This window comes from Rhinolophus ferrumequinum, chromosome X (assembly GCF_004115265.2).
Source record: "Rhinolophus ferrumequinum isolate MPI-CBG mRhiFer1 chromosome X, mRhiFer1_v1.p, whole genome shotgun sequence".
Taxonomy (NCBI): domain Eukaryota; kingdom Metazoa; phylum Chordata; class Mammalia; order Chiroptera; family Rhinolophidae; genus Rhinolophus; species Rhinolophus ferrumequinum.
Genome location: NC_046284.1, coordinates 117,164,565 through 117,236,653, shown reverse-complemented (window position 1 = coordinate 117,236,653; position 72,089 = coordinate 117,164,565). Strand labels below are relative to the sequence as shown.

Below are 72,089 nucleotides of genomic sequence, written 5' to 3'. Positions count from 1 at the left end.
CCTTACACTTTCTCAGTACAAGCAACTGTTATCCATCGAGTCCAGACAGTTGGGAAGTGCCTGTAGGAAAATGGCGATGGCCGAGAAAAGCCCAGAGGAGATGCTCCTAGCTATGACTTCCAGCTTTCAAGTGCTCTGTTGCCTAACAGAAGCTTGCATGCAATTAGTTAAAGTTGTGAACTCAGAAACACAGCGGCAGGAAATTGTAGCGAAGATTGATGAAGTGGTCATAAACTACATTTGTCTCCTGAAAGCTGCCGAGGCAGCCTCTGGAAAGACCACTGGGGATCCCAATGTTGGACTCTCGACGCGACATTCAACCACCATGGCCGCTCTCGTAAGCACACTAACACGTTCTCTCAAGATGCTTTTAAATAAATAAAGTATGGAAGTCACGTCATAATCTACCTTTGCAAAGCCATACATGAACTTTTATTTACTTTATGAGTACGATGAACAGATGTCTCCTTTCTTCTCTGTAAATTTGGCTATTTTGTATAAAACGGGAGATAAAAAGTCACATTGAGGAAATGTTGAAATGTACTAATCAGATGTATTCTGTTTATATTATACATATGTATACATGTAAAAGAAATATACAAGAAAGTGATGACATTTGGCTATTTTTCATAGTCGAAACTCCAGGTATATGATGTGAAATTTTAAATTCTATCATGTTAGAGCAAAACAATGAATCCTATCCCCTTTCCTTCCAAGTGGATACGTGGAGACCATATCATTCATATTTAGAAGTAAAAAAAAAAAAAAAGAAAAATAAAAAAGAAAGAAATCACAATGTATATAAAACAGTAGTTATGTTTTAAAATTATGATTTTTAAGCATTGGAAATAGCAAAAAGACATTTAAAATTCAAGAAGCTATTATGAATTATTAGAGAATCTATATAATAAATTAATTTTTTGCTCATAGTGTTTGGTTATCTGATGCCTTCTTCCAAGAACCCTACAAATTTCATTTTGGCTTGTGCCATTTGGGTTAGAAATGGGTGGGGATGGATTCTATTGTGTCAACACAAATGCTCTTCATGATATTCTTAGAGTTAAAATACTTCCCAAATAGAACAGAGGGAATGATGGCCAGGTTCCTGGATAATACCTAGTTATAGATGATCTAATTACATAAATTGAAAGGAATTGATAATGCCAAAATTAAATCATTTGATGGAAAGAGAGATCTGCTTTGACTAAACGTCAAAATATGTAAACCAAAGACATCATCCCCCCTCTCCCAACTCAACCATGAAACTTAGAATTCCCTTAAGAGTGACAGAACATTTAGTAAAGTATTTGCAAAATTACAAAACAGAAACATTTATTGATCATCAGAAGTAAGTGCAGATCCAGTCATGTAAAGCAGACTGCACACCAGCCTGAGTCACATCTCGGATCACAGCTCTCAGTGTCACAGAGCTTCATGCATCACCTCCTCTTCCGGGGCCAATGCTTCCAACCAAATTTTGCATTACAGCCTAATGCTGGGACAAAATTTCAAATCTGGAATGTTCAGAAAATCAGGGAGATGTCCTGCTCTAATATAGAAGCCATGATTAAATAAATAATAAAGTATTTCTTAAATGATCTAATCTGGATTGGCTGATAGACTATGAAAACCGTAAAAAAAATAAATAAATAAAAACTGACATGGTACATTTGACCACTTTAGGTAAAACTGATGGAATGCAAAGAAGTTTTCAGAACTGTCGTCTCTCTCAAACTGTATCTTTGGGTCAAAGCAAAAGAATGCAAACTCTGCAATTGTAAAATAAAATTGACGTGTACATACGTACTTCATGGGTCATTTAGTGCTTACGCTACACACACTCCTATTTATGTACGTGGCTTCTTAAAATATGACAGGAGTGTGCCAAGTACAAATTTTTTCATTTTTGTAGCCTACTGGGCAGGAGGCATAACACAGTCCACAGTTGCTGTCTCTCATCCGTCGTTCCATAGAGATTCAATAACAAAAATCACACATATTTGTAGATGGTAGCATACAAAAGGAGTTTAGACATGTGTTATTAAAAATAATGTTTAAATAATAAAACATTATTTTACTAAAATTATAATTATAAACATTGATGTTTGATATTGAGAAATATTAATGGTGTTTTCTGTGGAAATTTTTGGTAAATATTCTGTGTACTAAAATACTAACATTAATAGGGTGTGTGTTCTATGTCAGACAATGTGCTAAACATATTACATATTATCGCATTTAATCATCACAACAATCTTATGATTTGGACACTGCCATTAATTCCCTATGGAGGCAATATGGTTTAACCGTTAAGGGCATGGAGCATGGGATCCGAAACGTCTTAAGTTTGAACTCTGCCATTTTCTAGCCCTTTTATCTTGGGAAAGCTAATTAATTTTTTCAGTGTCTCAATTTCTTCATAGTAAAATGCAAATCAATGATAAGTTGTATTTCCATAGGGTTGTCATGAGTTTTGAGTAAAATTATGTGTGTAAAGTTCTTACCACAATTCCTGGCAGAGTAAATCATGTTAGATATTATTATCATTGTAATCATTGCATTAACTTTATTGCCCAAGATAATATGTGGGTATGTTTGTTTTATATGCATATTGTATCCTGACTCTGTGCAGAATACATTATGTGTATTGCATATGTATAAAAGAAGTGTACAGGGAGGTGATGATCCTTGTTCAAATCATATATCCAGTCAGAACAACTTCCCCACCCATTCCAGTTCTTTGAGAGGCCTCAGTGAAATAGCTCTGGGTCTTTCTCATCTGTCTCCCATTACCTACGGGTGCTCCGATAAGTTGCTGTTTCTTATAAACAAACACTTTACTACTTAGAAAACCTCAAGGGCCCCCCATTCACTAAACATGGGGTTCCTAAGTGGGATCCACGTTCACAAGAGTGTAGAAAGAACATATCAGAATGATACTGGTGTTTATTTTTAACCAGCTGTTTTTATGTTTGTGTATGTTTTATAATGGCATAATAGTACAGTGGGTATATGTACATCATTTAAAATAAATAAATCAATTAACAAGCATATGCCTGGTGCATGTATGCAAAAATATTGTCACAGGTAGGATTGCCTTTACTAAAGTTTGGAGACCACTCAACTAGAGATTAAAACTTTCTTGCACTCGAGGTCCTTCACATTTATTCCCCAGCCTATTTTTCCAAGTGTATTATAATACCTATCATTTTTATTAATTTATTATTATAAAATGTTCAAGCATACACAAAAGTAGGCACAATCATGAATATAATGAATTAACATGTACTTATCACATGTCAATTCATGTCTAATCTATTTTCTCTATTTCTACGCATCTCCTTCCACACTATATGTATTAGCAAATCTGACATCATAGCATTTAATCCATGAATATTTCAGTAAGAAATTCCTATAGATAAGAACTTTTAAACATAATCACAATGCCATTTCACACTTAAAAATTAATAATTCCCTAATAATATCAACTAAATGTCACAGAAATAAATGATAAAGAAAGTGAAAATTCCTATAAACTCAACCCCAAAGAGAGTCATTGTCAACAATTTAGGGCATCTTCTTTCCAGTTTTTCTGGGGGAAAACAAACAAACAAATACATACATATATATATATATATATATATATATATATATATATATATATAGTATTATTGTGTGTGTTTATGAGTTTAACTTTTGACCCAGAAAGTTGTTCTGACCACATTTGCCCTTCTATGTGAGTCTCAGTTCCACCAGAATTTGGGTTGGCCAAAGGGATCTGATTGATGTGGGAAGACAGAGCGCTCAGATGACTAAGCACCACACCATTAGGCTTACAGTAAATCCAACCACGAATGCAATTGCCTCAGACATTCAAATTAACACAGACCCCTAGGCCCAGCTGGAATTTGTCTAATCACAAAAGATATTATTTTCCAGAAGAGAAAGACTGACAATATTAAAATGAGCAGGCACAGCAGCCCTACCATGGATCAGTTCCTTTTGCTATGAATTTCATCTTTTGGAAGACAATCTTCATTTGTTTATGTTCCTCTTTCATACATTTCGAAATGCCAGCTATTCTTTGAATGTGACGTCTGAGCTACTCAGGATGTTACTCTAATTTGTTCTGCCTGGATTACTCTTGATTTGGCAGTAGGAGAAGTTTGCTGTCTTTGACTGGTTATTACCGTTCATAATTGTTAACTGTTTTTGAAATTGAAGAAAAAAAAAGCAAATTAGCTATGTTCAGGTGACTCCCATCACTTCCAAGCATTTAGAAATCTTCATAGGGACCAAATATACATGGATATTACATTGTTTCTCTCTAACCTGATTTTGTGTCTGCTTTGAAAGTGGTCTGTTTTGGGGGGTGGGGGTGTGTGTTTGGGTGTATAGAAGTTTGGGTGTATGCAGGCATAGGGAAGGTGTTTGAATAGATAGTTATGGGTGTGTGTGTCTGCCTGTGAGACTAGTTTTCAGTTTGGCTTCATGGACTTCAGAGCTAGTTTCCCCTCTGGCAGTCCAAAACTGATGATAAAAATGTTCTTATATAACATCCTACATCTTCCTTTAAAGTCAGATTGCAGAAATAGCTTCTCAGCTTTGAAAGATCAAAGAGTTAGAATCTTAACTTTTGAACTGAATTTTCATTCATAACAACCTAAACATCACTGAGTTAGATACTTTTCAGTTATTTCACCTATTCCCGGGCCTGTCCCTCTCACTTTTTAATTTTAAAGTCTATACTTAGGAAATCCATGGAAGAACAATTTGTGTATTTATTAAATGTTTCTGCTGCACAGAATAATGGAATGAATTAAATCCTGCATCTCTGAAAGCAGTAGATAACCAAGTAGCTTATCCCAAGTAGCTTATTTCACTATTCAACTTGAAATTAACCTGCTGCCTTCAACTGAACTGGCTCCACATTTATAATTCCATCTCAATTTTCTGTTCCACATTAATTTCAAAGCATTGAGGTTTGCTTTTTTTTTTTCGTTATACCTGTTAATTCTCATTTTCCACTCCACAGTAGGGGCCAAAATTCTGTGCCATTTGCAGCAGTGTCATCCAGAACTTTAGGGAGAATTAGCTTTGGGATTCAGGAAACTAAGCCTTCTTGGTAACCTCCAATCAAGTAATTTTGATTGTTTTCATTTTGATTAGTACCCTTTGTACATCTTGCACTTTGTCTAAGTGATCTGTGACTCCTTTCTGTCACCCACTGAAAGAAGCAGGGTATGTCTATTCATTCATTCAAATAGCTATTAACAACTTCCTAATCGGGGCAAACATTGTTCTAGGTGCTGGAGGTGTGGTACAATGGAGAACATAATTGACATGCTCCCTGCCAAAAATGGAGCACCCATTCTAGAATGGGTCATCACTTGTCATTTGTGGAGAAAGGAGGGGCTCAGAGTGAGTCAGCATTACAGGCAGTCTTCTCTTTGCATGGTAATGCAAGACTGTCAAGATGAACATGCCAGCCAACAACATGCAAGGTGATCTTAATAATCAATGAAAACAAATGACAATTGTTCCATGACCTGTACCGATTGTTTTCAAAACATTACTTTCTGTCAGTTATAAATGTATGAAAAAATGTAGTAAAACATATCTATTTAGTACATAGTAATTTAAATCATTACAAACAGAATTAAAATGGGTCTTTTTTGTAAAACCTTATAAAGAGTAGTTTGAACAGTGTTTGCCCTCTTTGATTCATCATGTAATTCACAATGTGGAGTGAGCATCTTTTCTATGCTTTGGCAAATTGTCATACTCCTTTCTAAATTTGAATCAGCGTCAAACATTTTATAGGTGGTGCTTTCAATGTTGTGAAATATCTCCAAGAGTTCCTTTAATGTGAGTGTTGTTTTTTCCCCAGTGTCACTTCCTCTGGGACAGCTTCATCCTTTTCATCACAGCCACTCTCCTGATTTATGTCAGTAAGTTCGCTTTCGCTGCAGTCCTCTGCAGTGTCAAATGAGGGCAGTGTATTCTTCTGATACTCAATTTGTCTGATTTTCATTTCACTTCCACAGTGATCACTTTTTGTTTCTTCGCTGCACTTTCATCTTTGTTGGCCAGTTCCCTCTTGCCATCATCAGTTTTATGAAACGTTTTGTGGCTGCCCTCAGGTAGTAAAGGCAGACCACGGTTCCTTGCCACAGGAGCATCTTCAGCATGGCTGTTCATTTTATTAAACCTGCAAGGGGAATCTCTGTCTTCAGGGAGGGTCTAGTCCCTCCCCCTTTTATGGGTTTTCACCTGATCAAGTCAGGCCACCCGGGATAACCACCCTTTAGACTAATTCAAAACTAACTGATTTGGTACCTTAAGTACATCTTTAAAAGTCCTTCATTGTTGCCATATTCTGTTAGTTAGAAGCATGAGAGAGGTCCCACCCACATTCAAGGGAAGAAAGCTATACAGGGCATGAACACCAGGAGACAAGAGTCATGGGGACCACCTAAGTGTCTGTCTGCCATGCCCTCTATGGATCTTCCCACAGTATAGGCACTTGAAATACAGACTTGAAAGGCTTTCGCAACCCTGACATAAGCCATCAGAGTACACATAGGCGGCCTCCAGCTTCTCTGCCCTGGCCCCGGCCCAGGCCCAGGCCCATTCTATAGATATTTTTTTGTGTTAAGATGCCCAGTTGCTCTGAGCTGGAAACACCAATAATTATGATGTACTGACCTATGCAGTTCAGGATTTTATTAGTGCCAAGTTCATAGATAAGCTCTCGGTGGCAATATAACTTTATTCATTGCACTCATTCTAGAATCAAGTTATGACTTCGAGATCAGGTTAGACTGAATAATTCAGCTGGCAGATGAATTATTGAAGAGGCTGAACTTTAACCAGTGTGACCATACCTTTCCCAAGTATTCATGTGAAAGGGGATGAGTGAACTCAGGTCACTTGCTCCTAAGTTGTTCATCTGGAAGTGGAGTCCATGTGTTCAAGTTCAGCTACCCACCATGCCCCACTGGGAACTCCTGGCGAGAGTACCCTGAAAGGATGCTGCTTCCTCCATTTGGGCTCCAGCAGAGTTGAATATGTAACAGTGTTCATTTCTTTCTAGATTCTATGACCATTTATTCTCTCCCTTTATTTTCCAAAGATATATTGTTGAATCAGACTTTACTGAAGTACTCCTTTAGTACTCCCTGGATTTCCAAGAAAGGTACAACATGGCACGCGTGCATGTGCACACCCACATACACACACGCACATGTGTGTGTGCATGAGTGTAAGGTAAATAAATGTAGTGTGTCACATTCCCCAGAAATCATGCATTGACCAGATTTGGCTTTCCTTCTTCCAGTCAGCCTCTGCCCCCTACTGCTGCAAATTTGGTCTCCAATCTGTTGCCAGTATGATTATAATCACATTAATAATAATAATGCCTAATATTTATTCATGCAAATACTGTGCAGGTACTGTGCTAAATGATCTTCACGCATAATTGTCACATCTATTTCCTAGAACAACCTATGAGAAATTACTATCATCATCCCTTTTTTTATGAAAGGCAGTTGAGTTTAGAGACTCCAAATAGTTTGCCTGAAATCATGGATGCTGGTCAGAATGAAGATTTGAACTCAGTAATTGCAATTTTGTTCAACAGTTTTTGGCCAAACAGATAGATAGCTTCATTGCTTTTAATCAAACAAAGACCAGCATAAGTTTTTCTTTTAAATGTTCTTTCCAACAAAGGACTTAGATAAAAAAGCAACCATCTCCTGTTCTATAACTCCCCACCCTCAGTCCCTGTTCCACGAGACAACCCATTTCACCAATTTCTGTTTTTAGTGTTTTTCTCCTTAATTCTAAATAATATTATTTCTTGACTTGCCCACTTTGGATGATTTGTACCAACTACCGCTTGAAAGATAAGGAATTCACTTACTTATGTTACCCCCTCACCTTTCATTCTACCTCCCTAACCAATGTTTGATAGGGAAATTATTATTATGTTCTATTCTTGGTTACCTATTTAGCTTTAAATATTATAATTACATCTCTGCTTCTTGTTCAATCTTTAGATAGTCTCTCTTGACTCCTCATCTATGTGGAACGAAGTTGTTTGTTCCCCCAGCCTTTCTTTCCCTCCACTTCACCACTTCTCTACTTCTTCCCCTTCTCTTAGGCCATCAGTACCTTCACGTTTACATTGTTATGAAAAGCAATGTTTTCCACAGTGTTTACAGATCAAAATTTTGTAAACCACTGCAGGCTGGAACAACAGCATAGTCCACTGCTTTCCCAAGAACCATAAAGTTATCCAGAGCTCTTCTAGAGGGTAAATAAAAAACGCTACACATGGAAGGAAAGAGGAGTTTACCGTGAATTCATCATATCGTAAACTGAGGGTTCTCAAAGTGTGGGCCCTGAACCAGCAGCATTCGCCTCACTTGGGAACTTGTTGGAGCTGTAGACTCCTGCACTCCACCCCAGACCTACTGACTCAGACACTCTGGGGAATGGTCCTGTGATTTAACAAGCCTTCTAGATGATTCTAATGCATGCTCGAGTTTAAGAATCCATGTGTTACATGATTTCAGAAAGTTTCTCAAAGTCATGCCATATTTAGATCCCTTTGTATTTACTTTCTAGGTTAAAAAAAGTTTTCCTGGAGTTTCTATAGGTTTACCTTTTTTCTTACAAAATTTAAATGTGCTGTTCTGATTATGTATTGCTGCATTAAAGCCACCCCAAAATGTAGGAGAGTAAAGAACAATTTGTTATCATCTCTCCTGGCTCTAGAAATGGGCTCAGCTGGGTGGTTCTCACGAGCAGTCTCGCGTACAGTTGCAATCAGGTGGTGATGAGGCCAGATTATCTGAAGCTTGACAGGGCCTCAAGAGGACTTCTCTGTGGCTAGCAGTCGTCTGGGAGCTTACCTGAGACTATCAAGCAGAGTCATACATGTGACTTCTCCATGGGGTTTGGGCTTCTCACAGCATAGCATTCTCAGGATAGTAGCACCTCTTCCACAGGGGCTGGCCTCCAAAATGGACCATCTCAAGAGCAAGTATCCATAGAACCAGGCAGAAGCTGCACTTCTTATGACCTAAGACCATTTGATTTCCTTTTCTAGGGTAAACTTGTTTTTATCTGAATAGGTACCATCCTAAGACTTCCCTTCCCAGCTTTCTTAGATAAGGACCCCACAGTTTCCTGTATCCTCTATCGCCTAGAGAAATTTTCTCATAAAGATTATATGGAATGTAACCTTCTTGAATCTATGCTGTCTGAACATACCTTACTTTGCCCTTATGCTTAGTTGATCATTTTGCTGCATATGGGACTCCAGGTTCAAAATGACATTCCCCGAGAACCTGGATGTCATTGCCCATCATCTTTTTGCATCAGTTTGCTAAATATTATTCTTGTTCCTTTAAAAGTCCTCCCCCTTCCTCTAAAAGATCTGTTTCTTCTGTTTCCTCAAAGAGTGAATTTCACAAAGTTGTGTCTACGCCTGGAATTTTCTTTAATTCATTCTGCCTGGAATTTAGTGTGTCTTTTCTTTCTGATAATTCATGCCTTTCTTCAAATCTAGATCCTTTTCCTATTATTTCTTTTTCTCCTCTCAGGTTTCTCTACAGCCATTATCTAGTGTTCAGTGAACAGCGCAAACCAGTCAGATATTTGTTCAGAGATATCAGCTACACTGTTTTCAAAAAATTCTTCTTAGTGCAATACAGAGCTCTGGCTTGGCATTTTTATGATTTTGGTTACAATGTGGGCAAATGGACTATGTGAAGGTCATAAATGAACAGTACAGTTTCTTTCCTGGCCGTGATCTAGGTGTGCACAACTAGATGTGCAGGTACCTTTTTTTATCTCTACTTTAACACGAATTGATTTATATTGTGATTTTTGTATGGCATATTTGAAGCATACATTATTCTCTATAATTTTCTAAAGTCAATTCCTGTGTACCTACCACCCATATTTGTCAGATCCTAGCAACTTACCATGTTGTTTTGGATCTTTGTTTTAAAGAAATAAACATCACCAACAGAGCTGGAATACTCTGAGTAACCTGCCCCAGTACCATGTTCCTCCTCAAATATCATCAAGCCTGATTTTGTTTTTGTATCAGTCCCATGTGGTTCTTCATATATTTACCACATAATTACATGTCCTTAACAATGTGTGATATTGTTTGGCATGTTTTTAAACTTGATGTAAATGCTATCATACTGTACATATCCTTCCACACTCTGATTTTGTTATTCAACATTAGTTTTGTAAGAACTGTACCTTTAATAGATATAGTTTTTATTCATTTAGCTTCATTGCTTCACAGTAGTCAGTTGCATACTAGAATTTAGATTTTGCTCTTAATGGACAATTAGGTTGTTTACAATTTTTTGCTATTAAAAACACTGCTGCAATGAACATTCTTGTACCTGTCTCTTTGTGCATGCCTGTTGTGATTTTTCTCTAGGACGTATGCCCAGGTGTGGAATTTGAGAAGTAGAATGTATTTTTCAACTTTACTAGATGGTGATTCCCCTCCACTGGGCAGGCCCAACCATCCATGCTGATGGCGAGAGCAAGGAAAGCATTCCAATCTAAGTTGCTCTGAATCTTCTTTCTCCAGCATCAGTTCCTGAGTATCTGAGGTTTCCTTCCTACCAAAGCAGGCTGGCTGATTTTATAGGAAAAGAGAGTCAAGCAGAGAGATAGAGAGATATTGATTGTTCTCTCTGCAATAAATTATGTATTCCCTAACAGTGACCCAAACCAAAAGACCCAGAAGTACACTTGAGTACTTCTAGGCTTATTTCAAACCCTTGTATGATAAGTTTTGTTCCTCTTCATGACAGCATGACTACAGTGTAGAAAAATGTTGGTAGTGGGTTTATACTGACACTCATAAACACAACCCGGATAAATCAGACAATGAGATGAGAGAAGGAAGGGAAGGGGAGGGGATTGGAGAGAAAGGAAAGGGAATGGAAGAAATAAAATATTCAGGAAGCCCATCATCTGAATAGCAGGTCTTCTGGAGAGTTAGAAGAAAAATGTATCACGACTTAATATAAATGGTCCTGTACTATAGACCTCATTCTAATTATTATATTTATCTTGACTCTCCGATGTTGCTATGTGCACTCTTTGGTGAGACCCTCATTTCTAATTGCTGTATGATATTCCATAACATACAACCACCACCTTTCTTTATTCATTTCCCCAGCGATGGACACCTATGTAGATGACCTTCAACTTCCTTCTACAAACACAGCTGTGATGAATATCCTCATACATCCCCCTGTGTAATAACAAAAACAACAACACACACGCGCGCGCACGCGCGCGCACACACACACACTGCATCAAAAGGTATGCAGATACCTTAGGTGACCAAGATGGCCACGCCTGTCTACACACCCACGGGACATTGATCCATGTATCCTACCAACAATGTACATTATCCAGCACTATTCCTTGAGGATTTTGTTTAAAAGTCCTTCCTCAGTTCTTTATGGGAAATGTATTTTCCCACATTCCCTTCTATTTATACTTTCACCATTCATATTTAGATCTTTAATTCATCTGAAATTGACTTTTTTATGAAGTCTGGTAGGAGTCCACATTTCTTTTTCTCCATAGATGTAGACAATTCCCCCCACATCAATCTCTGGTCAGCTCCTATGGCACAAGCAGCATACTGAGACTTCGATGGCAAGGTGTAGACAGATTGGGGATGGTGATTTGTATCACTTCTAAGGTATACACATCCTGCCTCTGGTTCACCTGGGACTCTCTGGAGGGAACATCCTTGGCCATGACACAGATTCCATCATGAAGATGTGGCATGGGGAAAGGCTAAGGTGCTCTCCACCCATTTAGAGGGAGTAGATCACAGCAAAGATGAACTGAGGGAGAAAACCATGGTGGATGTCACACATTCTGTGCAGAACTGTTGGTGAACTCATGTGAGATACCATCAAGACTTCCCAGGAAAAACTGGATGAGACATTAACAGGAAAGAAAACTCCTACATTACTCAGTGGGTACAAGAACAGCCAAGCAATGATAAATTTCTATTAATTTGATGCCTTCTGGAATCACACAGCTGACAGACCAAGGGAAATAGAACAATATATGTAAATTGTGTCCTCTGCTGTGTGATAGGGTGAAACTACCATTTTATTTTCGGGTTCATTAAATAAGAATTACATTCTTAGGAATAAATTGCAGTTTGAAAAGAAAAAAAATTATTCTTGAAACCAAGCCTGTATATATCACCCATTCATGTTGTTATGAGTGAAGGATTACTCTATACTTTAGAATTGTTTTTCTATTACATAATATTCATACTGATAAAGGCGAATGGATATGAAATAAGACATTATAATTATAACATTTAATCATGTGAAAATATCACTAAATCACATTTGAACATATCTTAAATAAAATAGCATAATAGAAAGAATAACTAAACCCAGGAAGACATTTTTATCTGTCTTTGAGAATACAGAAGGCAGAGTGGAGGTCACAAATGCCTGAGGCAACACAGGAATAAACACAGATTGAAAGTATGATAGATTTTTGACAACTACTTGAATTTGGAATTACAATTTTAAGTGACCCTTTTCAAGGAAAATAGCTCTCCATCTTGAAGTCTTTCCTCCACTTTGTCCAACTAATGAAGTCGTATTCGTGTTTTTCAAATCGCACCTCAGAGGTCACCTCCCTAGGCAGCCCTCCATGATTGCCCTTCCAATCACCCCCTCCCTCAAGACTTCAGAGAGACACTTCCTCTTCTGAGCTCCCTTTGTCTTGTTAATGCTCCTATTATTCCATTCTTCACACAGTATTATTTGTTGGTTGTATTCTAAAATCTGTTCTGTTTAGGGAAGTATGTGCATCTTACTTACATTTGTATTCCTCATGCTTAGTACAATACTGGCACACAGCAAATGCCAAATAAATGTCTTTTTTAAAAAATTGAACTGAAATGCTAAGGGCTTTCTTTATGTATTGACATAGTCATGAAATAGTTGCAAGGACGGGAAGCTGTATTTTTAAAAACTTTAATATAATCTGATCTGTGACCACATTCAAACTCACAGAGTTATACAACCTGAACTTCGGCATTGGATCTAGCCCAGCACCTCTCCAACTTTGCTACGCATATGCATCACCTGGGCATTTGTTAAAATATAGACTCTGATTTAGGAGATCTTGGGCAAGCTGAGATTCTGCATTTTTAACAAGCTTCCAGGTCATGCAATGTTTTTGATCTACCAACCACACATGAAGTAGCAAGAGCTCAGTCCCCACGCCCAACCCCGCTAATCAAGTGCGTGAATTATAGCTACAAAATTTGGATAACTGGTCAACAAGCAAACACATAAGAAAGTCAGCTTTTCTAAACTTCTCTAAGACAGTGGTTCTCACACTTTAGTTCCATCAATATCACCTGGAGGGCTTGTTAAACTACAGGTGGCTGGGCCCCATACCCAGTGTTCCTGATTCAGCAGGTCTGGGGTGGGGCTAGAGAGTTTGCATTTCTAACATGTGCCCAGGTGACGCTTATGTGCTGGCCTGGGGATCACACTTCGGGGACCGCTGTTTTAAGAATCACCTTGAAACAATTGTAATCAATGACCAAGTCATACATAATTGTCTGAATCCAAACATTCACGGGAATGATATTAGAGGAACTAATTGGAGCACCTTGGAACCATCTGTCACATGACAATGAGTTGGTGGCTCATGATATTAGAGATTTGTCTCCACCTGGTAAGGAGGAAAGAGCACTGAGTGATGACCTGGCTTCCAATTCAGGGTCTTGAACCTGTGATTTACATCCCCTTGAGAAATTTGTGAACCACCCCCAAACTCCACTTTCTCTAGCTGTACTTCTAGACTCAGCTGAAGTAGGCTCTGCACTGCCTAGCTCCCCCAGGCAATTCTGACCACCCCGGACCTCACTGGACCTTTGCCCTTGACTAGCTGAGCAATAAGACTCCAAGTCCCTTGAGGGCAGAGATGAGTTTTGTTTATGTTTATTCTCAAGCAACTAAAGGTACCTCTGGCAAATTGCAGGTACTCATTAAACGTTTACTATTGAATGAATACAAATAATAAACCCTGGGTTCCAAATAGCCCTTTAGGACCTGTCTTTATGCTAATTCTCTGATTTTAGCTGCTCTGAAATATCATTAGAAAAGATCGCCCCACCAAGTAAGGCTGGAAATGAGAGACACATGACTCAAAGCTTCATATGAATCTGCAGGGACAGCTCTATGGTTAGGCTGCTGTGCTATAAATTCTTTTATTTTATTTTCAGATTTAATGATACATAGAATTATTTTTGTAGGAAGTATTTTCACTGCTGCTATTTCTCACAAGCTGTATAAGGCAAGTTTTCCTATAGGGCCTTGCTTTTATAAGTAAACTGGGTCTTTTATTACTGTAAAAGTTTTCATTAATAAAAGAAATGTTTTTTTGCTTAGGTGTCTGTTTTTTAGATTTTAGAAGTTTTACTTTAGTTAGAAACAATTTTCTGGTTAATAACAAATCCATATTTGTCTTTTTCCCGCTTGCTAAACAAAAACTTTCACAGCTGAAACTTTTTCTAAATGAAGGGTTTGTTGAGCCATACTAGCCAGAAAAAGGACCAGGTGTTGAGCCATGCAGTATAAACCACCAGCCGCAGGGCCAGACGGAGAAAGCAACATGTCAGCTGGCCTGGGGCTGATTGGTTCTTGCATGCAAACAGTTTGGGGAAGAAAGATGTCAGTTGTTTTGAAAGAATTTACATTGGCTACAGATAAAGGGGGTGGGAGAAGGTGAGGAGGGGCTAGTTCTGGGATAGGTGCAGAGTCCCTAAGGAAGAAAGGTTTGCTCTTCAGGATTGGTGTGGGCAACAGTCCAGAAAGTTCCTGCGGAAGCAAGAAGCAGTGCCTCCTGGTGGTCAGTGGCACCTAGTGGTCAGTGGCTCCAGGTGGTAGGTGGCACCTGGTGGTCAGCTCCTGATGGTCAGTGGCTCCTGGTTGTCCGTGGCACTAGGTGGTCGGCTCCTCACCTACTCCCTTTAGAAAATTGTAGAAATAGCCACCTAGAGGTGAATTCAGTTTCAACATACATCCATGAATATAAGCGGTCTTTTGTTGGTTTTGCCCTGCAGCTGTAACTGACTAACCTCCCTTGTCTCTCTTCCTTCCACCTGCCTGCGTGGTGTAATTTAGCACATCTAAGAATTTTCTCTGTCAAGCTCTACCGTGTTCCAGCCGTGACTTTGGTGAGTGACTTTGGGTGAGGCATCTAATGTTTTTGTGCCTCAGTTTTCTTATCTGTAAGATAGGGATAAAACCGTTCCAATCTTTTAGTTTTCATAAGCAATACATGAGTCAATAGATGTCTTTAGAAGAGTGTCTAACATATAATAAGACCTAATTTAATAAATGTTACCAAATATTATTTTAAGATTGAGTAAAATGAACACATTTTCAGGAAGGTGCAGGCTTTCTAACCATAGCCAGAGGTGACGTGTGCCCCCAGCCAGATCATGAGCCAGGAAAGGGTGTGGTTTGGCTAGTTCTCATGAGCTCACACAAAGATGGGCTCCCCTGCATGATTCAGTGGGTGGAGTCTCTCATTTTGTTCATGGCTTCAGAGAGGATGGAGTGCTTCTCCAGGTCTTGTTTTCCCTTAATCTGCATGTCTTAATGATTCATTACATCTTCACTCCCATGCTCCTAGCGGTATTATTCACAATAGCCAAGATGTGGAAGCAACCTAAATGTCCATTATGGATGAATGGATAAAGAAAATGTGATAGATGTATCATGTAATAAAAAGATATATATTATATACACACAATGGAATATTACTGAGCCATAAGAAGAAGGAAATCCTGCAGTATATGAAAACATGGATGAACCTGGAGGACATTATGCTAAGTGAAATAAGCTGGTCACAGCAGGACAAATATTGTATGCCTCCACTTATATGAGGTACCTAAAATAGTCAAATTCATAGAAGCAGGGAGTAGAATGGCAGTTGCCAGGGCCTGCAGGGGAGGGAGAAGTGGGGAGTTGTTCAAGAGTTGTAAAGTTTCAGTCGCTCTAGATGAGTAAGTTCCAGAGCTCTGCTGTGCTACACTGACCATACTGATTGTGAACAATACTTGACTATGTTTCAAAACTTGTTGAGTGTAGATCTCAGATTAACTGCTCTTACCACAATTTTAACAGATGATTCATTAGGCTTATACAGTGTTTTCACATACAAAGGGCATTCTCAATTGTCCTTTTTGAATCCCCTAAACTATTCTGCTGTTATCCCTATTTCGCACCGAGGAACTTCTGAAGAGTCAGGTTGGAGGACCCGCTCAGGGACCTATGAAAAGGGGAGTGTGGGAGGCAGAACGTGGCTCTGGTCTTTGACTCAGGGCCTCGAGTTCACCTCCTGAAACCACCCCAAGTTATATTGCAAGTCATAACACGTGGACATATGAAGCATGTAAATATCTGTTTTCCAACATAAAAATTTACGTATTGACTAATGTCCCTCATTGGTTTTTAAATTTTTTTTAATTTTTCAACTATAGTTGACATACAGTATTATATTAGTTTCAGGTATACCACATAGTGATTAAGCATTTATATAATTTAGGAAGTGATCACCCTGATAAATCTAGTACCATACATAGTTATTACAATATTATTGACTATATTCCCTATGCCGTGTTTTACATCACCATGACTGTTTTGTAACTACTAATTTGTACTGCTTAATCCTTTCCCCTTTTTCATCCATCCTCCCAACCCCTCTCCTATCTGGCAACCATCAAAATGTTCTCTGTATCTATGAGTTTGTTTCTGTTTTGTTTATTTTGTTCCTTAGATTCCACATATAATCGAAATTACATTGCATCTGTCTTTCTCTGTCCGACATACTCCATTCAGCACAACCACCTCCAGGTCCATCCATGCTGCTGCAGATGGCAAGAACCCACTCCCTTCCATGGCCGAGCAGTATTCCATTGTATATATGTACCACCTGCTCTTTGTCCATTCATCCGTTGATGGGCACCCATTCTGTCTCCATATCTTGGCTATTGTAAATAATGCTGCAATGAACATAAGGATGCACATGTCCTCTCAAAGTAGCATTTTGGGTTTCTTTGGGTAAATATCCAAAAGTGGGATTACTGGGTCCTTCTTTGTCTCTTGTTGTAAGTCTATTTTGTCTGGTATAAGTATTGCTACCACAGTTTTTTGTTTTTTTTTTCATTTCCATTTTCATGAAATATCTTTTTCCTATCCCTTTACTTTCAGGCTGAAGCGAGTCTCTTGTAGGCAGCATATGTAAGTGTCTTGTTTTCTTATTCATTCTGCTACCCTGTGTTTTGATTGGAGCATTCAATCCAGTTACACTTAAAGTAATTGTTGATAGATATGTAGATATTGCCATTTAGAAGTTGTGGGAACTTCGCTTCCCAGCACTGGACCCCTGGGCTGGGGAGCCTAATGTGGGGCTGGGAACCCTCGCTCCTCCAGGAGGGACCTCCACAGTCGTGGAGGAGATATCCCTCCCGATTTTTAATGGTCACCTGTGGGTGTGGGACCAGCCTGTTCCGTGTCTCTGACCCACCTACCAGTCTCAAGGTGGCTTCTTCTGTATGGCCTTAGTTGTAGGGCTTTGGTTTAGCTAGACTTCAGACAATTCTCAATGATGGTTGTTTTGTAGTTTAGTTGTCATTTTGATGTGGTCATGGGAGGAAGCGAGCACAGTGTTTACCTACTCCACTATCTGGACCAGAAGCTACCCCCAGTATCCCTTATTTGAATCCACCAAAAATCCCTCTGCTGTTCTCTTTGCTCACTGCATCACAGAGAGCACCAGCCACTGGAAAGTGCAAGTGGGGAGAGGAGAGAAGAAGGTTAGGAGGCCAAGCTAGGTAGAATGAAATTAAGGACTAAAGAGGGTGGTGTTGGCTACCCTAATAGTCAGTCTGAGCCCCACAAATAAAGGGTAAGTAGGTAGCCTTGATTGCCTGCAGGTTGGGGCTTTGGTTACACTTGTATGCTTAGGTGGGGTTGCCTCCTGTCCTTCCGAATACTGTCTCCTGTGGTTGTATGGCTTAAGGCTAGGAGCATTTGTCAAAAACTACACAGGCAGACAATGGAAGGCAAACCAGCTGGAAGCATAGATTGCCTAAAAATACTATATCCAGCAAGTCAGGTCTGTTTTTCAGATTCAAGTTGTTTGCTATCGTGGGTAATTGAGGTAATGAGGAAGAAATGAAGCTGATGGAAAAACAGGGACAAAGGCCCAGGAGACAGCAGTGACAGTAGAGAAGGCTGCCCATAGGCTAAACAGTTAGGACGTGGAAAATCTCAGACAAGTCTGCTAGGTGAGGAGACACGTGACCCAGTTGCCCTCACACCCCAGGTGATAGCCAGGCAACCTCTAGAAACAGAAGGGCCCAGGTGACCTGTTACTGACCATAGTTTCATGAGAGAACCAACTGAAGCCAGAACTGCCCAGCCAAGCCTATAGAGCCAACCTAAAGAATCATGAGCTAGGTAAACAGCTGTTATATGAAAGCATTAAGTTTTGGGGTGTTTGGTACATGGCAGTGGATAACTTAGACAGGGAACAACTATGGTATTTCAAATATGGACTGCATATTATATGATATCAGGGTGTTATTAATTTTCTTAAGTGTGATAATGTTATTGTGATTACATATAGATAGGTCTTTATTTTGAGGAAATACAGGAGTGATATAACATCTGCAACTTTCTTTTAAGAGATTCAGCAAAAAATAGATAGCTTGATAAGTAGATGTGACCAAAAAAGCAAAAATGACAAAATGTTATCAATTGTTGAATCTAGATGGTTCAACAGTGTAATCATTGCACTATTTTTTTTTCAACTTTCCTATATATTTGAAAATTTCATAGTAAAAAGTTGGAAAATAAATTTTTAAAAAATTATGCCTATCCTACAGTAAACATATATTTATATTTAAAATTACATTTTTATTTAGTTATGAGTAATCATTTAACTAGTTTGGGGCTATACTTTCTTGGCTCTTCTCATGAACATGCAGGAATTTTGTGAAGAATAAAATCCAATTTATAAATTGTTTCTAAATATACAGAAATTTCTATAAAATTTATGAATTTTTGAGCACCAACTTTATTTATCTAATTTAACAATGTATAAAGTTGGCATATTAAATCTACAGCCATTCAATAGAACACTTATTAACTAATTAATTTTGACTTAGCAGTTTTATTTTTCCATGTAGGAGCCAGTAACTTTTCTTCAGTCCTCCAATGCTTTCATAAGCTATGTATAAGTAGTGGTTAAAGGATAAAGCAACCAGTTCTACTCGTTAATCAATGGTGAGAAGAAGCCAAATACCTCAGTTGAAAGTGGCAGTAGAGTCATTCCTTGTCAGGGTCTTGGAATTGTGGTCATGGGAGCCAGAGAGTCCTGGGTTCAAATCCTAGTTATGCCAGTTTTTGAGAGGCCACTTAACCACTCTGAGCCTCAAGCACTCTGAGGTTTAAAATGGAGACGATAATGACTATGTGACTAGGTTGTCATGATGACAAAATGAGGAAATCACATATAAGCCTGGTGCCACTGTTACTGGGCCTCATGGTTTTATTTCCTTGAAATCAAATGACTGCAGAGAAGGAAGGCATCTGGTGGGGTTTTCAGCCTGGCCCCACGCGGGTCTCTGCAGGCTTGGCAGGAGGATGGATAGCTTTGCCTTCCAGATCACTGCGTGTCCAACCCGGTAGAGCCCCTTGGAAGAGCCTCAATAAATGGTTGTCAAATAAATTAATGAGACTTGTCGCTACACTCTACACTCCTCAGAAGGAATATTGTATTTGGGGGATAGTCCAGAGGCAAGAGGTAGGAAGTTGATAAAAGAAGTAGCTAGAGCACAACCACTTAAGTAACCCAGTCACCACTAGTTCACATGACATCTTTGTACAAATTAGGAAAAGGTACCCCTTCCTGGAGATACTTTCTTTCGCATGTTGGAAATTTGCTGAAATATACTGATTTTTCTTTTTTTTAAGCCAAGACAATTTATTATTGTCTGCTAGGAAATTGTCATAATAAATATACAAATTAATTATAGCTACACTGTGAATTATAGATAGAAATGTTGCTTACTTTTTGTGGCAATGACTGGATATTCAAAGTTGGAATACACACACACACACACACACACACACACACACTCACCATGCTCAAGAGTGAAAGAGAAATTTAATTCACTGTCACTCTTCCTTGAGCAGCTGGGACAGTATAAAAAAGCTCAATCTCTGTAAAATTTAAGATACTTGTAGTACTAAACCTAGAAGAAAGAAAAAACAAAATCAATGTAAAAAAAATACCCTGTATTTGTCATGAAATTATTCCTTCTTGGACATTTTTGGGCACAGACCAGTATTTGTTCCTTGTTTTATTTTTAACCTTCCTGAAAAAAATGCATTTTAATTTTCATTCCTATTAAGCTGTGACCATTCACAAAAAAGAAAGCAGCCTTGTCTAGTCCAGTAGTTTTCCAAAGTGACGAAACATCATAATCACCTGGAAAACTAAGACTATGGGGAGAAAAGCTACAAGAAAGAAAGAAATACACAGGCCCAAGTTTCTCACTTCAGCTAGGTTTGGGACCCATTGGTCTAATAAAAAACTAGAAGATGAAGAGATAAGATGCTGAAATCAACTGGAAACCCTGAGTCTTCTACTCTCAACTTCCATTCAATTTCCTCTCTAAAGCCAGCAAGCTGCTGTAGAACCAGGAAGAGCCAGTGACCCAGTTGAAAGGCCAGCTTGCAGAAAGAGCCCATGTTTAGTTTGAAGACCATCAGACAGGAGAATTCTCTTACTTGGGGGGGGGGTTCCAACCTTTTGTTCTACTCAGGCCTTCAACTGATTGGACGAGGCCTACCCACTTTAAGGAGGGCAATTTGCTTCACTCAGTCTACACATTTAAATGTTATTGTCATCCCCAAGACACCTGCACAGAAACACCCAGAATAATGTTTGACCAAATGTTGGTACCATATGGCCCAGTCAAGTTGACACATAAAATTAACCATCATGGAACACTGCAGGTATGTACTGAGCCCTTCCGGTAGAGTTGCTTGCACTTATGCCACTTCTTTTCCCAGGTGCCAAATTTAAATTTCTGTGCTTGCCATTTTTAACTGCTTCTCTTGCTATTGTTAGTTCTACTTCTTTTTCCACCCCACAAGTGGCCAGAGTTCAAGTCCTGTCATCTCTCACTGAAAGTGAGACTAAAGATGTCGTGTGGGAGACTCTGCTCACTGTGACATTTGTCGTACAGGGAACACTGCTCGCTGTGCCATGTGTCATGTGGGGAGTCATGTGAGGTCTCAGCTGCTGCTCCCCACATAAGAACACAGGATATGGTGAGGCCAAAAAGGAACACGGAACCATAGGTAGGGGAGTCATACCACTATCGTCTCACTGGCGGCACTATAGTCTCACTGGAGGCTGGATCCACATGACCTGCAACCTGCTGTCTGCTTCTCTGACTGCCAACCAACTGACTCACTGACTCGACTCAACTCCCCTACCTATGGCTCCATGGGTGTTCCTTTTTGGCCTAGCCATATCCTGTGTTCTTATGTGGGGAGCGGGACCAGAGACCCCGCAGGCCGCCCCGCATGACACATGGCACAGCGAGCAAGGTCTCTCACATGACAAAAGAGAACTTATCCATAAACAATGGGTTAAATTTTCAAGTTGCCAAAAGATTTTGGCTTATTTTAGAGCAAGCTTTGCAACATTTCACACAACTTTTCTTTATCAGGAACAGAATGAGCACAATATGTTCTAACAAAGAATATAGACGTAGTATAAAGGAACTAACTCTTCTAAAGTTGTTGATACATGAACACCCCCCAGGAATTGTGTTATCTGTCTCTGTGTGTATTAACCTGGGAGCTGGGGGTGGGAAATGACTCTTCTCCCAAAGAACAGCCAGTGCTAGCTGTGCAGGTGCGCCTACTTATTCCTATCACTGAGAAGAGGAAAATAAACAATAGGCAAAAAGACCATAACAGCTGCAACTAGAAAGAGCTAAAAGCAGAAAGGCTTTCTCTCCCAATAGCTTCCTTTAGGGTCAACCTTACCCCCTAGGAGTAGAGACTGAGTTTTACCATCTCTAGAGGGACACCAAAAGTGTCACTGACTACAGAAGGTGAACTCTTGGCCAATGGATCCCAGTAACCAGAGAGAGGGAGACCAAACAGAAGTCCTAGAACAGGTGGCTTCTAGTAAACAATAATAGGTGGAAGAGACATACCACCTCTAACTGAAAAGAAAATGAAAGAGAAGACATAAGGAAATTCAATTTCAGCCTTGGAAAAAGACTTCTGGAACTAAAATCAAACAAAAATGATTTCCACGTTTTAAAAGAGAATGTGTCAATTTTGTTCACTGCTCTATGACCCTATTATTGCACATTTACACAAATATTCAATAAATAAAATTCAATGGATAAAATAGAAGAGGCAATGGGAACAAATGAGAACAAAATTAGAGGCCTCAACATGGATTGGAAAGGGCAGAGTGGGAAGAGAAGAGGATGGGAGCTTCAGGAAACAAGCTACGGAGAGACTGCCAGAGGAAGAAGAGCCCATGGAGAAGTCTGGAAGAGGAGCCACAGAGCAGGAGAACCTGGGGAGGGCAATATCACGGGAGCCAAGGGATGAAGAACGTCCCGCTCAGGTGCACTTATCTACTGTTGTGTAACACACCACCCAAACTTTGTGTCTTGAATCAGCACTCAGCTATTATTGCAATCTCTCATGGCTTGGGGGACGGACTGAGCTTGGCTAGGTGGTTCTGGCTCAGGGTTTCTCCTGTGTCTGCAAGTCAGCTGGAGTTGCCTCAAGGACTTCCTCACTCCCATGTCTGGTGCTTGGGCTGGGAAGGTGCGAACAACTGGAGCCTGGAACAGCTGAGTAAGCACCACTCTATCTCTTTGTGGTCTTCCACACTATCTCTTACCCGTGACTGCATCAGAGGAGTCTGGCTTCTGACACCTTTCAAAAGTGTGTGATCCAAGGAGAGAGCCTGGTAGAAGTCATGTCACCTTTTATGATATAACCACAGAAGTCACAAAGTATCACCTGTTGCATTCTCATTAGAAGAAAGAGACAAAGACCCACCTCTATTTAATGGCCCTTGATGGGAGCCAAGGCAAAGAATCTCTAAGCATGTTTTAAAACCACCACGTCTCAGTCATTTTTGTTTTAAACTACTGCTTCGTTGTCACAACAGGACAAGGATACAATTTCTGGAAAGACCCCAGGTAAGTTTCTTCAGTGTACCTACAGAATATAAAAGATCCGTGAGTAATCTACCCACAGAAGGAACCCTGGCGCACCTCCAACTGGAGGGGCAAGCTTCACTAAGCTTTACTGTACCCCAAGTCACCCAGCTGATCCAGAAGTCTAAGTTTGCCAATCCCTCAGCACTTTTCATACTCCCTAGCCTGCACTCCCATCTCACCAAATGTTCTGGAGTCCTACCCAAGCAGCCCAGCAATCAGGTGCAAGCTATGATAACAACCCCCACACATTCCATTTTCCTCAGTGTTCACTGCAAGCCTGAGTGATCAAAAGTCACTTCTTTAGCCTAGCTTCTGCTAGCTGGCCGTGACATCCAGGCTGCCTACAGCCCTCCATGCACCTTCTTATCTAAAATCTATACCCTACCTGTTTCCAAAACTTTGAGGCTGCTCACTGATCAAGAAAAGGCACAATGGAGTAATCAGAGAACAAAAAGACCCAAGTGAAGAGGACAAAGGGAGTAGAGAATTATCGTGCAGCTCTAAGTTTCCTGATAGCGAAGCAAAAAGGCAAATTTTGGCTTCTGTATCGTTTTTCATTCCTCTTCAGAGACCAACTTTTTCCTAAAGTAAGCTCATTTATCACAGCAGAGTAGCAAATAGAGGATACTTGGTTACAAAGTCCACACAACACCTTTCACTGTAGTTATGCAAGAGTCATTGGCTGTCTGCATGATGGATTCTCCTATATTGATCCTTTATAAAGATTGAAGATATTACATGCCCATTAGGCTCTCTGTTCCAATATTATGTGTCTTAAATGAGTCTTTCTTAGGTTACTCCTCTGAAAAATGTATTGAACATCATCAGTATGTCAGATGCTGTGCCAGGTGCTAAAAGAGTAGTCAATTTATTCTGGAGTCCTCTAAGACAGGACTTTTCAAACGTGAGTGTGCAGCACTATCTCCTGGGGAACTTGTTAAAACTCTGGACCCCTCCCCAGGGTTTCAGATTCACTAGGGCAGCGTGGGGCCTAACGTGTTCCCAGGTGATGAGGTTGCTGGTCCAGGGCCCACACTTTGAGAACCATTACTCTCAGAGTCATTGTAGAGATAGGTATTCTAACATGGTTTTCAGTTTGTTACAGGCTTTGGATGTGAGACTTGAGAGGAAAGGAGTGGTAGAATATGCGTGCATCTGAGAAAGATTAAGAGGCAGGCTTTATTTCCAACTACGAGGAATATCAAGTCATTTCGTGAAAAGCATGGGAAATGGTGGGTGCATTATAGGAAGAGCAGTAATTTTTCTCAGCCAAAAACTTGGGATCTTTTTGAAAAATGTGTAAGTCCCTAAAGGTACTGCCAAACCGTATGGCAGAGATGATATTTGGGCTGAAAACCATTTGAAATATCTGTTTCCTTCTCATAGCTTAGTCCATCCAAGAACCCCAGTGTTGTCTCTAAGAGTATGCTAGCTTTATGAAGAACATTATCTTGATGGATTTGTGAGAATGAATTCAGTGCAAAACGCCATCTGAAGCATGAGAAATTGTCATGCTAGGGTCAAAGAGAAGCTCATAGAAGCTTCCAGAGAAGGAAAGCAGAGAAGAAACAACCTCATACGAAAGAGCAGGGATTGAAATGCTTTGAACAGAATTCTCAGCATAAACAATGGAAGCTAGAAGTATGTAGAACAAAGGCCTTAAAATGTTGAGTAAAAACGATTTCCAATCGAGAATTCTCCAGCCGACCAAGTTGAAGTTAAGTATACATGTATGCTAAAGACATTTACAGGCTTGCAGAACCACAAAAATATACTTCCTATGCCCCATTTCTCAGGAAGCTCAGGAAGCTACTGGAAGACAGGCTTCCCCCAAATGAGAGAGTGAGTCCAAATGAAAGAGAAAGAGGATGTGGTTCCAGGAAATTTTTGAACTGGTGATAAAGGTGGAGTTAGGAGCAGAAAGACTGGGCTTAAGAGGAAAGCAAATATATTTTTAAACAATATTTTACATGTATTTTAAATAACAGAGAAAATCCTCTGGAGCAGGGATCTCAAACTTTAATGTGAATCACCTGGAGGGCTTGTTGAACCAGTGAGAACTTCCTGGCAGAAATGGTTCTCTATCCATATTATTGAGATATATGGAGGTTAATTAGGAAAAAGAGGAAGAGTTGAAAGTGGTTGTATGTAGGGAAGAAAAAATGGAGCTGCAGGAAGTAGGGACTTTAGAGGAGGAAGTGTGCAGTGCAGAAAACTATTGAGAATAACATTTTGGCCCTAGCAGAAAAAGATTTGACCCCTTAAAGCAAGAGTCAGCAATTATGGCCAGAGAGCCAGCTGACTATTCTTGCAAATAAAGTTTTATTGGCACGTTCTCTGGCTACTTTCCCACTATAAGGTCACAGTTAAGCAGTCGGGACAGAGTCCTTGTAACCCACAAAGTCTAAATTATGGACTATCTTACCCTTTACAGAAAAAGTTTGCCCACCTTGTTTTAAACCATCGGTGTTTAACTGATAAAAATAAACACTAAATGAAAAAAGTAAAAACCATAGATTAATAGCTATAGAACCATAAAACATTAGCGGTAGAAGAGATCACCTGCAACTGCGTTGATTTACAAGTGAGGAGACTTAAGTTCGGGGAGGTGAGATACTTGTCCAAGGTCCAGGGAGAATGGGAAATCTAGGCGTATTCTCCAAGCCGCTGATTCCCCTCTCAGATGCATGCCCCTTGCCGTGCTGCTATCTATCGCCTTCTAATCTAGCACTGTATTTAAATAGTTTCCATCTAGATGAGTCACAAAAAGTTACTAAAGTAAGGTATTCATGAATTAAAACCAGCACGTGACTAGGCTTCACCAAGAGTTCTAACTCAGCATTCTACAGTGAAAGTTGTGGACCACAAAGCTCATACAGAGCTGAAACTCCCACATTTTTCAAGAAGAAATACTTATTTGAGTGCACAATCAATGTTGCCTTGAGTGTGATTTTCAATTGCTTTTCCTTGTAAAGTATCACTCTAGCTTGTCAGTTATTTCATCAACCCATGTGTATTTGCCAACTGGGGACCTATAATCTTCTCAAAGCAAGTTTTAAGCTACCTAAGATTGAGTGTTCAAATATGAATCATCCACATGCTTTATTATAAGCTCAACTGCTGTAACAGGTAGATTCAAAAATGTGATGGTTTTTTTGAATACTCAAAGAAGTTTCTGATTCACAGAACACTCTGAAGGCATAGGAGTTGAGGAGGGTGCTGTGTACAAGGTTAGTGGGGAGAGGAAAGAAGGGCTCTGCTCCACACAGGCATTCAGGGACCCAGGCTGATGGCTGCTCTGCCATCTTTCAACATTTGGCTTCCAGGCACACTCTATCACTATCATTCCAGCTAGCAGCAAGCAAGGAAGTCCATGGAGGAGTATGTGAGGTTTCATGTCACTGCTGCTCAAGTTCCACTGGCTAGAACTCAGCCACATGCCTGCACCTGGTCAGGAAGCAGGCACTTGTGAAACCAGAGACCAGGAGACCCCTGAACCCTGCTTCCTGCTCATGGAAATGGCAGGGTTGGCTGGGGTCAGAAATCTGCTTTTGCTCTCCTTTTTTTTTCACATGTAGTAATCATGGGACATAAAGCCATAGCAGTAAGCAGGGAGAGTGTGCACAATAGTTCAGGTGACAAAATTGAGAGATCAGATACTCCTGAGTTCAACCCCCAGCTCTGCCACTTGCCAGCTGTTCTTCACCCAGCAAACATCACGTTACTTATTCTCTCTGCCCGTCAGTTTATTCATCTGTAAAATAGGGATAGTAATTCATGCCTCTTCAGCTTTTGTGAGGATCAATTGAAATCACGAATGCAAACACTTAGCACACTGCTCAGAAAATACGTAATATGGACTTAATATACGAGGTGTGATCAAACAATATGGTGAATGTTTAAATTAAAAAATATTACAGTAAAAGACACATTGCCATTAATCCCCCTCAAAGTACTCCCCCTTGCTTCGAACACACTTATCCCATCGTTCGTGCCACTTTCTGAGGCAGTTTTGGAAGTCCTCTTCCGTGAGTGTCTTTACTTCATCCTCCATTATAACAATGCTCTATGTCACACATTGCTTCTGGTATGGCAATTTCTGTCAAATAAAAACATTATAGTGTGTCCTTATCCACCTCATTCACAAGAACTGGCATGGTGTGACTTCTGGCTCTTCCCCAAAGTCGAAATGATTCAGGACATTGAGGCAGCCACAACTGTACAACTGAAGACACTCATGAAAGAGGACTTCCAGAACTGTTCCAGAAAGTGGCAAGAACGGTGGGATAAGTGTATTTGAAGCCTGGGGGGCATTGTGAGGGGATTCATGGCAATGTGTCTTTTATTGTAATAGTTTTTTTTATTTAAAACATTCACTGTATTTTTTTCATCACACCTCATATAGCCAAATACTAGAAATATAGTTTTATAATTGTATTTCCCATGGAAAGCTAGATAACAGTATGTGACTGGCTATTTCATCAGTCATTCTAAATAACAGGCACAATTCAAATTGTTCTCTTTTATAAAAAGGTGTGGGGGCTTTGGAAAGAAAAACTAGGAAACACCTTATTTCTCTCTTCAGAAGTTTCCCTGGTATTTTTTCCAAGTTTTTATATCTTTGTAAGGCAACTGTTCTCAAACATTAGTTTATTAGGACATTTAAAGTTTTGATTTGCATACACTAACCTTTAATTCAAGACAACAAAATGCTATTCCTTTGGAGTTTTTTCCAAATTTAAAAATGAACAATATGCAATCTTAGCACACACATCAATAAAATAACCAAGGTGTAAAACAGTCTTAAATGTCTTTCACTGTTAGAAAGCTAAGCTTGCTGGGAGTTGCTCTATTTCAGAAAGATAAAATAGTAACTTCTCGTTCCTTCTCTTCTACCTACTTCACCATAAGACCTATATAATTTCCATATTTTCATTTTTCCAAATTGTATAGAAAAATGCACAATAAAAATTTAAAGTATTACCAAAACAATGATGATACAGTAAAAGCCGTTCTCTGGAAGAAAATTGAAATATAAATGGATTTCTAAAATAAGTACTACTGGGGAAATTAAGCTAAACCTGCAAATCTCAAGCTACATATGCGTACAAGTGAAATGAAAAGGAAAATCGCCAAGCAATAGCATCTGAATCAAAATTCTAAATTAGACAAGTCCATGTTACCTGTTTTCTTAGGGATTTTCACTATTCATTTTAATATTCATTTTTCAATACTCATTTTAAAGTTGGGACTTTATTTAATTCTCTAAAAGTACAAGGTAGAGCACAGTTCCTATGCCATGAGAAGCACGTGAGCTTTGATCGTTGGGGTCCCTATTCCTCCACCTCAGCCCTGACTGCAAGGCTCTGTGAGGTAAGTGCAGACTCACCTGCTTCAGAATAGACCCCATATTACGGCAGCATTTACATAGGCCTATTCGATATGCTCTTTGTTGTTTTTTTTCTTCTGCAACAGTAAAAGCACACTTCCTCTCTAGGGGGATAATTAAATTTCTCCAGATACATGCACGTCCTGAACCGCAGGCCCAGGATAATTGGAGTCAGGCAGCTATTTGCCCTCTAATTTAAATGGATCCTAAGGCTTAGAGGTAAACAAGCAAAATCAACTACCTGCAAGAGTCGAGACAGCAATGGAACTGTGTGACTAGGGCGTGGTGTAACGACAGCCAGAAGCACACTCGTGGTGAAAGATAACAGCCGACATTTGGCCTCCCTAGGAATATAAGAGAGACTGCTGGAGCAGATGGCAAAAAGGGACAGCCTCGACTCAGGGACAAACAATTATGGCTCCATGCAGAAGCAGGACCAGTGCTGCCAGATCTTTCCATTTCTCCAAAGAAGTCAAAGATCCAGCTTTTATATGAAATCTTCTGTATTTTAAAAGTTAGCAACTCATTCAAGTGAAAGGCGACAACACAGCAACATCACTGTGATGACCAAAGAAAACAAAACTGCAAGACGCTGGTTTCCTATTTGTGGCCTAGAGTATGAAGTTTTCTTCAGAGCTGCATTTCTCCTTGAAATATAAGTTGAGACACATGCTATTCTTTCAAAACCTCTTCTCTAGAAGAAATATTAAAGAAAAAAAAACCCACATTAAATGCAGTCTGGTATCCTGGACTCGATCCTGGAACAGAAAAAAACAAACCTCCCCAAAACCATAGTGGTAAAGTAGTGAAATCAAATCAAGTCTGGAGTTTAGCTAGTAGCATTGAACCAATGTTAATTTCTTAGTTTTGACAGTTGGGCTGTGGTTCTGTAAGCTCTGAATGTGAGAGGAGACTGAATGGAGGGTGTATGGGAACTTTCTATACAAGTGCAGCAACTTTTCTGTAGTCTTAAAATTATTCCACAATACAGGGTTTATTTAAAAATAATACGTAGAATCACTTAAGTCATCAAACACATATTGAACAAGGAAGTTGTCCGTGAACATCACTGTGGCAAGTGTAGTGTGTGGGTAGGAAATAAGGGTGAATACACAACTGAGTTCAGGTATGCATGGAGGGCAAAAGTAAAAATGCCAGAAAGCACAAGATATCTGAAGACAATTGGGTAAACCAATGTGAGTGGGTCAGAGGGTCTGTTAGGGGAGGATTTAGGTGAAAAGTCTGAAAGAAAATGAGAAAAATCTGAAAGCAAACTGTTACTGTCCTGAATTCCATGTAGACACAGTAGACAATGGCATAACTCATTTATTTTCTCTTTGCTTAAATATTGTTTTAAACACAGTAAGACTTATTTATTTATCTGTGGTCTACCAATTTCCTAGCTTCTGACTTTCCATTGTTTTTTCTTTACCACGTTAATGAAATACAAGGTGTATACTAGTAAAGATTAAGCACAAATAAAGGACTAGAAGAAAATGAAAGAGATATCAATCTAAGCTACAGCACATACACACAGATGGCCATCTAGTCTATAAATTCATCTCTAGTAGGGTTTCTCAGCCTCGGTGCTACTGGCATTTTGGTCTGCATCATTCTTCGTGGTGGGGGCTGCCCTGTGCATTGTTAAGTTGTTTGGCGACATCCCTGATCTCTCCTCACTAGGCACCAGTAATAGCCCCTAAGTTCTGACAAACAGAGATGTCTCCAGACATTATCACATGTCCCCTTCGGGGGTGGGGCAAAATTGCCCCTGATTGAGAACCACTGGCCAAGAGAAAACGAGTGTTTATCTGAATCAGGGAGTATATTCCATCCCTGTATTACCATTCAAGTTGTTAGAACTATCAGGTAAAAACAAATGAAACTGCTGTTTTAGTAGGTCAAAAGTGGTTCAGTATCAGCAACCTCATAAGTTTCAACCTGAAATTGCTGTTCTTCTATGTTAATTGGTGAATAGCAAAATAGCAAGTGCTATTAGTGGTAAAAAATAATAACTTGCATTCTAATATAAACTTGTTAGTGCAAAGTCATTGCCATGTCATAGACTGTCGTGATAACCAACCATCATGATGGCTGTGTGACTTGGTAAATCATAGAGATGTTAAATATATTAACATCCCAATGAGAGGCAGTGGCTGGAAAATGTTTTTATTAATTGGCTGTGGGTTTATCAGAAGCTGAAAGTGAATTCAGCGACGAGAATAATATCATTGCTGTCAACATAGATTCTCTGCTGATTTAGTTAAGAAGTCACCAGCAATATAGACCTCTGTTGGCTTCAAAGGCAGGCAATGGGACGTGCAGGGTAGTGCTGGTATAGGGTGCCTAGCGATGGCATTGGGAACAGGGTGCCTAGCAGGCTGGAGCAGAGGGCATTGGTGGCACCATGGTCCGCACCATGTAGAAAGCTGTAGTTTCCACAGGCTCAGCCAGCTGAGATCTGAGGCACCCCACCTGGTGGCCCCTGGGCTACACCAAATCTGAGAGCTGGCATTGGGGCCCTAATGACAGCCATTTAAGGGGCACTTCATTGGATGAGTTGAATGTAGTTCCTTGTGTCGAATCATGGCTCAGACAGGGGCATCATTTAGCTGGTCATAGTTGAGTCAAACAAAAGCTCATCACATCAACGATTTCTAAAAATCAGAAATGATTCATAAATTATAAAAATATTCAATAAGCAATATGCTACCACTTAGATTACTTGGGAAGCAGTCTTGGATTGATGTAGCTTAGTTTATGTAGAGAGTACAAGGGAGCACATTTATAATTTTACATATATTGATTTTTATGTTCCCCTTGTAGTTGTAAAATATTTCAATGGTGGCCTATCATCAGATGTCTAGAATCCTAGTGGTCCCCAAAGGACAGCTCACCCTATCCAGATTGAAGACTGAGCAATTATCTTCTGTGTTTCAACATAAAAAAAAAATCAAACGTATAAACCAAAAACAGAAGAGAGTTCAAATCCTTGCCCACCACTAACTTGGGTGCCTTACTAACTCTCGCTGAGCCTCAGTTTTCTTATGTGCTTTTGGAGCCAGAGCCACCTCGGTCGCTTTGAGAACTAAAGGTGACAGAGCATGGCGCATAGGAGGGACTCGTGTTCCCTTCCGTGGGTCCCATTAATGAATGAATTAATGAGCAACCTTTTTGTATATTAAACCGATATGATTCGTGCTTAATACTTTGTATTTCACACAGTAGGGGTGTTTATTAAATGTATCTTATTAAATGTATCTTGATTAAAAGTACCCGGAATTTAAGGGTCTAAATAGGCCAGAGGAGTGTGTTTGAGCTAAAATTCCTGATGGTGGCTTATTGCAGTTCTTCTCTTATAATAGTGTAACCTTGAAGGAGTGCCAGTGGAGTTAATAATTTACAAAGTGTGACTTTTTCCCCAAAGACACTTGAGCTGAGGCTTTTTCAAGCCTGAATAAGGTCACATTATTCTTCTTTAAAAGATCAAGAAATTCACATCATGCTTTGAGAACTGATATGTAGAAAGCTAATCACAAGTTGGCATTCAAGAAAATGAACATTTTTTTTTTCTTAAAAAGCTATGCTTGTAAATCAGAATCTTATATACAATAAACCTTCCAAAAGTACGTGCCAAACTCTTTTACTTCCTTTAGAGTTCTACTTTGGAGAAAAAGTTTTCAAAAATTATTCATTTTATCTTTTTAAAAAATAAATACTATTGTTTAAAGTAAAGGGATTTTTTAAAAAAAAAAAAAAACTAAACACTGAGAAAATATCGATTTCAACATTTCCCCACTACCTTTGCTAAATTAGTTAGGTGACATAAACAGTTTATATCTTTTTAACTGGCAACCCTGAGCCAGAGGAGCAAAAGGTCTTTAACATGGGAGACTAAAGAGAAATTATGTTACCATCACAGTCCTAATGACTTGAAAGCTGGTGGTAAAGGAGAATGGTGGCCTAAAGAACTAAGATAAGAATAAAACGACCACAGCTAAGAGTACATGCACTACTAAGTTCGTGCTATTCTCAGGTTCACTACAAGTTCCTCCAAGGAAAAGTGTCTCAGTATTCTTGGGAAAGTGAAGAGAAGGATGGTACAATTCAGAATCTAGAGGGGCAATAAGCCAATGGTGGAACCAGAAAGATTAGGGGTATGCGTGGGGGCAGGGAGCGGGGATCCTTTATTATGCAATGATCAGAAAAACAGGCTTTGTTGAGCTGTTCCTCATCGCTCTAAGACGTTTATAGGGGTCACTTGATACTAATTCCTATTTTGTCACTGGAGTATTTACAGAGTGGCTGTGTCTACACAGCATAAAGAGAAGTGGATATTTATTTAGGAAGATGCCAAATGATTAAGGTACTTTTGGCTGCTGTCTACATTGATCATGTCAATTGCAAAATAATTGCATTTTCATTCAACCATATGTCATGACCTCTCTGAATGCAAATTTAAAGACTATTGATTGGTTGGAGAATATTTCTCATTTTTAAGTTCTTCCCTGCATGCCTTCTTTATTTCAAGAAAAGGGTGGAGAAAGAAAGGGAAAGAAAGAAAAAATTGTGAGAATCTGCCAAGCAGTGTGCTAGACAAGGGATTGGCAAACTACTTACAGCCTATGGGCCAAATCTCACCCGCCTCTGTTTCTGGAAAAAGAAGATGAAATATATATATATATATATATATATATATATATATATATATATATATATATATACATATACAGTAGAATATTATTCAGCCATGAGAAAGAGGGAAATTCTGCTGTTTGTGACAATTGGAATGGAACTTGAGGGCATTATACTAAGTGAAATAAGCCAGACAAAGAAAGACAAATATTGTATGATCTCACTTATATGTGGAATCTGACAAAGCTGAACTCATAGAAACAAAGAGTAGAATGGTGCTGGCCAGGGGTTCGGGGGCTGGGGAAGAGATGTTGGTCACAGGGTACAGACTTCCAGTTATAAGATGAACAATTTCTGGGGATCTAACATAAAGCATAGTGATTATAGCTAACAGTACTGTCTTATATGCTTGAAAATTGCTAAGATACTAGATCTTAATTGTTCCCATCACAAAAAAAAGAACTGGTAATTATGTGAAGTGATGGAGGTTAGCTAACATATGGTGGTAATCATATTGCAATGTACGTGTATCAATTCAACACTTTGTACACCTTAAACTTACACAACATTCTGTGTTAATTATATCTCAATAAAGCTGGAAGAAAGAAAGACTTCTCATCCGAGAGGCCCAGCTTTTAAGCCACATACCTCTGCCACAACTCCTCAACTCGGTGACAGGGAGCAGCCACAGACAATGTGTAAATGAAGGGGTGTGTGAATGTGTAAAACTTCGTTTACAAAACAGGCTGTGAACAGAATTTGGCCTTCGTTTAGTTTGCCAACCCTTATTGTTGAGTTGGATGTTCACATCTAGCCCTCAGGAGAGAGGTCTGAGCTGGAGATATAAACATATAAATTATCAGAACTTGATTCTGGGCCTGGACGATGGCAAGGAGAGCTTATAAAAAGAACAAAGACAACAAAGCCCCAGACCCTTCTTGGAGGCATTCCAGCAACATCCCAAGAAATGTTGGGTGAATGGGATAATCTTTATCATAATTGTAGGATTATTTAGAAGCAGGAACCATTATCATAACGAAGGAGAAATACTCTTTTTATATACCACATTGATCTAAAATGGAAAACCTTCTTCAGCTGCTCCCACTTACATGGTAGAGCGAAGTAAGAGGCAGTAGATGCAGTAGTAAAATCTGTCTGGCTCCACTTTGCAGCTGTGTGACCTTGGGCAAGTTACCTAACCTCTCTGTTCCTGTTTCTCTACCTGTCAAATGGGGATGAGAGTAACAACTCTGACCTCATAAAGTTGTTGTGAAGGCATGCTGTGTATTAAGTGCTGTATGTGTGACGAATATTATTATTCCTTCTCTCAATTGCTACCTTATTCTAGAAGGGATTTGCAGCAACTTGCTCTTACCGGTTCTTAATTTAGACCCTGCACCTCTCTCTTAGTTTGGCTCGCACTAAAATAAAACTCGGTTCTGCTTAACTGTTGATTCTCTCATCAGAACATTACCTCAGCTCCTTGCAATCACACAGAGCCTCTGTCCCCTTTAAGAACCTTCTAGCTCCATAGTTATACAACTTCCTCACACTCCCATCTCTACCCTGGTTGGGAATTCCTGGGCCACCTATCTTGCCTTGCCTCCTCAGCTTGAATTATTCATGCCGTATCCAGCTCTCTTAAGCTCACTGAGGGCTCCAGAGTCTTTATCTTTGATCTAGTTTCCAGAAGTGACTGATGCAGCCCACATGAAAGGGGCATTTCTCTAGGCAGCATCAGATTATATGTAATTACCCAAGAAATCAGTCAGTTCCACCTTCACCTTGCCAGTCAAGAAAATTTAGTCTTTAGTGACCAATTTTTCACGGAAAGGAGTTAGTTTAATATCCATATGGCTTCATTGGATTCAAGTGAAGCTTACTTTTGTTCCTGTGTTGTTCTGGGTTTCATTTTATTGAGTATCGTTATAGACTCACTGCGTTTGATATATTTGGTACATTTCAGGCAGTTATCATTCCACGAACTTTTGATGTCCACACTCTCCTTTTGATAAGTGGTAACCGCTTTAAGCTAGCCGCTTTATCCTCCGGGAATCCTCCCGCTCGTCTTGGACACAACTGAGGTAAGATGTCCTGGTTCACATTGTCCGTTCCTGCCCAAGGTCTCCAAGTCTCCCTGGATACTTTTAGCAAGACGTAGCGTTTACACACCGAACTCCTTACTCTGAATATTGGTGATTAAAAGGAAGAATATAAAACCTTTATCTTGATTTCCAGTACAAACTGTATTTGGGGGTAACCAAGTAGCCCCAGAAGATGAAGAGGGTTCTTGTTTCCTGGAGAAGTCAGCTAATATTTGTAGACAGAAAGGGATGAGAGAACTAGAAAAATAGCATTTGCAAGGGTAGAAAACAGTCTTGTAACGGAGGAAATCAGACCATCACCATCTTAAACCAGTGATTGATCTCAATATCACGAATAGCAGGAGACCCTGACAGGTTAGTATTTCAGATGTGATCATGGTATTGGAGTCAAAGAAAAACGTCCTTGTCTTTTTTTGATATAATTCACATTGGGATATAATTGAGATATAATTCACATACCATTCAATTCACCCATTTAAAGTATAAAATCCAATGGCTTTTAGTACCATGTTTCCCCGAAAATAAGACCTAACCAGAAAATAAGCCCTAGCATGATTTTTCAGGATGACATCCCCTGAACATAAGCCCTAATGCGTCTTTTGGATCAAAACTTAATATAAGACCCGGTCTTATTTTCGGGGAAACACGGTATAGTCACAATATTATGCCTCTGTCTCCATGATCAATTTTAGAATATTTTCACTACTCCCTAAAGAAACACCACACCCTTTAACCATCCCCCCCAGTCCTTCCACCCTCCCACCCCCAGACCTAGGGAACCCCTAGTTTACTTTCTATCTATACTTGCCTATCCTGAGCATGGAAGCATGCAATATGTAGTCCTTTGTGACTGGCTTCTTTCACTGAGCACACTGTTTTCACGGTTCATCCACGTGGTAGCCTGTGTCAGAACTTCATTCTTTTTCGTGGCTTAATAATATCCCATTGTATGGGTAGACCACATTTTGTTTATCCACTCTGGACATCTGGGTTGTTTTCATCTTTTAGCTAGAGTGAATAGTGCTGCTATGAACATTCATCCAAACTATTTGAGTACCTATTTTCAGTTCTTTTGGCTATATACCTAGGAGTAGTCTTGCTCGGTCATATGCTGATTCTATGTTTAACTGTTTGAGGAACTACCAGACTGTTTTCCAAGAGGGCTGCATCACTTTACATTCCCACCAGAAATGTATGACAGTTCGTTTCTCTGCATTCTTACCAGCACTTGTTATTGTCCATTTTCTAATTACAGCCATCCTAGTGGGTGTGCGGTGGTATCTCATTATGGTTTTCATTTGCTTTTCCCTGATGGCTAATATTGTTGAGCATTTCTTCATATGTTTATTAGCCATTTGTGTATCTTCTTTGGAGATATATCTATTCAGATCCTTTGCCTATTTTTTTTAACAGACTTTATTTCTTTTAGAGCAGTTTGGGGTTCTCAGCAAAATTGAGTGGAAAGTACAGAACATTCTCACATACCCGCTGTCTCCACACACACATAGCCTCCCCTACTAACAACATTCTGTACCAGAGGGCACATTTGTTACCATTAATGAACCTACATTGACACATCTTTATCCATCAAAATCCAAGGCTTACATTAGGGTTCACTTTTTTTTTTTTTAACTTTTATTTATTTTAAGTGTGTTTTTCCAGGACCCATCAGCTCCAAGTCAAGTAGTTGTTTCAATCTAGTTGTGGAGGGCGCAGCTCACAGTGACCCATGTGGGGATCGAACCGGCAACCTTGTAAAGAGCACTGCACTCTAGCCAACTGAGCTAACTGGCCGCCCAGGTTGTATGTATGTTCTGTGGGTTTGGACAAATGTACAATGACATGTATCCACCATTACAGTATCATACAGAGTATTTTCACTGCCCTAGAAATCCTCTGTGCTCTGCCTATTCATCCCTCCCCACAACCCTGGCAACCATTCATCCTTTTACTGTCTCCATAGTTTTGCCTTTTCTAGAATATCATACATTAATAGTTGGGATCATAAACTGCTTCTTTCACTTAGTCATGTGTATCTGAGGTTCCTGTGTGTCTTTTCATGGCTCCACAGCTCATTTCTTTTTAGGACTGAAAAAAACCACTGTTTTTGTTTGGTTTTTTTATCCATCACCTACTGAAGGACATCGTGGTTGCTTCCACGTTTTGGCAATTATGAATAAAGTTGCTATAAACATCCATGTGCAGCTTCCTTTGCCCACTTTAAAATTAAGTTGTCTTTTTATTGAGTTGTGGTGACTTTTATACATTCTAGATCCAAGTCCCTCATCATGTATGTGAATTGCAAACATTTTTTTCCCATGCTTTGCATTATCTTTTCACTTTCTCGGTGGTATCTTTAAAGCACAAAAGTTTTTAATTTTGATATCTAGTTTTTGTCGCTGTTACTTGTGCTTTTGGTGTCATATTAAAGAAATTATTGTCTGATCCAAGGTCATGAAGATTTATACCTATATTTTCTTCTGAGAGTTTTATAGTTTTAGCTCTTTCATTTAGTTCTTTGATCCATTTTGAATTAATTTTTGTATATGGTGTGATATCCTTATCTTTTTATAGATGCAGACTAAAGAATTTAGACATGATTATATGATGACTGTAATTCAAAACACTTCAGAAAAAAATAGATGAAGCAAATATGGCAAAATTTTGACAGCTCTTAAGCCTAAAGTGATGGGTTTATCGGTGTTCGTTACACTTTTATTTTTTTTTAATTTCTTTAAGTGATAGAAAATAAAAGGAAAGGATATAGAAATAAAAATCAGAAAAAATACTTGATTTATGAGTGAAAATGTTACTAATAGAGGAATAAACTTGCATCCATTTAAACTTATACTTAAGTAAATTTTTTATAAACTTTAGCATTTTATAATTAGTTGTAAATCATTTGTCACACTCCTAATAAAACTACAATAGAATGGATGCATCAGGGTGTCTTGGCACTGCTCTTAGGAACCAGTGTTCTAGAGCTTCTCTTTCTAATATGGCAACTGCTAGCCACGTGTGGCTGTTGAGTACTTGAAATATGGAGAGTCCCAATTGACGTGTGCTGTAGGTATAAAGTATATGTCGCAAATTTTGACTCTGGACTGGGTGATAAATAATTAAGGCTTTGTGGGCCAAGAGGCAACATGAAGAGCAAATTTATATAACCACAGAGAAAAAATTTTCACAATGTTTTTATTGATGAAAACCAAACTATAATAATAATTGAGTACTTTATTATTTTTTTATTGCAGCACATACCTACTAATGAGAGGAAAGTTCTTTTTTGAGGGAGATATTTCTCTTAATCGGAGTTCAAAGGTAGTGTATTAGTAGATTGCAAATGTTCATGTGTGAAAACAGTACAGAGCTCTCTGGTACAGAGGCAGCGCTGTGGGTCTGGCCCTGGGCCACAGTTTGCAGTCCCCTGTAGTTGGACACTAGTCCTCCGCACTGAGTTTGGGGTATTCTAGGTTGAGGGATTGCTCCCGGTTGCCAGGTACCTCCATCGCCTCTTCCCGCACCCTCCCTCGGTGCTCACTTAATCTGGTTCTTTGGCTTTCAACCGCGAGGCAGGACCGAAAGGTCAAGATTGTGGCCTGGAGCTCTCCCACGGAGCAAGGGCACCTCAATGCTTCAGGACCACCCAGGGCCTCCCGCCCTCGGTGTGTGGCCAGTTCCTGACTCCCAGCCCCTCCCGTTCTCCCTCCACTCCTGCTCCCCAACCCTCTCCAACTCCCCTGCTCCTCCCCTTCCCACGCTGCTCCTCCCACCTCCCCCCGCTCCACCAGCGGGTCCAGCCGCGGCGCTTTCTCGCTCCTCCCCCAGCCCCGCCCCCTCCAACTCCTCCTCCGGGAGCTCCGCCTCCCGCGGCTTCCACTGGCTCAGCTCCTCCCTCCGCCCAGCAGCCGAGCTTTCCCGCCCCGGCTGCAGCCTCCTGTGCCACCGCCACTCCGTCTCCGCCGCGTACCCCTCGGAGCCCCAACATGCCCAACATCGTGCTCTTCAGCGGTAGCTCGCACCAGGACCTGTCCCAGCGCGTGGCCGACCGTCTGGGCCTGGAGCTAGGCAAGGTGATCACCAAGAAATTCAGCAACCAGGAGACCAGGTGGGGGCCGCGCTGTGCGGGGGAGGGCGCGGGGCGCGCGGCTAGGCTGTGGCGGGCGCTCCCCCTTCCGGGGCGGGCCGGCCACGACGAGGCCTCCGCGCCACAGCCGCTGCGCCCTGGGAAGCCAAAGAGGGCGGCCCCAGCCCGGAAGGGCGACCTGGGGGCGGTCACAGCGTCTCGGGGCGCGGTGGGCGCAGCCGGCGCGAACCGCCTCGGTGCATGGCACGCGGGGAGGGCCGCCTTGGTTGTGCCTGCCGCGGTTTCGCGTCCCTGAGGGACTTATTCCAAACCCAGCGTGCTCGGGAAGGTTCCGCCCCCGGCGTGGGCTACGCAATGGGATTCACCTGGGTCCCCTTAAAACGCCTCTTCCCCGCCCTGCCCCGGGGTCTGAGCCCACGGGCTGGGGAGCAGCGCGGAAAAACCTCCCAGGTGACTCTCCTGAGGAGCCACGGTGCAAACTTCTGGGTTAACCAGAAGGTGGTTGTGCAAAGGGTTTAAAGAGCATGGGAACTCCGAGGCGCACGTGCTGGGTTCCCCAATGCTTCCTCTAATTTTTCTGCCTCAAGGATTATAAACTTTAAGCTCCTTCGTAGTTCTGGGACTCCGCTGTGTCGAGCAGCCAGACCACGGCTGGAATGTAAGTGCCACCCATGTCTCAGGTCCAGGAGAAGTGGTCGCCTCTGCTCAGTGAGGGCAGGCCAGAGGCAGAACCAGGGGTTCCGTTTTCCACTTGCCGGAGTCCTCAAAGTTCTTTGAATAATTTCAAGTTGGTCTCATTTTCCCCCCTCAAATGTCTAGCACTGTACATGGTTACTGATCATTTTTATGTCTTTGTCCAAGATCCACTTAAACATTTTCAGCAAGTGGGGCTGGAACAATTGGTGCCAGCTGCCAAAAAATAAATAAATAAAAATGAACATTCATCCATTCATCCCACCATTTCAAAAACTAACTTTAAATGAATCATAGACCTAAATGTAAAACCTACCTAGAACTAAAATTTTCTAGATGAAAACATGGGAGAAAGTCTTGGTGACTTTGAGTTAGGTGAAAATTTCTTAGATACTGAGGTGTTATTTTAATGCATATGGGGAAGATGGTGTTTGTTGTTGTCAGCTTTTTAGGAGATGGGACTCCCTTCTTCTAGGTGGGAAATGACAATTACATGGCCCCGATGATAGTGTAAGTGAAGAAGCACTTGTGACTGAGTACCAGGTGGTATTAATGCTGGGAGCCCTTCGGATAAAGAATTCCTCTTTGCAGAGTTGAATACAGAAGTCCAGGAGGATGTCGGGCTCTAGAGAAAGATAGTATAGCTAGGTATGAATGTTGGAATATTTTGCCAGTCCTATTCAAGTTTCAGTAGCTTTAATTACACGGCTAGGTCTTATTTTGGGGGAAATGCAGTAAGTAAAGGAGAAATTTCTGGATGAAGTAGATTTTAGAAACAAATCTGTTGCCTGCCCTTCCATGTTATCTCAGTGCAGCCCAATCCATTGCTAAAGAACGTGGTTAATCTACATCAGAAGTCCATTGTGAAGTCAGCGTTGGATTTCTGCTAAAAATACTATGTGTACTGTTGGGTGAAACTCACTCATTGAAGTATTAAAACAGGCCTAATTTTATTTGGTTTTGAGTATTTTACAACTACCACTTGATAATTAGAAATCATTTACCAGAGGGTAAGGGGTTGGGGGGTGGGAGATGAGGGTAAGGGGGATCAAATATATGGTGATGGAAGGAGAACTGACTCTGGGTGGTGAACACACAATGGGATTTATAGATGATGTAATACAGAATTGTAATACAGAATTGTAATTTTACTAACAATTGTCACCCCAATAAATTAAAAAAGAAATGCCTAGCACAAAAAAAGAAAAAGAGATTGGCATGAAATATTCAAAGTGATGAAAAGAAAGACTTACAACTAATTTACTCTATCCAGCAAAGCTATTATTTACAATTGAAAGACAGATAAAGAGCTTCCCAAACAAGAAAATACTAAAGAAGTTCATCACCACCGAACCAGTTTTATAAGAAATCTTAGAGGAACTTCTTTAAGATGAAAAAATGTGAATAATAAAATGTCAATAACTACCAAAAAAAAAAGAAAGAAAGAAAGAAAAGAAATCATGAGGTCTCAAAAACCATTCTACATGAAGTCTCAGAATTGCTTCTACAGTTACGTTTTATGTTTACAGTTATATTTTATGTTTTAACCTCTTAGACTCTAAGAGGTTCACTTCTCGACTTTTCTCTTTCCCGTGAACTGTGTAGGTCCAGAGGTTGATTTTTACCAACAGTCCTCTCTGTACCAGGTACTATGCTAGTGATCCAGTTTTTACTGTATGCTCCTAGAGACCAGACACAGAAAAGCAAAAGGAAGACAGGACTGATTCAATTCATGTAAGGGACCCCTTTCTGAATCTCTTACTGAACCAGGACCAGAAATCTGGTTTGGCGTCTCCTGGTCATCGCTCCTCCCATTCATTCCCCATTTTCAAATACTATGTAATCGGACACAGAGCCTCCTGATTTTGACTTCTCATCTCTAAATCATTTCAGATATGAGGGAGATGTCCGCCTCAGCTTTACTATAGACCACTGAAATGCCATCATAATGTCCTAGGACAGCACCGATGATGATGTCTGAACATCTGTTGTAACAGTTTATCCTGGTCAGTTAACCTGCCCAGAGTCATTAGCTGTGTTGTAAGACCCAAAATTCTGGTTGTCTCTCATTGTGTAACAAATCACCCCAGAATTTCACGGTTGGTAACAATAATTAATTATTGAGCTGTCAAATCTGCAATTTGGGCAGGGTTCAACAAGGAAGGCTTGTTTGTGCCTCATGTGGTGGCATCTGGGATAATTAACGGGCTAGAGGGTACACTTTTAAGATGGCTTCCTTATATGGCTGGTAAGTTGGTACTAGCTTTTGCCTGGGAGCTTGTTAGGAACCTCAGTGCCTCTCCACAGGGCTGCTGAAGCTTCCCCCTCACAGCATGGAAGCTGGGTGCCAAGCACGAGTATTCCAAACGACAGGAAGTGGGATCTACCAGTTTATGAAGGCCTGGGCCCCGAAGTTGGTGCTGCATCCCTTTTGTCATATTCTATTGTCAAGCACAGAGTCCTCCCATATCCCAAGGGGAATCTTCTTGATGGGAAAAGTGTTAAAGAGTCTGCGGCCATCTTTTAATTACCACATCCATTCATTGTTGACTGAAAGTCATCAGCCTTCTTATTTCAGGATCCGTAAGGATCCTTTATCTGAACAGCAAAGGGATGCTGCCTTCTGGCCACAAGTTTTAAAAGTCCTACAATAAAGATCAGTTGTGATCATGTTTATCAGTAGAAGCAGGAATAACTTTGGGGAAAAAGTTGCCATGTTAATAGTATTTTCTGTCCTGCTCTGGACTGTTAGTCATAGGCGGATTGAGGTTCCTAAGGAAAAATAGACCAAAGAGGCTGAAATGTTGGGGATTAGCAGTCATCACAGCAGGAATTGGCAAACTTTTTCTGTGAAGGGCCAGACAGTGAATATTTTAGGCTTTGTGGGCCCCTGTCTCTGTAGCTGCTGCACTGTGCCATTCTGTAGCCTGGCAGTCCATCATGGGTCACTGTGCCCCATTCTGGAGGTTCTGGGAGAGAATCTCATCCTTGCCTTTCCCACCTTTTAGAGGCTGCCCACATTCCTTGGCTCTTGACCCTTTCTTCCATCTTCAAAGCCAGCAACGTAGCATCTCCTGACCCTGTTTCAGTCCTCACATCTCTTTGACCTCTTTTGTCTCCCTCTTCCATTTTTAAGGACCCTTGTGATTACATTGGTCAACTAGAACAATCCAGAATAATCTTATTTTAAGGTCAGTTGATTAGTAACCTTAAATCCACCTGCCACCTTGCTTCCTCTTTGCCATGTAAACTAAAATATTCAAGATTCTAGGGATTAGGATATAGACATCTTTGGGAGGCCATTATTCTGCCAATCACATCATCTTCAGCTCATGGCGATTGTCAACTCCTGAGCTATGTAATAAATGATTTCCATATTGACTTCATCCCACAGTTGATGTGATGTGCACAAAGGAATAATATTTAGTTCCTTCGTATTCAAGATAGGAAGGGAGCACATAGAATTCTGTCCCTCTCATCCTGAGGTTGGCATCATACCCACTTCTTCTGCCTCATCATCTCCACTCCTGTTCAAACTGTTGTTTCTCAGTCTAGTTGTGTAGGACACAGCTCCCTGGCCCATGTTGATATTATGAGCTTTGCCCCCCCCCGCCCCCGCTGCCAAGGCAGTCGGTCGCCAGTCGTCGTTCGGCCACTCACAGCAGCCAGTGGGCTGCCGGCCACTCACGCTTGCCACCGGCCACTCATGGTGACACACAGCAGCCTGCAGCAGCACACGTCAGCCCAGCTTCAGGGAGAGCTGTTGTTCACAATCTTAGCTGTAGAGGGTGCAGCTCACTGGCCCATGTGGGAATTGAACCAGGGACCTCGGCGTTAGGAGCACAGTGCTCCAACCACCTGAGCCACCAGCCAGCCCAGCAGCATACTGTTTTCATCCATGCAAGAATATAACCCACTATTGCCAGAACTCATTTTCAGATCATGTTATCTTGAATTACTTCATTTTTCTCTTCTAATTATCCTACTTAATAGAAGCTTCTGTTGATTCAGATAGGCTACTATATGGTGTCCCAAATGTCACTTGTATTTAAATTTTCTTATGAAATAGTTGGCTCTTTTAATAAAACCATATCATTGGGTATAATTGGCTTCTAGTAGCAAGAAAGGGGATAGGGTAATTATTTATGTGCCTCACTTGTAATTTTAAAGTAAGATTCAATGGCTTTCTTTTTTGGATGTGCCTTCTGTGATTTACAGTCACTTCTGTAAGGTGACAGAGGAATTCCAAAAAATCACCACATTATGCAAAATCATGCAGCACAAAGCCACAGGGCTGATGGGAAAAATGCGGTTAGGGGCGCAACACTCAAAAATTTCCTCATTGGCATATTGAAAAAAGATGGGAATATAATAAAAATGGTAAAACATGTACTACATGTTTAAAACAGACATATATACAATAATTGAAAAAGACCTGCAACTTGCTTGTTGAAGTGGGTCTCAGAAGGGTTGCAGCTTTTGCATTCTTGTGAGGAGGTCAAATGAGGGTGATCTGAAATGGTGCAGAAAATTGTGACACCAGATGTGGATGGGGGAGGCTGTTGTCTTGTGACGTGTGCGTGTGTGTGGAGTATTTCTTAGTGGCTCCATTTACCTGAGTGCAGTGTGGTCTTCTGCAGTCTCATCTTAGGATGAGGGATCGTGGTAAAGCAAGTGCAAAATTCATGTTATTCTCAAACTGTTTCTAGTATATCAATCATTGGAACAAATTGGCCTTTTCAAAACAAACATTGTAGTAGAGCTGACGGTGTCCTTGGTTCTCAGGCAGTACTCGGTGAAGGACTGGCCTGAGCACATGGCACTGGTTTGCTTTCCTTGCCATGGAAGGCCCCTGCCAGCGATGGGCAGGCTCACTCTTGGGTTGAACACTCAGAATTATATACCCAAAATACAGAAATTTTCCAACATGCAGTTTTTGAAGCCTTTCAAAGCTCCTATTTACTCTTTCTCAGGAAACTACTGGAGGACACCATTCAGCAAAGCAAGGAAGTATACCAAGAAAGGGTACAGAAAGTGGGAAATGGAGTGATGGACAGGGGTGGAGGGGCTTCCCGGGCGGCAGCTGGGCAGAGCAGAAAGAACGCAGGTCACACAGCTCTGGGGAGATGCGGGCAGGATGGTGAAGTCTCCGAGTCGGCACTTGAGGCCTCCAATGTCCTTCAGCTTGTTAGCCAAGTGTTTAGGCTGGAATGTGTATTCTGTACTCAGAAAACTTAGCAGATCAAAAGATAGGATAATTTCCTCTAGGGAAAACAATGCGCCCCCCCACCAAAAAAAAAAACAACCCAAAAAAACAAAACTTGTGCTTAGATGAGAAATAACTATAAACTGCTTTAAGTGCCCTACATGGGCTCAGCTCTGGACGGCATTTACACAGTGGAAATGTAGCAGTCTTATTTGGTTAGGATATTGATCTGTATTGGGATGATGGCCAGACGAGGTAGGGAGGGAGGCTGCACATGATTCAGGTGATGGGACGGGGAGGAAATAGAGTTCAATCCTCATCTTCATAGTGACGCATCAACACGTGATGCCTGAAAATGAGAAATCAAGATGAAGCAATCCAGACACATTAGCTAAAGACTTGAAGATAAACATCGAAAAACCATATCAGGAGTTGAAACTGCTTGCCTCTAGGCTGTTTGTTATAAGCCTTACGGAATGATTTGAATCTTTTAAGCAATGTGTATATGTAACTTGAATAAAAATTAAAAGTAAATATAATATTTAACGGAAAAGAGTTCACATAGCAAGGCCGAGGCAAATTTCTAAAGAGCATATAAGATCTTGTACATGAAAAAGGCCTGCTGGCAAGGTGGCCCTCAGCTGGTGTCTAGGAAATTAACTTTTGCGAGGGTTCCCTCCATTCCATGATGGAAATGTCTCACTGCTAAACCCAGTGGACACTGTGCTTAATTAATGCTGAATGCCTGGGAGTCTGGAGTTTTGGTTATGTGCCAGGCAGAGGGTGCCTGCGGGGCCAGCCCGCCAATAAAACCCCCCCAGGCACTGAGTCTCTAACGAGCTTCTTTGGTAGGCAACAAGCACTTCACATGTGTTGTCACAGCTCTTGCTGGGGGAATTAAGCTCAACCTGTGTGACCCTACAGAGGACAACTCCTGGAAGCTTACACCTGGTTTCCCTGGGATTTCACCCTGTGCGCCTTTTCCCTTTGCCCACTTTGCCCTGTATCCTCTCACTGTAATCAGAGCCGTGAGTACAACCGTATATATAAACTGAGTCTTGGCGAATCATCAAACCTGGGGGTGGTCGTGGGGCCCCGCACAACACAAATATGCTTTCATGTTAATGGGTGGCGTTTTTCTTTGCCTAGTGTTGAGATTGGTGAAAGCGTGAGAGGGGAAGATGTCTATATCATCCAGAGTGGCTGTGGCGAGATCAACGACAACCTGATGGAGCTTCTCATCATGATCAATGCCTGCAAGATTGCGTCGTCGTCCAGGGTGACTGCAGTGATCCCGTGTTTTCCGTATGCCCGACAAGATAAAAAGGACAAGGTACGAGAGCTGTGTCCTGTTGAAGGAACCTGCTCTGGGTTATCGTCTACATTTTTCTTCCTCACATTACCTCAGAATATCTGGAAAATGTTTGCCTTCTATTTTAATGATCAAGTAAATACACTCTCTCACCTTGGCTTTTTCAAAGGTTGGTCTTTGAACCAGCCATCGTGTTAATATTTATAGGTACAGAAACAGATAAAGCATAGTTTTGTAGGTAGGAAAATACCATTATAGTCTTTGTGGGGTGAAATTGTTGTGTAGCTTTGGTGGTAGCTAAAACTAAATAGCTACCCTCCATGCACCCAGTGAGCACAAACCCTGGGGGAGTCGGAAGCAGATCACTAGACTATCAGTGGCAGTCTCCGGGCTGTGATGTACCATAGTTTTGCAAAATGTGACCATGAGGAGAAACTGGGTTAGGGACACACCGGATCTCTGCATCGTTTCTTACAACTGCAGGTGAATGCACAACTACCCAAAATAAAAGGTTTGGTTTTAAGAATATACCATTATTTCTTATTAACTTTCGGGAAGAATGAAGCTAATGTCGTTGAGTTATTCTTTTAGCAACATTAGCACTCTAGGAGACTCTTGAGTTTCTAGAAGAAATTGAAGAAGATACGGTCTTTGCCTTCAAGAAAAATCAGAGAGGTTGGAGTTTGATGGGAACTTTAAAGGGGATTGTATTAGTTTTCTAGGGCTGCCATAACGAATTACCACAAACTCAGTGACTTGAAACAACAGCAATGTATTCTGTCTCAGTTCTGGAGGCCAAACGTCAGAAATCCGAGTGTTGGCAGGGCTGCGCTTCCTCTGAAGACTCTAGCAGAAAGCCTTCGTTGCCTCTTCTGGTTCCTGGTGGCTCCTGGCATTCCTTGACTTCTGGTAGCATCACTCCCATCTCTGCCTCTGTCTTCACATGACCTTCTTCCCTGTGTCTCTGTCGTTTCCTGTTTTATAAAAGGACAGTCATTGGATTTAGGGTCCACCCTAATCCAGAGTGATCTCATCTTGATCTTTACCTTAGTTATATCTGCAGAGACCCTATTTCCAAATGAGATTACATTCTGAGGTTCTGGGTGGATGTGAGTTTTGAGGGATACCATTCAACTCAACCACAGGGATCAACTTTGAAACTGTTATCCACTCTATATCTTATGCATAGATGTTAGGTCAGGTTCCGCATGGATCTTTCCAGTTTATAAGACACACTGCTGTTCTGTGTTGTGGTGACCAATTGTGAGAAAGGTTTTCCCCAGTACACCTCCATTTATCTCCGTAATTCATTTTCTGAAACAATGCAAATTTCTAAACAGCACCCAAGATTCCCTTACGTTGGAAAAAAAAATCCCTTTATAAGTTTGAATTCATATACCAAGGTGGTGTCATTTCCAGACCCCGTGCTGAACACAGCTTAGTCAGGTAATTTCTCATGAAACCTTGATCTCCAGAACTCCATTCTACACTTTACATGTAATTTGCCACATATAGGTTAGAAGGGGTCAGCAAAGTTTTTCTGTAAAGGGCTCTATGTTCTCTGTGGCAACTACTGAACTCAGGTTGTATCTCAAGGGCAGAGACAGACAGTATGTAAATGATTGGCATGGCTGTATTCCAATAAAATTTTTATTTATGGACATTGAAATGTGAATTTCATATAATTGTCACATGCCATGAAATGTTTTGATTTTGTTTTCAGCTATTTAGTCATATAAAAACCATTATTAGCTCACAAGCAGTGCAAAAATGAGTGGCTGGCCAGATTTGGCCCACAGGCCATAGTTTGTCGTCCCCTGGATTAGAGCATTGATTGGTCGTGTGTGTGTCTGTTGTGACTTAACTTTAGCTAAGGGTAGCCAAACCTTAGGTTACATCTCCTGCTGTGAAGCCCACTTATGATTCATGGAGCGTCTTTTATTCTAAACTTGGTTTCAAAGTTTTGTGTGTATTTTTAGCTCCTAAATTTCAATTCATTTTGTCCCATGAGTGTCGTGTCTTGTCCTTGCTATTCCCTTCATCTGTGTGTTTCCACCAGATGCTTTAGCCCTTTGCCCTTGTCCAGGTCATACAGATAACTGATATTCTGCTATTACGTCTCTTCAGGTAACAAGAGGTGTAGTAAGTTGTATATCCTGTCATTTGTAATCAGGTTCTCCTTCGAGTAGCTTTTGCATTTGGGGCTAAGATATTTGATAATGGTATCGTAAATAAATGATTCCTTTTATCATTACAGGGCCCTTCCCCGCTGATTTGTAACCTAACTTGTTCTTTAACAGGTAATAAATATTGAGATTCCCACATTCATTGTTTGCAAGTAACTTTCGCAATGGTTTCCAAGGTTGCATTTGCAAACTTTGTTTCTTAAGTGCATTCATAGTATAGTCTTTGTTGTACAGAGAAGCGAGACCTGGCTGGTCTCCTGCCTTCCAGAGGATGTGATGCATTCCTGGCCTCTGACCCTTGATTGCCAACAGTGCCCCCTACCACTGTGCTGACAAAAAAGAGCCCCGTGGAGTTCTTAAAACCCTTGTGGCTTTAGCTGTTCTGTGCAACTGTGTCGTCTGACTGGCGCTTCAGCCATTTTCCCATTGTGGGATGTGTAGAAGGGTTTGCCATCGGGGGCCATTTTGAGCACTTGTTTCTTTCCTCCCTTTCATCTTTTCTTCATCATTGTGCTATAAGTGCGTTTCTTGGAAACAACGTGGTAGCTGCTTTTAAACTCAATCAGATGATTCCCCAACTTTCCAAATTTAGCTGCTGATGGAAGAAATAAGATGTTGATTGTCAACAGCACAGAAGCAAGGATATGATAACAGTTGAGACACTGCACGAATAGCAGCTGACGGAATCCTGAGTTGACAGATTGTGTGGCTTATTGTTAGAGAAACTAGTAGAGAAGAAGCAGTCATGGAGGGCTGTGTTAGTTGCCTGTTGCTGCCATAATAAATTGCCACAGACTGGATGGCTTAAAACAATGGAAGTGTATTCTGTCACACTTCTGAGGCCAGGAGTTGAAAATCAAGGTGTGGGAGGGCCACACTCATCCGGAGGCTCTGGGGAAGGATCCTTCCTGGCCTGTCCCAGCTTCTGGTAGATGGGGCGTTCCTTGTGGCCCCATCACTCCATCCTCTGCTTCCATCTTCACGTGGCCTTCTCCTCTTGTCTCTATCAAATCTTCCTCTTTAAAGATACGTGTGATAGCATCTCTAGGATTATCTCCCTGTCTCAGAATCCTTAACTTAATCACATCTGCAAAGACCCTCTTTCCAAGTAAGTTAACAATTAAACAGCTTCTAAGGATTAGGACCTGATATCTTTGGGGCCACCATTCAGCCCACTCCAGGGGGCCCTGAAGGAAATCATTAATGTATTAATAAGTGGATATTTTAAGGACAGTTCAAGGTTTGAGATAGGGTCATTATTGTATATCATTTATCATCTAAGCCAAGACACTTGAGAGCTTGAAGGGGCTCTATGAATAATTATAGCAGGAAACAAGTATTCACCCCAGCTATCCCAGGTGAGTCTGACACATGGCCACCCTTTTATAGGCCTCGAGCTTTGGGACTGACGTTGGAGGTGGCCAAGACGAATAGATTGTTCTGGCACTATTATTTCTGACATGTCTGTATAGTCAGTGTGACTTGTATTATAAGGAGAGAGACGGTTTCAGTCTTTCACCAAACTGGTCAAAAAGGAAATTCTTACTTTTGTCTATCGTTTGAGGGATGCTTTTGTATTTTTTAAATTGCTGCTCATAGCTCTTGATCATTTTCCTAACTATCCATTATATCAACTGGATTGGCTTTGTATTGGGAAACTATATTGAAGTGAGGGTATCAAGGGTTTAATGCCAGCTTAAGCAAAATGGCCTGAGCCTGCGAGCAGACTTCATTTATCCGTGAGGGTGAATGATGAGACCCAGAGTGATGGGGGAAGCACTTCTCCCCGCTTTTAGCTTGCTTAGATAGACTAAAGGCCATGTAGTGTTTGAATGCGATGGGAAGTCATGAGCCACACTTGCTTTCTAGGCTCAGACAGAAAATTCTCCTCTTTGGCCAGAGGAGGAGCCCTGGGCAGCCCCCCTACCCAGACTTTCTCTTATCTTTTCCCTCCCATAGAACTGTATTGCCCGTGACATCTAAGACGCAGAAGTTCCTGGTAATTGATAGCTGCAAAGAAGCCCAGAAAAAGCTAGAGCCTTTTAGTCATATTCAAAGCTTATTTCAAAGCTTAAGAGGGGCAGAAACATGGAACGGGCTGGTCCCTCACCCACACCCACAGGTGACCGTTAAAAATCTGTGGAGGTCCTCCCCAGAGGAGTGAGGGGCCCCAGCCCCTCCCAGCCCAGGGTTCCAGTGGGGAGAGAAGTCCCCACAACTTCTGGCTGTGAAAACCAGTGGAGATTGTGGCTGAATGAAACAGAGGGTGGCTGGAATCCCAAGTGCTCCTTTTAAAAGGACCATGCATGGACTTGCTCACTGACAGACTCACTTGCTCTGACCCCCAGCCCTGGGGCAGCAGATTGAAAGGCACAGGGACATACCAGGAGGAACTGAGTTGTCTGGTTTCAGGGCAAAGGCTTGAGGGGCAACTTTCTCCCAGACAGAAATACTGGCAGAATCCATTATTCCTTTGTTGAGCCCTCCCCTCACCCAGCCTGCATGCACGGGCAGGCACCATATCTGTGTCTCCATCGACCTGGCTAACATCTTTTGCCTGCCCTGGTGATTCCCTGGGACCCTGCCCAACCCAACTTGTGGGCCCACCCAGTCCACTTCCAGTGGCTTTTCCATACAAACTACCTGTCTTGGCTCATGCTGGGAACTTTCCTAAAATCTCTCAAAGGTTCACAAAACCCAAATAAACAGCTTCAGCATGTCCCGTAACTCTGGCTGAGCAGCCCTATCCCAGCATTAGCAGCATCCAACGTCAGTTCATGGCTTGGTCTCTCGAGGCGCCCCCAAGCCCAGTGTGGGTGGCAGCCATCTCCGGATTGCTTTGTGGCTCATGCCAGGTGACCCTAGGCAGGGCATAGGCTGCAGCTGAACTTGACCTGCAGTGGGCACGCCCGGTGGCCAGCTTCAGACCCAGGTGGCACATCACCCAGCCACCTCCAAGGACAGCACCCCCAAAGGGCAGGCTGGGCAGGCACCAGAGCCCTGCTAAAGTGAATCCTGCTTTGTAGGGTCAGCCCCTGCACAGCAGCTCCTCCACTGTAGTCATGGCCAATCTTCACAACCAGTGAGCCCAAGGATCAATCCCTCCAGCAGACATGTAAACAGCAACCAGGGCTGAACTATAACCGGAGTGCACACACAACCCACACAAGGGACACATTGGGAGCACCCGGCTCAGGTGACCCGGGAGACCATGCCACTGGGCCCCACAAGGCACCTACTCCATAAGACCACTCTACATAAGACCAGGAGACATAGCGGCCCTACCTAATACATAGAGAAAAACACAGAGAGGCAGCCAAAATGGGGAGACAAAGAAACATGTCCCAAATGAAACATCAAAACAAAGTTCCAGAAAAAGAACTAAACAAAATGGAGGCAATCTACCAGGTTTCCCCGAAAATTAGACCTAGCCAGACCATCAGCTCTAATGCATCTTTTGGAGCAAAAATTAATATAAGACCCAGTGTTATACCCAGTCTTATATTAAAATAAGTCCAGGTCTTATATTAATTTTTGCTCCAAAAGACGCATTAGAGCTGATGGTCTGGCTAGGTCTTATTTTTGGGGAAACATGGTACCAGACATAGAGTTCAAAACACTGGTATAAGGATGCTCAGTGATCTCTGGGAGAACTTCAAGAAAGAGACAGGAAACATAAAAATAGAGATAGAAAACATAAAAACCAGTCAAAAATACAGAATACAATAACTGAAATGAATAATACATTAGAGGGACTCAACCATAGATTAGATGCAGCAGAGGATCAAATCAGTAATTTGGAAGATGAGGTAGCAGAAAACACCTAAACAGAACAGCAAAAAGAAAAAATCCAAGAAAATGAGGACAGTTTTAGGGGCCTCTGGGAAACATCAGATCTAACAACATTCACATCATAGGGGTACCAGAAAGAGAAGAGAGAGCAAGGAATTGAAAACCTATTTGATAAAATAATGACTGAAAACTTCCCTAACCTGGCAAAGGGAATAGACATACAAGACCCGGAAGTGCGCAGAGTCCCAAACAAGGTGAACCCAAAGTGTCCCACAACAAGACACATCATAATTAAAATGCCAAAGGTTAAAGACAATGAGAGAACCTTAAAAGCAGCAAGTGAAAGGTAGCTAGTTACCCACAAGGGAGTTCCCATAAGACTCTCAGCTGATTACTCAGCAGAGGCTTTGCAGGCCAGAAAGGATTGGCAGGAAATATTCAAAGTGACAAAAAGCAAAGACCTATACAACCAAGATTACTCTACCCAGCAAAGCTATCATTTAGAATCGAAGGACAAAGAGCTTCCTAGACAAGAAAAAGCTAAAGGAGTTCATCAATACCAGACCAGTATTACAAGGAATCTTAAAGGGGCTTCTTTAAGACGAAAAAATAATAATAATATGAATGTGAATAATGAAATGGCAATAACTACATATCTATCAATGATCACTTTCAATGTAAATGCAGTAAATGCTCCAATCAAAACATAGGGTGGCTGAATGGATAAAACAAGACCCTTACATATGCTGCTGCGTACAAGAGACTCACTTCAGGTTGAAAGACACACAGAGACTGAAAATAAAGGGATGGGAAAAATATTTCATGAAAATGGAAATAAATAAAAATACTGTGGTACTAGCAATACTTATGCCAGACAGAATAGACTTAGAACAAAGGGTATAACAAGACAAAGAAGGACCCAGTAATCCCACTTCTGAGTATTTATTAAAAAAACCCAAAACATTGCTTGGAGGGAATATGAACATTTATATGTTCATTGCAACATGGTTTACAAGATGTGGAGGCAGCCTGGGTGTCCCTGAATGAATGAGTGGATAAAGAGGAGGTGGCACATACCCGGGGTGCCATTTTTGGGGGGAGGTGCCAAAAAGATGTATACAACTGGACACGTTGGTCAATGTTGCTCAAGCAGTAGTTTACCATAATCAGAAGTGTCTGGACACTGATGGTAACCACTTTGAGCACCTCTTGTAATTGCAGAAGTCAAGCATGACTTGTATTTATCCTTTGTTATCGGTATATATTGAGTATTACAATTTTATTAGTTTTTTCCTTTCTTAAAATGTATATACAGGGCGGCCGGATGTCTCAGTTGGTTAAAGCTTGAGCTCTGAATAACAGGGTTGCCGGTTCGATTCCCACATGGGCCAGTGAGCTGCGCCCTCCACAGCTATATTGAAGGACAACTACTTGGAGCTGATGGGCCCTGGAGAAACACACTGTCCACCAATGTTCCCCAATAAAATTTAAAAAAAAAAAACCCACAACAACTTCTAAAAAAAAAAAAGTTTATACATTTTTTTGGCACCCTCTGTATATAGTTTGTTTCTTTGAGATTTGTTCTCTGTACCTAGTGTCAAGCACATTGCCTTGCAATAGTATATGTAAGTAAATTTTTGGTGAATAAAATGGAATGAATACTTCTTGTTATAACATTAATTTTATTAGTTGTTAATTTAAATTATTAAAGTAAACAATTTAAAATTATTAATGTTAATTTTCTTTATTAACATGTTATAAATCAGCTGTGATTTATCTTTCTCATGTAAATTTTAGTGGGAGGAATATAAATGTGCCCATTTCCTCCCTTATAAAAATCCATGTCTTTATTTTTTAGAGTCGTGCTCCGATTTCTGCGAAACTTGTGGCCAATATGCTCTCCGTTGCTGGGGCAGACCACATCATCACCATGGACCTTCATGCCTCTCAGATCCAGGTTCTGGCATTTTCTTTCTTGCCCTTGGTTATGAGTGCAGGCTTAATGCAAATGGTTAAATCCTGTTTGTTAAGTAATTTTCGAAGGAGGTAACGTTACTTGTGTTTGAGTTTGGTATATGGTGATTCTTTTGGCTTTTCGTCTTTATTGAATGTGGACATATAATTTAATGTTGATGTCTCCTATCTTCAGCACCTTGCCTCCAGTCAGTTTTGGAGGCGTGCAAATGGCTTCTTGGTAATAAACTCCATAATTCCATCTCAACTTCTGGAAAATAATTAGAATGGCAGACTCGTAATGTATGTTTTTTTAACCTCTTCATCACTTAGTTCCTTCATCTATAAAACAGGCCAAATCATCCTGTTTGTGCCTACTCTGTAATTTAATGAATGTGAAGTATTTGGCTTATAATAAGGTGCTTAAGAAACAACAAACCTCTTCCCCACTGCCCTGTAAAGCCATTCTCTCTATTCCTTAGGATATAGGTGATCATAATGTAATAGAACATGTCCCCACAGATAGCAGATGGGACTGAAATATGCTCCTGGAACATAGCTGTCTTTTGACTTGATTCTCTTAAAATGAAGAAAAGGGAGTTTATTGAGAAGGCTTTTTTGGAATAAACAATTCAAATTGTATTTAATGAGAGATTATCTTTTAAAAAACCCTGCAGTGTGACACTGACTTGCCCCCTTAGGGATTCTTTGACATCCCCGTGGATAATTTGTACGCGGAGCCTGCAGTCCTGCAGTGGATCCGAGAGAACATCCCTGAGTGGAGGAACTGTATCATCGTTTCCCCCGACGCAGGGGGCGCCAAAAGGTAGGGCCTGGGCCACCCTAGGCAGATTTCTGCGTTTGCTGACTGCTTTTTCCTTTTCCTGAGTATTCAATAAGGAAGCGTGTTTTAAATTGCTATTCTGCAAATGAGCAAGCAAGTATTATAGCTACAGGCTACACCTCCAGAAGAGAGGGCTGTCATCTTTGTAAACATTCCATCAGTCATAAAAGAAAAAAATACGTACACAAATGCACATTTTCAGCAAAGAATATGTTTTACTTGCGTTTTTTAAGTTCTTTTTTCTGATTATAAAAGCAATCGCCTAATTGGAAAATAAGGCTTTTAATAAACAACACGATTGAGTAAGCTGGTCCTTCCTACTATAAACACTTGGAAATGGTAGCCCAAATAGAATCTTTCAAAAGAAATGTGTGTCTGTGGGGCACCAGGAAAGAAAGAGAGTTATCTGGGGCCAAGAAATAAAGAAGGGCTGAAAGCCATGGTTGGGTGCCCCCCCATGCTTGGGGGGTCAGGTGTTAGATCCAGGAGGAGGCTGGTGGCTGGGGTGTCAGCGCCCACATAGGGGCCTCCAGAGAGAAGGGAGATGAAAAGGAAACCTCTCCCCTGCAGCCCAGGAGGAAGGCCAAGCTTTCCCCGGGCCTTTGAATGGTGGGAGGAAATAGGCACCCGTGAGAAGTCAAACCGAAGGCCTGTGCCTCATAGGTGTAGGAATCCCTTTGCTGAGAAAATTTACGTTAAAATCGGTCCCCCCCCCCCACTCCTCCATCCCCTCACCCCGGCTGCAAAGCCACTGCAGAGAGCAAATTCCACAGGCCCAGCTGCTCAGTAAGTAGTCGCAGCTGACACCTCATATCTGCTGATCCAAGTTAGAAAACGGCACAGCCCACCTGGAGCCAGTGGAGCCAGTGTCTTCAGGTCACCGGGCTGCAGCCAGCCAGCACTGTGGGGTGACAGAACAGTTACTAGCTATAACGTTAGTAGGTTGGACAGAAACTGACATGGCACTAATAGCATCCGAGTACAGGCACCCCGAATGGCATACGAAAACAGTACTGAGCAGCAAATCTGGAGGGCTTTGCAGAGACTCATGGAATTAAAGAGGAGTCAGTACAGAACTCAGAATCAAGGATGACGACGATAGAATGCTGATTTGATGCAGAGTGCTCTACTGCAGGCGGAGACTTGGTGACTCAGTGACTTTGTAGGGCTGTACAGCTGCTCTCTGGGAAGGAAAAAAATGGAATGGAGTTTTAATGCCCAGGTCGGGGCCTGTATCAGGAAGGGAGAGATAAAAGATACCTCTCTCCACCAGCCCAGTGAGAAAGCAAGGAAGCCCGTAAATGTGCATGAGAGACCAGTGACCATCAAGCTTCGGAACATCTTTTAAAATGCAAATGCCTGTACCTCGTTTGGCTCCCTCATGCTCCTGTGGCCTGACTAGGGACCTAGAATTGAACTTACAAGCTTCAGAGTAGCCCAAAAAGCAGAGGTCCTGATTCTTAGAAGCACCCTTTGTGCACTAAGCTGCCGTCACTACTGCTTAGATTCCCAGCACAGAAGAGGAAAAATGGGACAAGTGGAGATGGGTCTCTGATAGCAGCAGGAAGTGGCTGTTGAAGGAGGTCACAAATATATAAAATATACAAGGAGATACAAATATGTAAAAGACAGAAGCAGAAAGTTGACTTGCAAAGAGCCCAGCCAGGCAGCGACAGGGTGGGGAGCGTTACGATGTCATAGCCCAACACAGTGTGTGAGGCTCGCAAACCTGCCCCCAGCCAGGCCCTCCAGGTGGAAGCACAGTGTGAGTGGTGTCTGCTTAAGTCGGGGGGGATGTGAGCAACACTTGGGAGTACTTTCTGCTGGAATTGCTTGCTATTTACTGGGAAACTTAAGTCACAGTGTATTGAATATGGCGAATCCATTGGCCTGATCAGAGGTGAACAAATGGGCCAAAGGGTACATGAGCATCAGATGTCATTTGTTATTAATAACAGCTTTATTGAGAGAGAATTCACATGCCTGCACTTCGCCTATTTAAAGTACACACTTTAGTGGTTTTCAGTATATTCAGAGTGGTGCATCCATCACCACTGTCTAATTCCAGAACCTTCCATCACCCCGAAAGGAAACCTGTGCCCAACTGCAGTCACTCCCCACCCTCCCCTCCCCCCAGCCCCTGGCAGCCACTCGTCTACTTTCTGTCTCTATGGATTTGCCCATTGTGGACATTTCTGATAAATGGAATCATACAATATGTGGCTTTTGTGTCTGCCGTCCTTTTTTTTTTTTTTTTAATCAGAAAAAATTAACTTTGGCAGCTAATAAGCCAAAAGAATAATAGATCTCACAAACTCTTGTAGCCTTTTCGTTTCCTATCCCAACCCGGTTTTGTAATATACGAGTGTAGTCTAAAAGCACACGTTCTTAGCAAACATTCCAACCAAACAGGATAGTGTCCCGCGTTTCCTTCTTCAGAGACCTCTGTTCTTCCCAATGTCAGAATTACATTCTTCAGACATCTAGCTCCCTTTTTATTTCACAGAAGCAGTAATATGCCATGTATACTCCTTCACTGTGTTTTTATTCAAACTTAATTTGCTCCCTGTCTTTTTATAGCTGGGTTATATTCCATTGTATGTGTATGTCATGATTCCTTTAACCAGTTTCCTGTTCCTCACTTGTAGATACTGTTGTTTGTATGCTCACTCACTGCTTAACGATGGGAATTTGTTCTGAGAAATGCATCGTTAGGCGATTTCATCACTGGGCTAACATCATAGAAGCGCTTACACACGCCTAGACGGTCTAGCCTACTGCACACCTAGGCTGTGTGGGGTAGCCCATTGCTCCTGGGCTACAAGCCTGCACAGCATGTACTGTACTGCATACTATAGGCAATTGTGACACCATGGTAAGTGTTTGTGTGTCTAAACATATCTAAACATAGAAAAGGTACAGTAAAAATACGGTAAAAAAGATACAGAATCGCACACCTGAGTAGGGCACTCACCGTGAATGGAGCTTGCAGGACTGGATGAGTCGGTGAGTGAGTGGGAGGGCCTAGGCCATTCATTGCTGTACACTATTGTAGACTATGGACACCGTACACTTAGGCTAGATTTATTTTAAAAATTCTTCAACAATAAATTACCTTAGCTTACTGTAATTTTTTTACTTTATGAACTTTTTAAATGTTTTTAACTTCTCGACTCTTGTAATAACACTTAGCTTAAAACAAACACATACAGGTGAACAAGAATATTTTCTTTAAAAAAAAAAGAATATTTTCCTTATGTTCTTATTCTATAAGCTTTTTTCTATTCTTAAATGTATTTGTTTATTTGTTTTATTGTTTAATCTTTTTGGTAAAGAGTAAGACACAAGCCCATTCATCAGCCTAGGCTGCCACAGGCTCAGGATCGTCAATATCATTGTCCCCTGTCCCCACCTCTTGTCCCACTGGAAAGTCCTCAGGGGCAGTAACACTCAAGGGGCCTGTCATCGCCTAGGACAACAGTGCGTTCTTCCGGAAAGCCTCCTGAAGGCTCTGCCTGAGGCTCTTCTTGAGGAGTTGTTGTCGCTCTTCAGAAATATGTCCATGGTGGTTTGCTTGGTTTGTTTTTTTCATCATAGGTTTGCTTGTAAGCAGATAATGCACCATGAACATTCCTCTCTATTTATGAAAACTTTTCAGTGTTGCGGTCCATATTTTCAAACCTTAAGGAGCTTGTTGAGGTCTGCAAAAGCTTCTGCTAAACGCTCACTGAATTTTCTTGAGGGTTCTTATGGGACCACTGTTGTACATGCGATCTGAAACATCGTTATGACTACCTCTTAAATACAGTCCTGCAGCACGACACTGGCTTTCACGTTTTGTATACGCATGCAAGTAAGATGCGTTCCTAGAAGCATCGAGTCCAAGGGCATGAGGCATTTTGGTTTCTATGGACAGTGGCAAAATTTGGTCTTTCAAAGAAGATAGACCAGTTGACATTCCCATCAAGTGTGGATGCCAGTGACTTTCTACACAGGCTGTTTTACTTTACAAATCAGAGAAGTGATCTGTGGTACCTCTTCCTGTCATTCAGGTTTCTGTGGATAAGATTGAGCACCCTTTCCGTCATGTTTATTGTCCCTAAGGGTCTGTTCTTACCTTTTGCCTGTTCTGTTGGCTGCAGGCCTTTTTCTTTGGATTGTTCGGCATTCTGCACAGGCGGCATTCTGCACAGGCGAGAGGTCATACCTTTGTTTCTTATGGTGGGGGGGTAAATATTTCCCCAAGTTTTCGTTTCTTCCCCTTCTGCATTTTAATTCTCTGCAGGACTTTTAAAACATTCTTGTGTCATCCAGTTTATCTCTTCTTCACGTTACAGCTTCTGGATTTATAAAGGATTCACCCTCCCTCAACACTTTTTTTCTAGGATTTTGTTTAAGGGTTGCCCTTTTCTTTTTAATGTTCCAGTTTTCTTTGACCTGAAAATTGTTTTGGAATCAAGAGTGAAATAAGAATCCAACTCTTCCTCCCCCCTTACACACCCAGCTATCTAACTTATTCCCAAAATATTTATTAAATAATCCATTTCTCCCCTATTGACATGAAGCGCCATCTTTTATGATATACTGAGGTCCCGTATCTGTCAACTCCTGCTTTTTAAAATGCAGTATCAACTATCACAGAAAATGGCTGACACTGAGATGCTGTTTGTTCAGACAGACCCCCTTCAGAGCCGTCCCAGTCCACCAGCCCCACTCCCTCTGCCAGGAAATCCAAGTTTCAGATTTTTTTGCCACCTCCTGCCCCTTTCCGCAAAGTTGATGCTAGACAATGTTGTCATGCTCATGTTGTGGAGGAAGCTGTTCCCCACCTGACAGAACAGCCTCTCGGGTAGCACATGAGATGTGCAGTTGACATTATCACTTCTTTGCATGATGCAAAAAGTCATATTCACCAAAGAAAATACATTTATATCTATCTAGCAAATTAGAACTTAGAAAAAACTTTGAGGCCTGACTCATTCCTGGTTAAAAAAGAAGAAAAAGTAAAAAGAAAAAAACAGTATTGCCACAAGAGGTCACTCTTGGGTAGTCTTTGAAGCTTGATTGAGTTGACAGCTAAGAAAAAATAAACCTTAGAAGGAAACACACCTGCCACCGTGGAGATACTCAATATTAACTAAAACTAACATGGGAAGTTGGTGAAACTAAGTAATTGAGATTGAACTTTTATTGTTTTTTTCATTTCCTGCTTCTGACATTACCAGTGGGTACCTGAAGTGGCTGGAATTCCCCACTCGTGTCCCATGCCAGGTTCCACCCCCTACAAGCCCCATAGCTCAGCTTCTTTCCCACCCCAGCCTCTGTGTCCGGCCTGTACACAGGCTGGGAGAGTGGGGATTGCCTGGCAGCGATGTGAATGCACATTCTGCTTGGACTTCACAACTCCCAGGCCTTAGACCACAGTGTGGTGCTCTCCAGTGCTAGGTCGTGGGCCAGGGCACTGCCAGGATGAGGTCTTCCTGGTCCTTAACAAATAAACAGACCGAAAATGTCATATATATGCACATTGTCTATAAGGTGTTCAACAGTCTTGGGACTACCTGTCTTGTCTTTTGAGAAACTAACTTTCCTTAGTTGGAGTTTAAATGGCTTTTATGTTTTACGTACATTTTTTAAGGTAATTATAGGGCAAAATTTTTGTCACCATTCAAATTAATTTTTTTTGCTCAGTTAAGTCCTTAAGGTAGGAAACCAGTGGTAAATAGATGTAGAAAGAAAAAAGGGTGTGAGCTGGAGAACTTGGTTTTTGTTTTGAGGTGGAATGGTGGTTTGTTTTCTAAGGGTTGGAAGAACGTGGACCAGCTCATCATAGTAACACTTCCCTTTATTTCAGGGACTTTGGAGATCTGAAATTGGTCTCTAATCTAACAGTCTTTGTCTTGGACTGGAAAGTTTGGTCCATTTCCATTATGATTACTGACATTTTGATTCATGACCACCATCTTTCGTGCTTTAAAGATGTTGTCCAGTATAGCAGTTTTCCTCTCCACAAATTAGACATTATTGTTGTGGTTTTATACAATCAACATTTATTCAGGTTTGTCCACATGTTGACTGATATCTTTGCTTACCTCCCTCCACCCCCACCACATCTTAATGGATCTGTTACCATTTTATTTTTGCTTAAGTTACATTCTTTTTTTTCTTCTTTCTTTCTTTTTTTTTAATTTATTGGGGTGACAATTGTTAGTAAAATTACATGGATTTCAGGTGTACAATTCTGTATTACATCATCTATAAATCCCATTGTGTATTCACCACCCAGAGTCAGTTCTCCTTCCATCACCATATATTTGATCCCCCTTACCCTCATCTCCCACCCCCCAACCCCTTACCCTCTGGTAACCACTAAACTATTGTCTGTGTCTATGAGTTTTTAGACTTTCCTTAAGTGGTTGTATATGGAAGTGACGTCTCGGGTTATATAGTGTGGTGGAAAATATCTTTATTTTGCCCGCATTCTTGAAAGGCAGCTTTGCCGGATGTAGAGTCCTAGCCTGATAGTTATTTTCTCACATCACGCTGAAGATAATACTTCCCTAACTGCTGGCTTCCGGTGTTAGTGTTAAGAGATTGGCCATCAGTTTGATTGCTGTTCCTTTCTAGGTGACCTGTCTTCATCCTCTTCCTCTTAAGATTTCTTGGGGATTCATTTGTTGTGCTTATTGGATCAGAGGATTGGTGTCTTCCAATAGTTCTGCAAAATTCTCAGTCATTGTCTCTTCAAATATTGCCTCTTTCTTGTTTTCTCTTTCTAGACCTCCAGTTATTCCTGTCACCTTGTCATACTGTTCTTCACATCTTTCAGCTTTTTCATATTTTTGATCACTTGTCTCTTGAGCTGCATTCTGGACAGTGTCTTCATCTGTATCTTCTAATTCATTCAGTCTCACACTCTCTAAACACATTCAGATGTGTTTAATCTCTTTATTTACTAAGTTGTTAATTTCAAATATAGTATTTTCCATTTCTAGAATTTCTGTTCTTTCTCAAGTCTTGATTTGTCATTCTTTATCTAGTCCTTTCATTCTTGTCTAAGCTTCTGTTTTATTTCTTTCAAACATAGAAAACGGTCATTTTTTTGTTCATTCTTGTCTAATTCCAGTGTCTAACATTTTGCTGTTGTGGCCCTGTCCCCAGTTGTTTCTGGTGGCCCTCACTTTGGGTGCCTTGCTTCCCTGGATGTTTTGTGACTCTTCTGTGACTCCTTCGTCTTCCTTAGAATTTTAGTATAATTCTTCAGACAGGATTGGCGTTCGTTATTGCCCGTTGCCTTGGAGTGCTGCCCCAAAGTATCACTTTGAATTAAATTCTGCAGTTGCAGGTTTCATCATACACAACTTGGGAATTTGGATGAACACCCCTCGGGAGTGCCTACAGGTGGTTTGGAAGTCTTGAGAGAGAACTGATTCCCTCCATTTAGCATAGAGTTTGAGACAGGCATGCATCCTTCCTGTCCTCACCTGGGCAGCAGCTTTTTTTTCATTCCTCATTATTCTGAAGGCATGATCTTCAGCATCCCTGTGTTACACAGGGTGTCTCCTGTTACACTTGTAATCTCAGCTGGACCCTAGGCTTTCTCACCTCCCATATCTCTGCGATCAGACAGAAGCTCGATGTCATTTAGGGCTCCATATAAACTCTCGGGGCGAGAACTTAGCTGCATGCTAACTTCTCAGGATAAGCTACTCTTACATTCTCTGCCTCTGAAGATTCCTGCTGCCCTTCCAGTTCAGTGATGCATTTATAAAGATATTTCCCTTTGTAATCTAGGATTGTAGTTTCCACCGGGAATCCAGGTAACCAGGGGCCTAGTCCGCTATAGTGCCAAAATACAACTCTAAAATGTCATCTGGAAATGGAGTTTTTCTACATGGAATAAAGGTGGCCTTGCCTTAGGTCTCATTTTTATTTATGTCCCTTGCTTGACGTAACAAATGTCCCTGATAATTTCAGTGTAGAAAAAAACATTAAGGTCTGAAAGAGGTGGCTGTAGTCTTTGATCAAGTTGGAAGCTGGTAAAATACTGGCCAAATAAGTTATACGCAGAGTTACTATATGACCCAGCAATTCTACCCCTGGGTATGTACCCAGAAGACTTGAAAGCAGGGCCTCAAACAGATGCTTGTATGCTAGTGTTTCTCGCGTCACAAGTCATAAGAGCCAAAAGGTGGAAACAACCCAAGTGTCCATCACCACATGAATGGATAGACAGAATGTGCTACATCCACACAATGGAATATTATTCAGCCATAAAAAGGAATAAAATACACATGCTATAACATGGATGAACCTAGTAACCATCATGCTGAGGGAAAGAAGCCAGACACAAAAGACCACATATTGTATGATTCATGTTCAGAATAGGTAAGTCCACAGAGATGAAGTAGATTCCCAGGGCCTAGAGATGAAGGGAAGGGAGAGTGACTGCCTAATGGGCACATGGTTTCCTTTTGGAGTGATGGAAATGTTCTGGAAATTAGAGGTGATGCATTGTACAATGTGTGTGCGCTTGATCCCACTGAATTGTACACTTTAAAATGATTAAAATGACAAATTCTATTTTATGTGTATTTTACCACAAAAAATACTGGTCATTGGACATTCTCAGAAACAGGCAAGGGAAACGTGGGGTACAGAGACTTGTCCGCCTTCTCCTTGATCAGAGCACCCATGGAGTGCGTTCCCGGTTGCCATCAGAAGATGACACAATGAATGGGACCAGGACTTTAAAAACGTACGCAAGTCGTGTGCTCCATTCACTGCACACTAAATGGGGGTGGGTGAATGTGTGTGTATTGATCCCTCAATATTTTTTCAACTAAATTGTATAATAATTGTTATTATAAAAACTGGGAAAGGGGTTGGGGGGCTGGGTGAAGGGATTACAAAGTACAAATTGACAATTAAAAAACAACAACCTGGAATAGGAAAATCTTCATGTCACATTATATCTGTGGCATTATTTTGTGGTCAGTTTCCATCACTTAAGCCCACTTTTTATGGGAAATCCAAAATGTCCTGGGCTCACTGACAGGCCAGGCCTGTCAACTTCTCTTTCTGTAGCCAGCTCAACCCTTTCTGAGCTGATGGCTTTGGGGCATTCGCCGTAAATGGGCAGAGGAGCCAGACTCATGATTTACAGTCTCCCGAGGCCTCGAGTGCAGCGGGGCCCATTTTCATAAGCCTACATGTTACGCGGATGTGGTAACCAGGGTTCAGTCCCCACTGGCTGCACCCCTGACTATGCCAGTGGTGCTTTCTGAGTAACTTGCTTTAGGTTGTGAGTGCGATTTTAAAAACTAACAAATTGAAAATCAATTTCTAATCCACTAGTTTTGTCCAGTGCTCAAGGCTCTGGGACATCACCACCAGCCGCCATAATTACTAGCACGTCTTTCCCCATGTTTGCATATCCCGACCAAGCCTGGCCTTCCGAGTAAAACCTTCCATTATGTTGAGTGTGGATGGTTACTACATTCCTAAAATAACTTCAAAGAACAAGATTTTTTTTTCTTTTAGTGACCATAATTAACATGTCCTTTGGCGTCTGCTCAGGGTCACATCAATTGCGGACAGGCTGAATGTGGAATTTGCCTTGATTCACAAGGAGAGGAAGAAAGCAAATGAAGTGGACCGGATGGTGCTGGTGGGCGACGTGAATGACCGTGTGGCTATCCTCGTGGACGACATGGCCGACACGTGTGGTACAATCTGCCACGCTGCGGACAAGTATGACGGATGGTTTGGGAGAGTGTGAGGATAGCTCCTTAAGAAAGGAAAAACGTCAGCTTTTTAAAATTGGGCCTTTTTTCCTAATTATTGCTGTTTGTTTAGCAGTGGCATTTCAGACCAAAGGAAGTTCTGGGCCCCTTTATTTTTTTCTTGGTAGAAAGAAAACTGTGGTCCTTTTTGGCCTGGTTTTCATTTTCAAGGTTGAGCTTTCGGTGTGTTTTATAAAGGGTCCGAGAAGGTGCGTCCCCTGAACCGAGCACAGAAGGAAAGAGACCATCCTGTGGGCTTCTTCAGGCCCTCGCTTCCTTCTGTTTACCCTTCACTCCAGCCTTCAAAAACAGTACAAAACAATGTAAAATCTCTCAGTGGTTTTTTTTTTTTTAAAATACTGATTTTATGTCACAATGGTGATATTCTGGCTGTTTTGGTTGAAGCCAGTGGTTCCCCACCAAGGGCAGTGTTGCTCCCTGGGGAACATTTGACAATGTCTGAAGACATTTTTGGTTGTCACACCTGAGCGGAGGGAGGCATAGCTAGTGAGTGGAGTCCAGGGGTTCTGCACACCAAAGAAGTACTCGGGCCCAACACAGAGGTTGATAATCTCGGATTTAGTGGCATACAAAGTATGTTGCCAGCACATATCTTAACGATTCTGTTTTCAGCTAGTGAAATAGGTTTTATGTTTTTCTTTATGGGACACACGTTTTGCTTTTAAATTCACACTAAGGGCAGACTGTTTCAAGAATATTTGGGTATACTTATTTTGTCTTCTGTTTCACAGGCTGCTCTCGGCCGGAGCCACCAAGGTTTATGCTATCCTTACGCATGGAATCTTCTCTGGGCCAGCTATTTCCAGAATAAATAATGCTGCCTTTGAGGCCGTTGTTGTCACAAACACAATTCCACAAGAGGACAAAATGAATCACTGCTCCAAGATCCAGGTATTGTCTACACTGCAGGCTATCCAAGCATCGAGTCTTCTGTGTGTGACAGCTTGCTAAGGCAGAGGTTGCAGCTTCTCATCATAAGGGTATAATTCATGTTAGATCTCTGAGAAAGGCTGGGACTGGCAGAGGTCAAAGTTAGAAACAGTAAGTGCATAAAACCCCAATAGAAAAACAGTAAGAAACAGGCTGTGTTAAACCATATGACCCAACAAGTCCGTCTCTAGGTATGTACCCCAGCATTTGGAAACAGGTGTTCAAATAAAAACTTGTACACGAATATTCATCACAGCCCTATTTATAGCCAAAAGGTGGAAACCAAATGTCCATCGGCAGATGACTGGGTAACCAAAGTGTGGTCTGTCCATGCAACGGAATATTTTTCAGCCTAAAAAGGAAGGAAATTCTGACACATGCCACAGTGTGGATGAACCTTGAAAACAGTATGCTCAGTGAAAGAAGCCAGACACAAAAGGGCATAGATTGTATGATTTCACTTCTCTGAGGGACCTAGAGTAAGGAGTCAAATTCATAGAGACAGAAACTGAATGGAGTTTGCCCGTGGCTGGGAGAGGAACGATGGGGAGTTAGTGTTTATTGGGGACAGAGTTTGTCTTTGGAATGATGAAGAGTTTTGGAAATAGGTAATAGGGATGGTTACGCTATATTGGGGATGTAACTAATGCCACTGAATTGTATTGTTAAAATGACAGTTTTTATGTTCTATGTATTTTACCACAATAAAAACAAATGGAGGAGGAAAAACCAGAAGCAGCAGGCTATGCTAAGGTGTTTCTTCTTGCCCCTCCTGTCTTGAGGCCACCAGAGAGTTGGTGGTAATCACTTTACACCAGCTGGCTGGCCTGAAATACAGGTTAAGTTGAAAGGGTTTGAGTCCCCATTTTGCTTCTGTGTTGCAGTGAACCTTGGCAAGTCATGTCTAGAAGCCCCCATTGCCATCATTAAGATGGGTCAAAGTGATCTGCTTCCTGACCTTCGGAGAGTGAAGCAGTTCATTTGGCATGAGGAGGACATATGTTTAGAAATGGTTAAAATAGCCTCTGCCATAGATTTTCATGCCTCATTAGCAGTCGTTGAGAGTCAGCAAACTACAGCACACAGGCCCAATCTGAGCCACCATCTGCTTTGGTAAATAAAGTTTTATTGGAACACAGCCACGCCCATTCACTTACATATTGTCTATGAGTGTTCTCATACTACAACTGATTCTGGCCTGCAAAGTGGAAAATATTTATGATTGAGCCACTTCCAGAAAAAGTAGTTTGCTGACCCCTGAGTTGGAATGGTCATAGCTGTGCTTTTAAATGACACAGTCACTGCATTTTCTGAAACCAAGAGGGAGAAAAACCTTTCATGTAGTAAATGAATAAAATTATAAAAAACGCCCCAAGGAAAGGATATCTGGTTAACAGTGGCCCTGAAAAGCCTTTTAATATCTGCACTGAAAATCTCACTTCCAGAATCCTATGGGGGTTTGGTTTAACAGGTTGTAATTTGAAGATAGACCCAAAGCTGTCCTCAAAAGAAATGGGTGTGGGAGGGCTTGATAGTAACACGTCGTACAGCTGGAGAAATGGTAGGTGTTCTGGCTTTTATGTTTTTAATTAACTAGAACTAAGATGCCCCACTTTCCTCTCCCCTTTTCTGTTTTTTGGTGTCTAGGTTATTGACATTTCGATGATCTTGGCCGAGGCGATCCGAAGGACCCACAACGGGGAGTCCGTGTCTTACCTATTCAGCCACGTCCCTTTATAAATCCAGGATGGGAGTGTGGAGCAAGCCTGCTGGCTTCTGACTTATGTGCATTTATCTGATTTTTTTAGCTTTAGGACTCAGCAATTAGAATGCAAAAGCATCCGATCTTTGTATACTCCAAGATCCATTCTTTCCTCCTTCTATAGCTCAAGACCACTTATTTCCAGTTTGGGGGGAGGGTGGCAGTTATTTGATCTGTGAACTGTCATAAATGAGAAATGTTTTTGTCATCTTGACTTGTTCTAATAGGTGACTGTTTCCTTTGTTCAGTACTTTGAGGCTACAACTTTCAAGTATTTAATTCCATTGTGGAAATTCATAGTTTATATATGTCAGGGTTACCAAAGGTGACTTTAGATAAAACCTTCTATGTAGATATATAATGATAATGCCTATGGACATTTGGGTAAAACCCTGTATAGAGTGAGCCCTTTACTTCTAAGAAAACCTTAGAAAATTTATAATATCATAAATTTTTATTTTTATTTGTACTTTTGGTTATTGTGCTTAATTTGGACCAAATTAGTATAGTTTAATATGGGCATTGACACATTTTTGGGTAAATATTAGACATATCAGAGGCCATGTAGTTCAGTATTTTTTTATTACCACTTCTGAAAAAACATAACTGTCACCTACCTGACAGTGTCATGTTCTAAAATTCCAAAATTATGTTCAGCAGTAAATATGACTTAGAAACCATTTTGAGGTAGTGTCCACACTCACTATCACATTTATGCTTGCCTCTGTCCATCCCAGAGGGACCGTTCTTTGGGCACCTCTTGTCCTGTCTTCTTGTTATTTTAGGTCACATTTTTAGCTCTTTTACATTGCCTTTTTCCCGATAATTTTATGTTGTGGATTTCCACCAAAACAGAATTCCTCTAAGTCCCCTCAGCATTCCTAATCTGATCATAATTTAGCTTTTGTCGTAAATAAAAAGGTGAATTTTTGTGAGTGACACCACATGCTTATTTAAACATTTCATTAGTTTTGATTTAATGTTCTTTTGCCTTTTGTAATCAGAAGTAGCAAGCCTTCTAGGCAACTGATTATTTCAGCTAAAGCTATTACATGAAACGTGGGTAAGAAAGGCCTACGAAAAAAGTACAAGTAAGTAAACATTAGTTCCTCCATTAAGATAATATTCTGATAGGGGCCCAAGTGCAGTCATGGAGGGGAAGATTGCTTTCTCCACAAGATGGCCCTTGACGGCATCCTCTTGGGTGAGGTGACCCCCCGACTCTGTGGCCGAAGGCAAGCCTTGCACTTTGGTGGCAACCCACTGACTTCTTCAGCCCCAGAGGAAGGGAGTTTGCCTGCATACAGTAATGAACAATAGTCTCTTCCTTCTGCTGAATCTTCAAATTTGAAGAGAATAAAGTCTTTGTATCCTGCAGCTGGAAACATAAAATCTAAGTCATTAACAAACACAGCAATCTTTAAGGTTCCAAACTTCACTACAGCAGAGGTTGAATCAAAGTTTAAAAGTGTCATTTAGTCATTGCAGAAACGAGCATTTTCTTGTACCTTAAAGTAGATTTTGAGAAAAAAATGATATAGCCTGGTAAAGCCAGGCTTTACCATATGCAATACATATTAACTATATGTAGAAACAGTTGACTTGAGATATGTAAAGAGTCTATTCAGAGTCTATGTAATTTTAATTTTGGATAAATGAGTGATACCTGTATTTCTTGGAATTTCTGTGCATAGAGAAATGAAAATGTAGTTAGGAACACATAGGTAGACAGTTTGGCATACAAGCGTAGACATGCTGACATGACTAAAACCAGTTGATTTAAAGTTAATCGTTTCATCTAAGACAGTAAACTAGATAGCTAGTTCTAAAATAATGATCTGAAGATAAAAAGAAAAATCTGTATTGTCATTCTCTGCATTAAGAACTGATAGTTTCTGTCATTTAGCACCACTTTTGTGTTTTAAAGTACTTTTAATATATGTATTAACTAATTAGACTTGACTTAGCCATACACACTGGCAATGTAGACCTTCACTGTTGGATGGTTTCTGTTCAGCAAAGATGAGGAAGGCAACCTCAGAGCAGCCTCATCCCAGAACTCACGCTTCCCTTTGCTACTGGTGTGGAAACATTGACATGAAACCACTGAATACACTGGTTCTATCCAGCTCTGCTGAATGGAGGCCGACATGGCGTATATGAAGCCAAAAAGGGGAGCCAGAGACATGTGAATATACCAAAGTTGTTCAGCCTCCAACTTAACATATATTAACCCACTTACAGATATTCATAATAGAACTGTCCTCTGTTTGATAGGAAGTCAACTAGATTCAGGAATATATCATTTGTTTGCAGTGCTTGTATTGGTTTTGAATACAAGATTTTAAGATGTTACAACACTGTACTAACATTTCAATAAAATCATGCTCCTTCTTTCTTTCATAGTTTGTAGCATCATTGTGGAGTGATATGTTTTGCCGGAGTGATGTGTTTTGATGGGGTACCTGAAAATGTGTGCTACTTCACGCTTATAGCCCAGCATATAAAATTACAGAAAAGCCAGAAGTTTATTGGAGTCAGCTCTTCTCCATTTTGAAGGTATTTCTAAAGGACTGATTAGCAGTCTCCTTGCCCTAAAGCGTAACAGCTGTGCCACATGAGGCATCCAAGTTGATAATTCTAGATGTTTCCTGTAAAATTGAAGATTGCACAGTGTGTTTACACAGCAAAGTAATGTTCGATATTCGGAGATTGGAGCAGACCAAACTTAAATGTAGGCCCCATAGAAGCTTTCCATGCGCTTTGATTTCAGATGCATCAAGAACAGTTTCCTGCTCCCATAAAACAACTGCCTATTCAGTAATGCTTTAAGTTACTCTTGTGGGCACAGAGGAAATTTTTAATTATGTTCTCCCAGTAAAGCTCAGCTTGAAAGTGTGGACAACTGAGAGTGGCAACATATTGTCTTAAAGTCCCAGTGAAATAGATATGAAGAACTAAAACCAGGTTCATCAGGGAAGTTCTCAGTTTAAGAGAGAATGTGATAGAACGTACTAGAAGGGAGGGGGGCAATGAAGGAGAGGTGGAAACACCAAAAACATTTCAATTCTACCTAGTCATGCTGTCACACATCTTCGGGAGTGTTTCATTTCCTGTGGCAGGTCCTACAAACCCAGCAGGTGAACTACAGGCTAAGTGTCAGGATGGCTGAGGCTGGGGTGATCAGGAAGGGCCTTGTGAAGGGACTGCCATTACTGGCGGTATTTCATGACAGAATTTTCCAGAATCAGATGGCTGTAATCCAGCACAGACTGAAGCAGGGCAACATAGGATGTTTGGTATGTAATATGCGTTTGAGCGAGGATAGCCAATGAAGATGGAATTTAGGGGCTGAAAGTGCCATATATCCTTCATGCATATTGCGTGGAGAAGTCAACAAAGTCAGTCCTTTTCATTACAGATCTGCACCTTATTGGTTGATCTCCCTGTACCCCAGGAACACATCCCTCCACCTTTTCCCTGCCCTCAGTTCCCAAGACCACATACTGGATTGGTTGGCTTCACTGTAGTCTCCGAGCTCTGTTTTCTCTTCTGAAAGAGCACAATGCTCTAGGACACAGACTCCACTACTCACTAGCGTTAAAAACAAGCACAACAAAACCTCTTCAGGCTACTTGTTTAACCCCTCAGCCTCAGTTTCCTTATATGTGAAATGGGATAATGGTACCTAATGGGTGTGGTGAGGATTAAATGAGATATCGGATAGAACTGATTGCTTTGTACATTAACTCCAATTTTTAGAGCAGACATCTTAAATCTTCCCTTTGAAAGACTAAGAATGTGTGGAGAAGCGAAATTTTCGTACATTGTCTAGATGTTAAGCCATGTGCCTGTGAGCTGGTCACAAACACGATCCCCTCACCCGGGGGTTCGTTGTCCTGGCATGTGACCGTCTCCGTCAAGGGTGGCATTTGGTGATGACAAACAGTTAGTTGCGTGTTGAAAATACTTCCAATGGGCTATGGAAATGACAGGAATG

The 72,089-nt window shown here is 41.1% G+C and overlaps 2 protein-coding genes across 7 annotated transcripts in view; both read left to right on the top strand.

Moving 5' to 3' along the window:
• FRMPD4 (FERM and PDZ domain containing 4) overlaps positions 1 to 3,590 on the top strand; it is a 746,993-nt gene extending 743,403 nt beyond the window's left edge. For 4 of the 6 annotated variants that reach the window (XM_033107952.1, XM_033107961.1, XM_033107980.1 and 1 more), the window contains one exon: positions 1 to 3,590. This exon is cut by the window's left edge and continues 946 nt beyond it. In XM_033107952.1, the coding sequence (XP_032963843.1) occupies positions 1 to 382 (382 nt within the window). In that variant the 3' untranslated portion in view covers positions 383 to 3,590. The other 2 variants (XM_033108009.1, XM_033107990.1) reach the window with 1 other exon arrangement.
• Positions 3,591 to 39,388: 35,798 nt separating this feature from the next.
• On the top strand, positions 39,389 to 70,492 carry PRPS2 (phosphoribosyl pyrophosphate synthetase 2). Its single transcript, XM_033116274.1, has 7 exons — positions 39,389 to 39,626; positions 46,654 to 46,837; positions 54,653 to 54,751; positions 55,449 to 55,573; positions 65,171 to 65,344; positions 66,129 to 66,288; positions 67,975 to 70,492. The coding sequence occupies exons 1-7, from the start codon at positions 39,505 to 39,507 to the stop codon at positions 68,065 to 68,067; spliced, it is 957 nt and encodes a 318-aa protein (XP_032972165.1). The 5' UTR covers positions 39,389 to 39,504; the 3' UTR covers positions 68,068 to 70,492.
• The last annotated feature ends 1,597 nt before the right edge of the window (positions 70,493 to 72,089 follow it).

Bases quoted from the DNA above. Each gene is read 5' to 3' on its own strand.
- PRPS2 (XM_033116274.1), top strand. From the start codon at position 39,505: ATGCCCAACATCGTGCTCTTCAGCGGTAGCTCGCACCAGGACCTGTCC. The intron at 46,838-54,652 runs GTACGAGAGCTG...TTTATTTTTTAG, and splicing joins GACAAGATAAAAAGGACAAG to AGTCGTGCTCCGATTTCTGC. The intron at 65,345-66,128 runs GTATGACGGATG...TCTGTTTCACAG, and splicing joins ATCTGCCACGCTGCGGACAA to GCTGCTCTCGGCCGGAGCCA.